Here is a 62123-nt window from a genome sequence, read left to right on the forward strand (position 1 = left end):
CTTTGTTCAATTAATCGCAACGAATTTATGCTCAACTCGACTGGTAGCACCGCATCGTGTCCGTAAGTCAATGCGTACGGGGTTGTTGCAGTCGCCGATCGGGACGACGTTCGGTATGCCCATAATGCCTCGTTCAACTTCAAATGCCACATGCCAGGCCTCTCTTTTATTATTTTTTCGAGGATGCCAATCAACACTTTATTACTTGCCTCGGCCTGCCCATTCGCCTGTGGATAATACGGTGTGGACTGTTCCAGCCGAATTTTCAAATTGGCCGTGTATTCCTTAAACCTTTCGGCTGTGAAGATTGTTCCATTGTCGGTTATGATCGTTTCTGGCACACCGAACCGGGTCACAATGTGTTCCTCCACGAAATTGCAAACTTCTTTAGACGTTAATTCGGCATATGATTTTGCTTCGACCCACTTAGTAAAGTAATCAGTTGCGACTATTATCCATGCATGCTTAGCAGCTCCAGAAGTCGGCGTGATTTTGCCGATTACGTCCATGGCCCATCCTCTAAACGGCCACGGCTTAATGACCGAATGTAGCGATTCGGCCGGGACCCTTTGTATAGGCCCATGGATTTGGCACTGCACGCATCCTCGTGCAAACTCGATACAATCTTTCAGTATTCTCGGCCAAAAATAACCGTGTCGTCGGAGTAGCCATCGCATTTTTCGTCCAGACTGGTGAGCTCCGCATACCCCTTCATGAACCTCTGCGATCGCTCGAGCACTCTCTTGAGGGCCGAGGCATAGCAATAACAAACCATCTTCGCCATTTCGGTACAACTCGCTCTGGTACGTGACATAGTTCGTGGCGTGAGCCCGTGTCCTGCGACTGTGTTTTCCGTTAGGATTGTCAAGGTACTGCATAATGGGCTTTCTCCAATCATCTGGTACTGCCTCGGCCGCGCAAATTTCTATAGAGTCCTGGTCCTGCCGATCCAACAACGAAGGCAAGGACATGACCCTGGTGCGTATCACATTGTCTCGACGGAGGATTTGCTGATCAACCAAGGCCGGGTATAATTGTTGTAATATTGGTATCTCCCGGCCTAGCTTGCCCCCCAGGAGTTGTGCACCGGAGGCGATTTGAGCCAACTCATCTGCGTCGGTATTATGAACCCGAGAAATATGCTCGAATGTAATGCCGTCAAAGGACTCGGCCAAATAGCTGGCGATCATGTGGTAAGGCGCCAGAGTACAACTCATGCAGCGAAAAGACCCATTAATTTGGTTAATCACTAGTTCAGAATCCCCGAGGACGAGGACACGAGTGGCATGTAGGTCAAGAAGGAGGCCTAGACCAATGACCAGAGCCTCGTACTCGGCCTGATTATTGGTACAGTCGAAATCCAATTTGAGCGAAAAATACCAACGATCGTTGTGAGGAGACTGAATGACGATGCCTGCACCGGCCGAGGACGAAGTACTGGAACCATCGAAATACATCGTCCAATAGTTGTCGTGGGTCACCACCATGCCAATCTCGACATCAGTACCCCCGAAATCGTAAGGCGAAGGGTGCTGGGCAAGGAAATCGGCCAACGCCTGTCCTTTCACAGCTTTTTGCGGCACGTATTGCAAACTAAACTCGGACAACGCCATCGTCCATTTCCCAATTCGGCCCTTCACAATTGGCCGGGTAAGCATGTACCGGATAACGTCGGTCTGGGCAATGACTTGGGTGACCGACGGGAGCATGTAATGCCGAAGCTTGGATGCAGCGAAGAACACGGCGAGACAGAGCTTCTCAACGGCGGAATAATTGATCTCCGGAGGACTCAGATTACAGCTGAGGTAGAAGATAGCCTGTTCCCGGCCGGCATCATTGTCTTGCGCGAGGAGGCAACCGATGGACTCGTCGGCCACCGAAATGTACAGCTTAAGAGGCTTACCGCGCTGAGGAGGGACCAGGACAAGTGGGTTTGTAAGGGAAACCTTGATCTGTGTGAACGCCGCCTGGTGCTCCTCATTCCACATGAACTTATCGGAGTCCTTGAGCTTCAAAAGTGTGGAAAAGGCTTTCATTTTACCTGCCGAATTAGCAATAAATCGGCGTAAAAAATTGATCTGGCCGAGTAAGGACTGTAATTGTTTCTTCGTTGTTGGGGGTGGGGCAGTGATGATTGCACGTGCCTTGTTCTCATCGACTTCAATCCCACGATGATGTACGAGGAAACCAAGAAAATTCCCGGCCGATACACCGAAGGCACACTTGGCAGGATTCATCATGAGGTTGTGCTGACGCATACGGAGGAAAGCCTGTCGGAGATCGTCCAGATGTGTCTGTCGGCGTTTAGATTTGACGACAACATCGTCGATATAAACTTCGACGATGGTGCCAATTAAATCATGGAAGATGGTGTTCATCGCCCGTTGGTACGTGGCGCCGGCATTCTTGAGGCCGAATGGCATGACAACCCATTCGTAAGTGCCGAGTGCCCCCGGGCACCGGAAAGCAGTTTTGTGCACATCGGCTTCGGCAATAAATATTTGGTTGTATCCGGCATGTCCATCCATAAAAGATAAGATCGCATGATTCGCCGCGGCATCGATTAACAGATCTGAAATCGGCATTGTATACTCATCTTTGGGCGTTGCCAGATTCAGATTGCGAAAATCGGTGCAGATGCGCAGTGCACCACTTTTCTTTAATACAGGAACAATATTCGCCAACCATTCGACATATCGAGCTGTCCGAATGAACCCGGCTTTCAAAAGCCGAACTAATTCGTCCTTAACACTGAGTTGTACTTCGGTCGAGAATCGACGAGGTGGCTGACGGAAAGGCTTGAATCCGGGCTTAATACGTAATTCATGCTCGACCAAAGCACGATCTAAGCCGGGCATTTCATGATAACTCCAAGCAAAACAATCTTTGAATTCTGTAAGCAAGGCCCGCAACTCGTCCTTCATTTGTTGAGGAAGTAACGCACTAATAAACAAAAGTCGTGGGTCATCGGCCGTCCCAACATTAATCTCTTCCAAAGGGTCCTTAACAAGGGGCCGATGATCTTCGAGCTCGGCCGGGGCGGCTCGAATTTTATCAAAAGATAATACAGGCCCATTATCTCCCTCAGCAAGGAACTCGACGAGGTTGACGCCCGAATTTGGTTGTTTAGATATCGTATACCAATGGGCCAGCAGTCGTTCCATAGTAGATGAAACCGCGGCCCTACGTGCTTCCCGATCGGCGTCAAACATCAGTTTCGGGGAGAAAGTTAGCTAATCCGAGTCTCGCCGAATCCTGCTGGACAGTCTCGGCGCCAACCTCGATAGCTTTCTGAACGGAAATCCGAGTCGGCCGTCCTTCTTCATTGAAGCCTTGCAACGTAATATAGCCGACGTGATCGTCATAATACCGTGCTTGAATCATGTTGGCTTCGAAGGGCTGGCTATCGGCCGGATGAACAGTGACCGATTTGCCGTCCCAAAAGACAAGCACTTGGTACAATGAGGAAGGAATACAGCTGGTTTGATGAATCCAATCTCGGCCGAGCAGTGCATTATACTCGGTTTTGGAATCAACCACAAAAAAGGCGGTCATATGGGTGCGACCGGCAATATTCACAGTTAACGGAAGCACACCTTTGGTGTGGGACTTGTCGCCGACAAAACTGCTCATTGTGATCCCTGACGGAATAAGTTCGTCATTTGAACGGCGTAAGGCCTTCATGATGTTCAGGGGCATGATATTGACAGTAGCTCCACAATCGACAAAAACTTTAGAAACCGGATATCCCTCGATGTGCGCCGTTACATACAATGGCTTTAAATGGTGAAGCTTGGCCGATGATAAACGAGGGAACAATTCGGCCAAAGCGGCCTTTAGGCTATCATCTCTTGCTGTTGACTCGCCTTCAGCAATCGATATAAAATCAACATGGCCAGGTTCCTCGACAACCACATCTCCATCGAGGAAATTTGGTTGAGCCGTGCTTGATTGAAAATCGGCAGGTAATACATGAACCATACTAATTTCCATATTATCCAGGACGGACGGGCCCATCTGGTCGAGACCCTCCTCGTTCGGTTGGTTAGCGACTACGGACTCGGTCGTCGTCAGAGTCGGACAACGAGATTCTTCCGTCCCTTCAATAATGTCACTCGGCGGAGCTGCTTCGGCCACTTATTGGCTCCGCGTGACCGCCTCAGGTAAGGTCGAGATTGACAATGAGCTTGGGGTCAAGTCCTTAACCTGCTCCTGGTAATGTAACCGAGCATCCCTAGTGTCGAGATAAGCATCAAGACGGGCAATACGGGCGATTTCATCGGTCGTAAGGCCGAAGAGAGAAACCGCCGAAAATACTTCAAAGTGATACCGTAAATACTGAAGGTCCTCTAGCGAGAAAGGAAGGTCAGCGACATCGATATCGGTGTACGGGTCAACTTCAAATCCAAAGACACGAGCTTCTCGTATGTGCTGGAACCTTGCTTTCAATCCTGGATCTGAGGTCTTCTGGATGATCTGCTCAGCATCCGGACAAGTCAAGACAAGATCAATGGTGTCCTGACATGCCTTCGGCAAACCATACAAATCGTTGGCCGAATGTTCCTTATGAAATTCTCGCATATATTCCAAAGACTCCCCAAGGAACGGGGGGTGCAAATTCCGTCGAATTTTGACCAAAGGCTCTTGTATAGCTAGCGGGAATAATTTGCTTTCGGCCTTTTGCCTGAAATGTTCAACACGTGCCTTCATTTCCCCTGGTCGAATGAGAAGTTTGATCCGCTTATCAGCTTCTTCAAACATGGTCTCGACGTCTTGATCGACCAGCCGTTTCCCCTGAGCCAACTCTGTCATAATTGGTGGAGGTGGTCGCTTTTCATTAGTGGCAACTGTATCCTTCGGTCGCCACTTAGGGGCCGAAGTTTCTTGGGCTGCTTGTCGGCGAGCCATGCAATCTATCCGTTGATGCCGGCGTTTCTGAGATTTGGACAACGCGGTATAGACACCCTTCGAAGAATGGTATGTATACCAACGTTGATCTCTAGGCTCAAGAGGCTTGAAGGTCTTTTGACTCCGTGATGATCCTGAACTGCTAGAATTACGCTTATAGTAATCATCGTCATAAAATGAAGCATCAAAATCGAGGCGCCGCCTGACCGGGGGTGTCTCTTCCATCCGTACTTTAGGACCGAGCCTCCCAAAAACCCCATGATGTTGGTCTTCATTGGCGATCTTTTGCCGAGTTACGGCCACGGGTTGCGAAGAAGGTTTCTCTTCTGGTTCACTGTCGACCTTCACTTTACATTTCCTGCACAGAACCGCTGTCCCACTATCTTCATCGGCGCTACACTCCGTCAAAGATTTGACAATAGCGGGCCCCGTTAAGGCCGCAGATGGTTTATTTGAACGCGAATCGGCCATGAACCGTGGCCAAACATTCTGATTCCGCGGGCGTTGTGTCTCAACCACTTCAGCCTTGCCTTTCCCTTTGTCCTTGGGTAGGTACGCGTCGACCATATTTACTGTTGCCGTGGGGAACGGATCAGTATCAACACTCATCCTCTTCTCGGGGAACTTCAGTTTGCCATTATCAATCCAGCTTTGGACGTTATCACGAAATACGACGCAATTGTTTGTCGTGTGTTTGCTCGAATTGTGGTATTTGCAATACACCTTTCCTTTAAGCTCCTCGGCCTTAGGAATGTTATGACCAGGCCGAAGCTTAATGATTCTTGCTGATAACAGTTGGTCAAAAATTGCGTCAGCCTTGGTAATATCAAAAGTATAAACCTTTGACGGTTTCGATGTTCCTTCAGTGGCCGAGCGACTTTTGGCTTCTCTAGAATCAACCTGAGTCAATGCCTTGCAAATGTATGGTTTATCTATTACTATCTCAGCCGCATCCACACTAACACATTCATCCTCGGTTGATGCATAATTGACAGTAGGGTTCTTGTAAATCGTTCCCCGAGTTGGAGTCTTCGAAGTCTTTTCCTCGCGGAGCAAATAATCGTACTGCTCGACATGCTGGGCCAATTCGTACATATCCCGAAACTTTGCCCCCAAGAATTTCTTTTTGTATTCGACGTCAAGACCATTCAAAGCAAGCCTGACAAATTCGACTTCGGGTAAGGGCACTCGGCACCAATTCCTAGCCGATTTAAACCTAGTAAGATAATCCATTGGTGACTCATCAGATGCTTGAGCCATCCGTGCTAATGAAGAAACTGACATCTCCATCCCCGGCCGATAAAATTGCTCGTGGAACTTCTCGACCAACTCCTCCCAGTTTTGGACGGAATTAGGCGGGAGATTGATGTACCAGGCAAATGCCGAGCCGGTCAATGAAAAATTGAACAGCCGTAACTTGTGGAAATCACTATTCACATCTCCACATTGCGCGGTGAAACGAGCCACGTGCTCCAACGAAGACAGGGACGATTCACCAGCAAAAAGACTAAAATCTGGGATCTTGAAGCCCTTCGGGTATCCAAACGTCTCCACGCAAGCTGGGTACGGATGAATAAACTTGGGAAACTTCGGCCCTTTCTTCATAGCCGAGTCGATCATCCGCTGAACTTCGGTCATATCAACAGATGCTGCTTCGACCCTTTGGTCGGTCCCGTCTGACCTACTGTTCGACCCTCCTCCCTTCTCCAAGTTAATTGTTTTGAGCGGGGCAAGAATAGGCCCGGCCGGTACAATCGGTGCCGGGTTGTTTTCTGGTAAACAAGTTTGGCGAAGATCGAAAGGCCTGCTGCCACCAACTTGGCTAACCAGCATTTCGAGCAGTTTGGTTTGCCGATCATTGGCACTGAGTATCGCGTCCTGCAGCTTGTCAATGCCTCGACTGAACGTCTGCTCGACTGACCGAGACTGCTCGTCCAGTCGCTTTCGGAGAAACGACCTCATTGGTGGGTCTGTTCCTTCACCACCATCCTCGTCACATTCCTCTATTATCCCTTCATTGAGAACGCATGTGTTTCTGTTGGGGATCTCTAAACCACGGAGTTGACCACCGAGATTAAGTTCTCTCTCTCGGCGAGTCGCGCTCGTGGACTCAGGTGTACCAACGCTAAGGGGATTCTGCGCCTGTGGCACACTCTGTCCTATGCTCTGACTCGGTAAATCGGCTGTCGACTTTCCCATAGCTGTTTTCTTTTTTACCGATCGTGTTTCAATTGGCATGAACTTCGTAGTTTAGCACTGAGTCCCACTGGGCGTGCCAAAATGTTGACCCTAGAAATTACAAAGCCTACGTGGCGCGCAGGCCGAATATATTCTAAGCTAACTACGTCCTTCGGTGATTGCGGGGCGTGCCAACTCGTCGGCCGAGGCTCGGCCGAGGAGTAAATTTGATGATGCTGCGTTGGGTCGCGCTACTGACTTCTGCGTCTTGCGATTGCGGCCGAGAAAGGAACACGTCTCGGCCTCTTGGGTTCTCGAGCTTGAAGACAAGGCTGCTATTTCTTACAAAGTTCACGAACCGAATTCGGCTTGCAATGTGCCGAATGTAATAACTGTGACACCTCACCTCGCCGAGAAGGCTAATGAGATGACCTCGACCAACAAGGATTCGAAAACCCTTCTCGACCGAGACTTGGATAGGTAATCGACCGTTCTCGCCGCAGTGCTGTTGATGCCAACGGAAGATACTGCGAGACCGACCGACTCTACGGTGACAGAGCTATCTATGCCGACTTAAGATATCACCGGTTGCTTCCACAGTGCTGTTGATGCCAACGGAAGATGTGTCAGCGAAAAAGGAAAAGAAAAAGATCTCAAGTTGTGAGAGTTTGCGCAGGGCAATTTTGTGTTGATTTGCAGGGGGCTTTTTCCATTGCTGAATGTCTTGTATTTATAGTAGCAGAACACCGAGCCCGAGTTCTAATCCTATTCGAACTAGGTTTCCCTCTCCGGATTAACGTTACCTCAATCAGTCCTATCTCTGCTAGGACTACGAATCTAGTCCTTAACTGAGCCGGATTCGCCTTCTAGTTTTACTGATCTCGTCGAGAGTCCCTATTGTATAAGGACTCGACTTGCACTCTGATTTAACCGATCTAGGCCTAGAAGCCCATGAGCTGAACGCCCCCATGACTCTCTCGCCGTACGTCTTCCCGGGCCGAAAGTGATCCCTCCCTCGGCCCAAACTGTTATTTTGGGCCCAAACATCTACACATGTAAGAGTAAAATTTAAATAACCATTACATAGTTATAAATGGAATAAATCACAAACAATGCAAATTCAGAACAATCCAACATGTACTAGTACGAAATAGCATTTGGTTGGTCAAGTAAGGCCATCTCTAACCGAAGGGTCCAGAGGGCCAGAGGGCCGAAAATAGCCCTAAAATCGTCTCCAACCGAGGACTAGGCCAGAGGGCTCTGGAATCTGGGAGGGCCCCACGGGATCAGAGAGGGCTGGCTATTTTTTTTTTATAGTTTTGTTATTCCTGTCGGTTATAACCGACAGGAATACATACTATTATTTAATAAACTAAATAATGGTGTATTCCTGTCGGTTATAACCGACATGATTGTTTTAAAAAAAATTCAAATGAAACGGCTACTAGCGGTTGCATTTGATTTAATTTTTTTTTTTTACATTATTATTATTATTTTTTATTTACAAAATTTTTCATATAACTTCTATTTTTTCCTATAACTTCTATTTCACAAAATTTGGTTTTTTTTTAAATTCCATTTTTTTCCTACAACTTCTATTTCACAAAATTTGTTTCATATTTTTTTTTAAATTCCATTTTTTTCCTATAACTTCTATTTCACAAAATTTACTTCATATTGTTTTTTAAATTCCATTTTTTTCCGATAACTTCTATTTCACAAAATTTGTTTCATATTTTTTTTAAATTCTATTTTTTTCCTATAACTTCCTAAGCCATTATACAACATTAAATTAAATTAAGTAACATGAAACAACATTAAACAATATGAAACAACATTAAATAAAATTAACCAACATAAAAATTATACAACATGAAACTTAAACAACATTTTAGTTGTAGTTTTTAAATAATAAATTATGTTTGGCCCTATGGCCCTTTGGCCCTCGGTTGGAGACGGTTTTTTGTGATAGGGCTAAAACGAGCTCTCTGGCCCTCGGTTGGAGATGGAGGCAAATATGGTCATGTACTGTTCATTAAAATATTAATATCTTGGAGAATCTTGAAGGGCCAGAGGACTAAAACGAGCCCTCTGGCCAGCCCGACGAGGCTGTCCACAACAGATTCCATGAAGTGGTAGGCGCGGAACCCATTGATTTGAAAATCGTTAAGACTGTTTCGTATCAGGGTCCATCGAGTGATATCTCAAACTTCCATAAAAAACAGACGACGATTCCAACACTACTTCACCCCTCCTCCTGAAAACAAGCGGCCTGTGCACAAGTTCTGATTCCCGAGATATAGTTAATATTTTTGCCCACGATTCAGCAACACCGTACTCTTTCATCACCCACATGTCATAACGAACAAAAATATCTGGTCCCATACTCTCGTGCTTCTCGAAAAAAGCAAGGGACTCCTTGTAACTTGAAACATGGCAAATTTGTTTTAACGTTTGAGGTCCCGGTGTACAGCTCGTCGGCCTCCTCAAAACTGCTTTCGGCATTGCAATCTTGCCAATAGTTCAGTGGACATATCAAATGACACGATCAACTTCTCGTCAAACGAGTCTATGAATCCAATGCGGAGCACCGTTTACAAAAGCATGACTTTCATCATAAGTAAAAATTCCGGGCGAGAAGTCTCTAGGAATAACCGGACCTCTGAGACTCTTCCAGGAGCCCCTAGCTAAGGACCAAATCTCAAATTTGCATGACAATCTGGTATTGTATATAACTCACAGTTCTCAGAACCTTATAGTCATTGTTACACAAATCGAAGCCAAGGGCATATGCTTCACTTCTCCGAACCTTAGAGTCCTTGTTACTTTTTAAGGTAACACCGGGCGGAGGCAAAATCACAAACTTTCTAATCCAAGGGTTCCAAAGTAATATTCTGGTTTTGTCAATAAGGAGGCACACCAGCCCGTTGCAAATTCCGACCAACTCACAACACCGACGTTTTACATCTGAATCCATCGTTTTATTATCACCTTGGGGTTGGGGGAGAGGAGCAGTGCTAGTACTAGGTCTATTAACTTCAACGTAAGCTACAAATAATAGTTTCGTAAGGTTGAAATACACACTAGTTGAATTCGGAGTGCCATCCCTCTTGTCCGAACAATGTATGAGGAGCTGACCACCGTCGTTCTGGCTGTTTGGTTGGATGATTGAACGGTATAGGTGGGCGTGAATGAATTTACGGCTTCGGATCAGACACCTCCATGACTTGCACACCCCAGTGAACTTGGTAAGAGATCTGGCGGGCAACCTCAGCAGGATTTCGTGCTCAATGTCTTCAGGAAAAACTTGCTCATATCTTTGTCTTTTGTGTGGTATGATTTTTTTAGGAACATCGTCCACTGAGATTGCTTCCGTCCATTTTCTTTTTGATCTGGATCCTTCAACGTTGTCCACTGACATTGGTTCTGTAATGAAAATACAATGGCAACCAATAAGGGAATGTTTACTGAGGGACTTCCAAATTCTAAGACATTTAGGCAAAATGAAGAAGAAATTAATCACAAAAAGTTATAAAGAAGGAATTAGAAAATGCATCTCATAAAGTTACATGATTAGCAGTGGCAAATTCAGGATTCTAATATCGGGTGGTCCCAATATAAAAGTTCTGACGAAAATAACATTGAAAAATTAAACGATCAACTACCAACTTTTCATTCACAATCTTTGAACAAACAACATTACAAACTACAACGACTAAATTTGTGATGTTTCATATTCTAAAAACGTGTCGTGATAGTTTCATTGTTAATAAAAGAACGACAAGGTTTCATACTCTAAGAATGCGTCATGATTGTTTCATTGTTAATATAAGAAGAAAAAATATAGATGAATGATGATTTGGAACTATTCAAAATTGGAGTTGAACTATTCAGAATAGGATTGAAACTATTTAAAATTGGAGTTGATCTATTTGGAAGAGTATTGTCTAAACTAATCGATGATGATTTTCACTTGTAATATTGTTCCATACTTCTTGTTCTACACATCAATTAATCAAAACAAAAAAACCATACCAATTGATGAAGCTAAAAAATATATATGAACTACCCAACACATGATCCAAACAATATCAAAAATCATAACAGACAATAACTATAATCTATTATAAACTTAAAATTTTCATCCAATGCACATCAATTTTAAAAAATATATATGGAGCGTGTAGTAGCTTGTAGTGGCCTGGGAATAAGTTGAGTGGGGTTAGAGGAAAACAGAAATTGGAATTGGATATTCCCAATTCGAGGAAGTTAGGTTAAATTGAGATTGGTAGAGATCTAAGAGAATAGACTCTATACCTTTTTTTTAATTAAAAAGGGTATCCCTCACGTGGCTTAATAAGAAAACTTGCTTTTAATTATTTGGTTTTAAACGGCTTGCCAAGACCTGCAGCTGCTGGTTTGCCACTGCACTCTTCTCCTCCTCCCCACATGCTCAATCTTGTGTGGTCCTCGGAGATCATCACAACCACTTATTCGGGCTTCCGCCATGTCCCTTAATGCACCAGTCACTGATGATAGGGATTTATAAATGACTCCTTCAAAGTAGTCACCTTCAACTTTAGAAGCTCTTCACCCAAACATAATCACTACAATTAGAAACCTTTTACTCGACACCTCTATCCAATTTCTAGGTACCAAAATTAGAGTAAATTATAGCAATGGTCCTTCAACTTTAATCAAATTGGAACAATGATCCCTCAATTAAAAATTCATTACCATTGATTCCTCAACTCATCAAAATGTGTAGTTATGGTCATTTTCGTCAACTTCATCATAATTTTGTCAAAATAAGTTATGTTGGAATGACCATTGCTACAATTGGGGTCTCTCAACTCTTCAAAACGTGCAGATATGGTCTTTTTTATCAATTTCGTTAGAATTTTGTCAAAATGAGTTATGTTGGATAGACCATTGCTACAATTGAGTTAAAGTTGAAGAACTATTTCTCTAGTTGAATTAAAGTTGATAGACCAATGATAATGAATTTTTAATTAAGAGACTATTTTTTCAATTGAATTAAAGTTAAAATACCATTTGTACAATTTACTCCCAAAATTAAGACAACCATAGAACTTGATATGCAACAGGAAAAACACAAGGTCAAATTCTAAAACTACAAAATCACCACATGTATCGCAGTTTTCAGCAACAAACCCTTCAATTAATGGACGAACAGAAGAACCAAACGTGTTTAGAAGAAATTTCCCAACTGATTTCAGATCTGAGAAACATGAGAACCCCTAATTTTAATTAAAGCCTAAATTGCACAATCAAATAAAGCAAGAAAGAACATTAATTTGCAAGAAAGATAAGATAGGGAAACATAGGGAACGATAGAGAGGGAAGGAGAGAGGACGGAGAGAGAGAAGGAGAAGGGGAAGGAGGAATACCTGGGGTTGAGATGATGGTTGAATGGCAGCAGCGGGAAGAAGATTGGGGAACGATGCGCAGGACCAGATCCGCATCCACCAGAGAGGGTGGAACAACGGACTCCGATTAAGTTTTACCGATCAAATTTCAGAAAAAAAATAATCTGCCAGAGATCCAGTCACTCAAAACAATGACAAAAAAACTCAGAAATATCGATCAAATTTCGTACACATGTTCAAGCCATGTAAACATAAACAAAAAATAAACCGGACCGAGGCCCAAAAATACCAAATCGAAATATATTACACCCAATGGGGTTCGAACCCATTCCCACTTGAGTTGAGTAACTTCAACTTAAACCATCTTGACAACAAGTTTTTTCTTGCCAATACCATTATGAGTAGCATATTTAAAACAAGTTAGATCGTAATTGTTTAATACCTTGTCAATTCCCATCTTTCAGGCAATTGCCATCTTTTATCTTTCCCAATTCACATTTTTCATCTTTCCTTAACCCTAGCCGAAAAACCCACCTTTCCCAATTCCCATCTCTCTCTCTCTCTCTCTCTCTCTCTCTCTCTCTCTCTCTCTCTCTCTCTCTCTATATATATATATATATATATAACCTCAACTCTCTCACACTCTCAGAGAGTACAGCAACGGCATGTCTTCCACACTCTCTCTCTCTCTCTCTTTATTTAACTTCAACTCTCTCACACTCTAAGAGAGTACTGCAATGGATGAAGAGTTTGTTGCTTACTATCTAGATCGAAAAATCAATGGTCGCACCATTGAGCTAGAAATTATCCCAGAGGTCGACCTCTACAAATGTGAGCCGCGGGATTTTCCTAGTATGTACTTGATTTTGTTTTGTTTGATCTGCAAGATGGAGTTAAAGGTTTAATTCTTGGTTTTATGGGTAAACTGGAAAAAAAAAATTGTGGGTTTTTATTTTATTTTTTATAATAACTGATGTTGCAGGTTTTTTAATTCATGTGTTCATTATAGGAATGCTTCATGGATTTGACTACAAGTTTGTTAATTTTAATAATTGATGTTGCAAGTTGATTTCTCACTGAGAATGCTCAATGCAGGAAGCATGTTCTTCAAGCTTCAGATTAAAAAAAAAAAAAATCAAACCGGGCTGAAATCAAACCGAAAAAAATCAAAACAAAAAAAAAAATCGAATCGAATAAAACCGAATTCACCCATAATTTTGAGACTACGCTTCTAATGCACAATAGGAAAATCCAGTGAATGGCTCGAGTTTGTCGCTATGAACACATTCTACCCATCTCAGTTGCTATGGTTGGTGTTTTGCCTGATATACCCTACAAAAGAAGATCATATCACACATATGGTGTTTTTAGACGAAAAAATAAAGGTGTCGCTTCGATCAAAATAACCAATAATGCATGTTGTGCCAAATTCAAGAACTCAATTTTATGTTCATGAACTAATTGGCTCAAAAACCAATGCTCAATTCTAAATTTTATTATCCTAAACAAAATTTTGGGCCCGAACTAAAAGAGCTAATTGGCTCAAAGTGCAAGGCCTAAAACTCCTCTTTATACCTTGTCCTAACAAATTGATCAGAGAAAAATGAATGCACCTTGACTTGGTACACATGCATCCATACAAGTACTCCTCCACAAAGTACAAACCCTAACTCACCCTATTGTCTTTCCATCTCCTTTTCTCATTGCATTACACATTTTATAAGTGGTGGGTTTTACACATTTGGGGTTTTCGTGAATGGAATTCTTGATTGCCAATTTAATTTTGTTCCTAAGATTTTGTTCAACTATATCTCTTTGTAGTACGGACGAACTAATTGCTTGATTTATAGTTATTATTTATTATAGAAACCTGATTTATCATTATCTATTCAGTTGTTAATTGATTTATTACACTAACTTTGATAATGTGTTCCCCACAGGGATCATCGAGCTCCAGCACCGATTCTACATACATAAACATAATGCTCTATCAACAACTCGATGGTTTGTTTAATAATTTTAATTGCTTATTCCCAAAAAAGAACAATACTAATTTTAATTTCAGTAGTAACAAATTAACATCCCCAAAATATATTTCTTTGCTTTTGTTTATGTATTGTATTGTTGGAGTTCAATATTTTCTTAAAATATATTTTTATTTTATTTTATTTTTCAAAAATATCATTGGAGTCTGATATACCACAAACTAGTTCGCCAGAAGCAAACTCTGTTGAAAAGCTTGTTTCTATTCATAGTGATGGCCCAGAAGCAAACTCCGTTGAGGGGCATGTCGTTGTTCATGGTGATGGCCCAAAAGCAAACCTCGTTGAGGGGCCTGTTGTTCCTACTGATGTTCCGGAAGCAAATGTCGTCGTTGAGGTGTATGTTGTTCCTGCTGATGGTCTAGACGCAAAAGCTATTGAGGAGGGGTTCCTGTTGATGTTCTGGAAGCAAACGCCGTTAAGGGGCCTGTTGGTCCTGCTTATAATCAAAAAACAAACCCTGTTGAGGGGCTATTGTTCCTGCTGATGGTCCAGATGCAAATGTTGTTGATGGGCAGGTTGCTCTTATTCCGTCCTTGGATGGTGATGAGCACACAATGTTTTTTTTTTCCACGACAGGTCAGTCAGCGATAGTATTATTTACATCTTTTAATTAATACTTATTCCTCCAAGAGTTTAGGCCTAATGAGTATGAGATATAACTTTGGGTTTATTTTATGTCCTGTAGGATTCTAAAGGCTTATTATTTACAATTTCAATAAGTACTTAATCCTTCTAGATTTAGGCTTGACTTATTTGAGATAAAACTTTGGGTTTATTTCATGTCCTATATGATTCTAAAGCCTGATGAGGAGCCTAGCCGTTTGATTTCAGTGTATCAAATGATTGAACCATCGAGACATTTGATGAGAAAGTTTGATAGAAGCTTGCTGGAGGATCACCATATGCTAAAGTACGTGTTAATGATTTTGACCATGAAAATGAGAGCTCATCGCATTCAATTTAGCATGTAGCTAGAAAGAGGAAAGAATGGATATGTAATTTTAGCATTTGTCTTCACCCGTAGACCTTTGGTTCAACTAATAGTTAAAGTTGTATACGTCTCCAAAACGTGATAACACCATACCTATGTAGTGGATTTATGTTGTGATATTTATCTATGACTAATTGTTGACAAAAATGTGTTGTTAGTGCAATTAGTGTTGCGTGTGATGGCAGAGATGAGGAATAGCCATTCAAGGGCAGAGATGAGGAAGAGCCATTTGAGGATGAAGATGAGGAAGATACGGATGAGACTAAGGGTTGGTATGAGGATGACAATACCAGAACTGGACCTAACATTATGAGGTTCAATTTTATTTTAATATCAATTAACTTGCAATAATGCTTTTTGGTTGTTTGTTTTTCTTTTTTCTTTAACTACTAATCCATTAAACTTTGTTTTGCAGTTTTGATGATACAAAAGCTATCCCAGTCATCGAATGTGTAATTGGTGTGATGAACCCACGAGCGCAACGTGTGGGTTATGTTTTTGGCAGACATTGTCATGACTACAATACACTTCGACTACATGACAATGTCTGCCAAAAACATAACCCACACGTTGCGCTCGTGGGTTCATCACACCCAATTACACATTCACATAACCCACACGTTGCGCTCGTGGGTTCATCACACCAATTACACATTCGATGACTGAGATAGCTTTTGTATCATCAAAACTGCAAAACAAAGTTTAATGGATTAGTAGTTAAAGAAAAAAAGATAAACAAACAACCAAAAAGCATTATTGCAAGTTAATTGATATTAAAATAAAATTGAACCTCATAATGTCAAGTCCAGTTCTGGTATTGTCATCCTCATACCAACCCTCAATCTCATCCATCTCTTCCTCATCTTCATCCTCAAACGCCTCTTCCTCATCTCTGCCCTCAAACGGCTCTTCTTCATCTCCGTCATCAAACGCAGCACTAATTGCACACATTTTTGTCAACAATGAGTCATAGATAAATATCACAACAACATAAATCCACTACATAGGTATGGTGTTATCACATTTTGGAGACGTATACAACTTTAACTATTAGTTGAACCAAAGGTCTACGGGTGAAGACAAATGCTAAAGCTGCATATCCTTTCTTTCCTCTTTCTGGCCACATGCTAAATTGAATGCGATGAGCTTCATGGAGGCTCATTTTCATGGCCAAAATCATTAACACGTACTTTAGCCTATGGTAATCCTCCAGCAAGCTTCTGTCAAACTTTCCCATCAAATGTCCCGATGGTCCAATCATTTGATACATTGAAATCAAACGGCTAGGCTCCTCATCAGGCTTTAGAATCCTATAGGACATGAAATAAACCCAAAGTTTTATCTCAAATAAGTCAAGCCTAAACTCTAGAAGGATTAAGTATTTATTGAAATTGTAAATAATAAGCCTTTATAATCCTATAGGACGTAAAATAAACCCAAATTATATCCAAGGTATAAAATATCGATGATATCGGTAGTTTAAAAACACGGAAATTTCGATGAAAATATCAGGATATTATTGATATCGATTAAAATTGAATAAAAACCACGAAAATTGTAAGAAAAACTTGGAAATTTTTATTGAAACTTTACAGGATGTTTATTTAGTCAATTATCTATTAGTTTATCACAAAAAATTGGAAGGAAATGCATTGCATGATAGATATAACTGATTTAAGTTGATTATATAACGAGCTGGCAAACATTATGAGTGTAGAAAATATGTAGTAATTAATGAAAGAAGTTTAAACACACCATAATCATTTATATATAATGAATTAGTACAATATTTTATACTTTATACATTGCATGGTAAGATACATGAGTGACTTAGTAAGGTCTAAAATATCGATGATATCAGTAGTTCAAAAACATGGAAATATCGGGATATTTTAGACCATGGTTATATCTTATACGCGTTAGGCCTAAACTCTTGGAGGAATAAGTATTAATTAAAAGATGTAAATAATACTTTCGCTGACCTGTTATGGAAAAAAGATTGTGCGCTCATCACCATCCAAGGGCGGAACAGGAGCAGCCTGCCCATCAACAACATTTGCATCTGGACCATCAGCAGGAACAACAACCCCTCAACGGGGTTTGCTTTTGGATCATCAACAGGAACAACAGCCCCTTAACAGTGTTTGCTTCCGAAACATCAGCGGGAACCCCTCCTCAACAGCGCTTGCTCTGGACCATCAGCAGGAACAACAGGCCCCTCAACAGGGATTTCTTTTAGACTATCAACATGAACAACATACACCTCAACGATAACATTTGCTTTCGGAACAACAGGCCCCTCCTCAACGGTGTTTCCATCTGGATCATCAACAGGAACAACAGGGCCCTTAACGGGGTTTGCTTATGGGCCATTACCATGAACAACATCAAGCCCCTCAACGGGGTTTGCTTCTGGGCCATTACCATGAACAACATCAAGCCCCTCAACGGGGTTTGCTTATGGTGAACTAGTTTGTGGTCTATAAGACCCCAATGATATTTCTGAAAAATAAATATATATTTTAAGAAAATATTGAACTCCAACAATGCAATACATAAAGAAAAGAAATATATTTTGAGGATGTTAATTTGTTACTACTGAAATTAAAATCATTATTATTCTTTTTTGGGAATAAGAAATTAAAATTATTAAACAAACCATCGGGTTGTTGATAGAACATTATGTTTATATATGTAGAATCGATGTTGGAGCTTGGTGATCCTGTGGGGGAACACATTATCAAAGTTAGTGTAATAAATCTATTAAAAACTCAATAGATATTGATAAATCAGGTTTCTATAATAAATAATAACTATAAATCAGACAATTAGTTCGTCCGTACTACAAAGAGATATATAGATGAACAAAATTAAATTGGCGATCAAGAATCCCATGTACGAAAACCCCAAATGTGTAAAACCCACAACTTATAAAATGTGTAATGTAATGAGAAAATGAGATGGAAAGACCCTCAAGATTCAAGTGATTATGAACAAAAATATGAATCACAAAGATAGTAATTACCCTGTATTCTACACTGCTTCAGAAGGAGGGAGATGGGAAGAGATCTCAAGACGATTGGGTGAGTTAGGGTTTGTACTTTGTGTTTGTGGAGGAGTACTTTTATTTATACATGTGTACCAAGTCAGGCTACATTCATTATTCTCTAGTCAATCTGTTAGGACAAGGTATGAAGAGGAGTTTTGGGCCTTGAACTTTGAGACATTTAGCTCTTTTAGTTCGGCCCAAAATTTTGTTTGGTAGGATAAAATTTAGAATTGAGCATTGATTTTTTAGCCAATTAGTTCATGAATGTAAAAATCAAGTCCTTGAATTTGGCACAACATGTATTATTGGTCATTTTGATCGAAGCGACACCTTTAGCAATTTTGTCTAAAAAAACCATCTGTGTGACATGATCTTCTTTGTAGGGTATATCAGGCAAAACACCAACCATAGCAACTGAGATGGGTAGAATGTGTTCATAGCGACAGACTCGAGCCATTCATTGGGTTTTCCTATTGTGCATTGGAAGCATAGTCTCAAAATCCATTGATTCATAGATGATGATAACAAAGAAAAATTTACAAATTATGATGCTTCTACGATGAAGAATTATTTATTTTGACCCTGAATAATTAAATGTAATTTCCTTTTTTTTTTCATTTTTCTTTTTTGTTTTGTAACAAAAGAATCCAAAACCCAATTAAAATAAGAATAATGCTAATTACTCCAAATTTATAACGCAATCTAGCATGTTTCAAGAACACAACAGTCAAAACAAAACGTCATCTGATTTTTCTTTTCCTTTCTCACTTTTGTTTTCTGCCCGATGCCGCGATTGAATATGTTTCAATTTACAGGAAATACCCTTTGAAGAACTTTTTTATTTTTTATTTTTGGTGAAAGCAACAATATTCATTCATTTCAAAATGAGATCAGTACAAAAAGTTGAGCCTCCTCACCAATCCCGGGAAATACAATTAGAAATCAAAACATCCGTGATAATATCAGGTAGTTCTTCAAACCACGAATAAAATCGGAACTTGAGACAGCAAAACAGACAAGACGGTCAATCAATTCGTTTTGTTTTATAAGTGATTGCATCCGCTTCATACCCACTAGTCCAAAGAGAACAATTCCCCCTTTTATCACCTCAATTTAGTTTGTCCATTGTCTTATCTTCCACACACATTTTAATAAAAAATTTAATTAGAAGTTTGCTTCTTTGTAAAATGACAGATAAGAATTTTAAAAATATGTTATAATAATAATATTATTTATTTTAACAAACGACAAGATAATTTACACCAAATTGTGGAGAGAATGATTCAAACATGCGACTCAAGTGCATGGGTGAATGCTCTTAACTAACTGAACTACAAACTATTGTACAATAATATTAATCTTTAAAAATAAAATAAAAAGGTTGGACGGGATAATTTTATTAAATAAAAAAGTATTTATGTAACTTAAGCCCTAACTCATCCTTTCATCTTCTTTCATTCAGAGAAAGCAACACGAAGATGGACTTAGAAGATTACATTTTCATCGAAGAGATAAAAGATGATGTTTCTATTAAAATGGTAGACGATGTCGTTTCCATTGGAGGCAGAAGATGATGTTTTCATTAAAGAGGTAGAAGATAATGTTTTATTAAATTTTGTATCTTTCTTTGATATATAAGGGAAAGTTTGTCAACGAAAATGGAAGTTAAAAACTCAGAGAATTTCTCAGAGGATCAGTAAGAGCTTATCTCCAATGAAGCTAGCATACAAATAGCTCATCAACTCAATTGTACAGACTCGATCCTGGCCTTTCATTGAGGCTACCTAAACTACCCGTTGCAATTAAAACAAAAACTAGCCGTTGGCTTCCTTGGTTGATGATGCTGTTGATTCCGCTTCTTCCCGAGTCCAGAAACCATTTAGGTCTCAACACTCTCCTTTAAATTGTTTCTAGGTTTGACTTCAAGAATACCGCTGAGGTAGATGAACCTTTCCTTTGGCAGTCAGCCTCTTGATCTTCAATTCTGCGATACAACTCAATGCATCTATGAAATGATACTTTCTTTTAGTGTGCTTTTTTATTTTTTTATTTTTTTATTTTTTTTTTTATGAAACTTAGGATTCCCTGTCACACATTAAAGGTGTTGGATCAACTTGCAGTTCACCAACTTCTGTCATGAGTTCATATCCATGATCTAGTGGGCATAATATTCTAATATTTAACCATTATCTCCAAAATCACTGTCATGAAACCAAAAAACACATAAAGCTTCAACAAGATATGAATGAAGCAATGCACAATGTTAGGCTTATAACTGCAATCTGTATAACACTAAGCATTTGGTCATCTATTAATGACTGAATCCACCTTCAAACTGTAATACCTTTAAAAAGTCTTTGTAGTTGCATATCTGCTGCAACAATACTCGGAACTGCAGCAAATGCTGAAAACTGGGAAAATTTCCATAGCAACTTAGCACAACTATGAAAGCCTTAAGACTCTATACAAAGTAATCCATGTTGTGGTAGACACAACAATACCCAGTTAGTTTGAAAATCAATCTCGTTTGGAGATCCTTTTAAAATGCGAAAGCGTTTTTTGTGAAAATGTTTTTGAAACCAATCCTTAGTAAAAATGCAAGAAAATCATGAAAAAACACTAGTTATTTGCTTCCTATGGAAGCACCAGTTAGCAACACATAACTGGCAAGAAGCACTTCAAGTGTTTTTAGAATCAATAAATATTTTCTCTAAAAGCAATTTCAATCATTTTAAAAACAATTCCAAACGAGTCTGCACTTTGGGGTTTTTGGATCCATCATGCGATATCTACATTTTCCATCATTCCATGAGTGTCCTAGTTCACCAATCTTCCTAAAAGCACACGTTAACACTAAACTCGACCCAAAATCTGCATCTTTCTAATAAAGGCAAGGGACTCTCTGTAACTTGAAAAATACCAAATCTTTCCCATCACTCCACCGTTGTTTCTTAGCGTCCTCTTCCTTACCAAAGCTATTTCAGGCATCACAATCTTGCCAAACAACTCGGTCGACATATCAAATGTTCCAATGCAATCATGGGAATGAATTTAATGAAGGGAACCATTGACAAAAGCTTGTCGACCATGAGTACTAGCTCCAGGCGAGAAACCTTTGAAGGAATAACAGCAGCACTCAGACTACTCGAGGAGCCCTGAGCTGAAGACCAAATCTCAACTTTGCATGCAATGGCGGAGCCAAAAATTTACAATAATATAGGCACGACGAACAAGAAATTTCCAAAAACTAAATATACTTTCATTGATAATTGGCAACAACATGTTCTCATAGTTTAGAAACGTCATAGCACAACATCATTATCAATAGAATCAAATACATTTTTCATTATATATAATCAAGCTGTCATTCAGCTATTGACTTTTATTCATGTTTCATTGTATACAACCAAGTTATCATTCAACCATTGATTTCCCATACATTTAGAAGTACTTTGAAAATGACTGAAATGGTTTTTGGGGAAATGTTTTTTAAACCAATCCTTAGTAAAAATCCAAGTGGATCTTAGAAAATCACTTTTAAGTGCTTATTACAAGAAGCACATATCTAATGCTTCTTCCAAAAAGCACTTAAAGTGCTTCTGGAACTCATAATCAATTTCACCAAAAACGTTTTTAGTCATTTTAAAAACACTTCTAAACGAACCATAATGTTCTCTGTGCTCAAGGTCTCTGGTTAAGGTAAAACTAAGCGGAGACAAAACTATAAACTTTCGAATTATAGGGTTCCTATAGGCACACGAGCCCGTTACAAGTTCCGACCAATTTGATGCACGCATCATAATCTTGGGGTGAAATAGACGAATTAGAAGCATCTTCTGAATAAGAATATTACAAGCAAAAATCTTCTATTGTTTCTTTAGGTGTAAAAGTATTACTAGCGGTATCTTCTAAATCAAAATATTCAATTGGTTCTTTTTCTTCTTTGGGTACGTAAAAGAGGAGTAGTAGTAATAGCACGGGTGCGTGACATAATTTTCCTGTAAGCTGCAAATGGATTTGTAAGCTCAGAATACTCACTGAATCAATCGCTGTTATCCAAATGCAACGAGTAAGCGTCTTGTCTTCCGGACTCATCTCCAGAACTACTCGGTAGGAGGAGTTGTTGAACATCGTCATTTTTCATTGTCGGATCGAACAGTGTTGCGTGGAGGTGGGTGTGAAACAAGGCAGAGCTTTGGACATGAGACCTCCATGACTTGCACACTCTGGTGATATGATTAGGACCTCAGCAGGATGTCGTGCATGATTCCTACAGGAACGTTGTCCAATAACGTGATCACTTCCATCGATCTATGTCTTTTTTGTGGTCCGAATCCTTCAGGAACAACGTAGTCCCCTCGGACTGCTTCCATCCATCCGTCCATGATACCTTCAGAAATGTTGGCTCCTGACGTCGACGCCTCTGACATTTTCTTGCCCTAGTCTTCATTGCAAGAAAGAAGAGTTGGGGTTTCTAATTTGAGGTTGGGGAGACTATATGGACGCTCCCACCCTCTTACATGTTCTCATTTCGTTGGGCTTGGGCGGCATCCCCTCTTTGCTATTTTAATGAAGGCCCAAAAAAATACATTAGAAACTAGAAAATAAAAAAGAAAGTAAAAGAAAAACGAACCTTCAATTTCTGGTATTGTCGATATATCTTTTTTTTTTTTTTTTTTCTATCATAAGACAATCCTATTTTAAATCATTATAGTCCATTAGGGGCCGAATTTAATCCTAACTCGAATGTAAGATGGTGAACACATTGCTGTAACTAACTGATCTAACTTATATTTGTTTCTCCAACATTTCTTTGTAAAAACTCCTTGTATACTAACAACAATGTAACAGGCATGTTTTGTGTGTGGTAAAGAGGCATTTTCTTTGTCAGAAATTATAAGAACCATCTAATAATAGGTTTTCAACACATATTTTTTGTTACTTGGAATCCTTCAACATCCTTTAAAAGTCACTGAAAATTAAAGGAGCTGGCAATTTATTTGGACTAGAATTTCAGAAACACTAAAAAGTAGGAAACCTTATGATAGTAAATGTAAATTAAAATTGACAAACAGATCCAATCAGAAGCATTGAACTTTGAACAAGTCAAAGAACTTGAAAAAATCATCAACTGCAAACGACATTTCGATCTTTGATGTACCAATCTCCTGTGCGAGCCAGTGTTTGATAACACAATACGATGTCGTTTTCCGTGCCTGTACCTTCAGCTGGACCAAGCGCTCCGCCTCTGTCGAACCCTGTGGTTGTGGTCAGCTCACAGTTCCTAGCACCGTACCCCGTGGATCTAGTCATTAGCGAGAAGCTCATGACCCTTAAGGAGGGTTCCTTCGCCGTCTCTGATGTTAATGGCGACATCATGTTCAGCGTTAAGGGTTCCGTTTTCAGCCTCCATGATAAACGCGTATTAGTTGACAGCGCCGGTACTCCTATTGTCACATTTCGACAGAAGGTACAAGCTGATACAATTCCCTTATATTCTTTTTTGGTATTGAGGGTAATCCTTGTTTTATATTTTTGGTGTCTTTTAATTTGTGTTTTTGGCTTAACTGATCAAGTTTTGATATTTGATTGCTAAAATGATCCTTTTTAGCATGTCGTCGTTACATGATCGTTGTGTCGTTGATATATGATTGATATGTCGTCGATATTTGATTTCGATCATTTTGACCGTTAAATTTTGTGAAGATACTGACGACTCATAGGAGATGGCAAGTATACAAAGGAGATAGCAAAGATCTACTTTTCAGTGCCAAAAAGTCGGGGGTTGTTCAATTGAAGACTGAATTAGATGTGTTCTTGGCTTCTAACACAAAAGAAGACACCCATGATTTCAAGGTCAAAGGAAGTTTTAAGGAAAGATCATGCACTGTATACACCAGAGAGAACACTATCATTGCACAAGTAAGATTAATCGCATGATGTATTTTTGTAATTAATTTAAGAAAAAGAATGTTTTCTTGTAAGTGAAGAATTTATTGAAGATTTTTTGAATTCCAGATGCATAAGCAACTCGGCCTTAAAAGCAAAGTTTTAGGGCAAGATTCGTTTTCAGTGACGGTGTACCCTCAGGTGGATTTCGGATTTATAGTTGCTGTGGTGGTGGTTCTTCATGAGATTAATCAAGATCGAAAAGGGGAAGACTAGTGAAGCTGGTAATAGATTTTGTGTTTATTTTGTTACTTAAAACTGAATTCATAATAACCTCCTCCAAGTATATAAGTGGGAGAGACTCCACCATTATGTTATTTATATTTTTAGTGTTTTGTTTGTATAAGTTGTTCGATACGTACTGATGTGACAACGTCAATATGTCCGATTCTATACATAGCTCGGGATCGAGGCATGACATAAAAAGATAGCAGTAGAATCTCTTTTTAATTACGTAGTTAATGAGTTGATTAAAAGTAAAATAGCCAATTGTGTGCTTGTGCTGATTAATAAGAGTTCAAGTGATGCTGCATGTGTTACAAATTTGACAGACTTGTTAATGGTGCTTTAAAGTCTTGTGGTTGTGGCATTCTCCAGTACGTAATTGGGGGCTGATTGTATATGCATTAGTTCGGACAAATATGACTTCATTATATTCATAGTAGTGCTGCATGTATCAGAATCCTTAATTTTCTTGATGAATTTTGGAAACATTGATAAATATTTGGGATGGCAAAGTGATAGTGACTTGTAGGCAACTAGAAAAACTTCATTTGGACTCAGTTAATTAGGACAATTTTCGCATTTAAGCAAGAGAAGTGTAAAGTCATATGAGATTAAAATATACAATCTTGTAAAAACAACAAAAATTATACACTGATTCTGTAGCGACGCGTACTAATCATACAATTTCAAGATTAGTTTCTCTTTACAAAACATTTGTGATTGACATGTAATGCCACAGTTGCATCTTGCATACAAATCTACGTACTTTGTAAGAAGTGTGACGTGGACATCCCTATCCTTATTTTGTTGAGTAAATAAATACATGAATTTTTTTTTTAAAAAAAAAACCTTTGACCAGCATGTTGTGTTGGAATTTAATTTAGCTGGGGATTACTGACAGACAAATGTCAATTGCAAGTTTCACGTGTTCATGATTTGAAATCGATCAAAGTCCATGGACTGTTGTTTCCTTCACAATTTGTTTTGGCCTATAAACTGCGATATATTATAATACGGAAAACTCCCTTCTGATTAGCTCTTTGCAGTTTTATATGCTCTTACCAACTACATGTAGATGTTGGTAACGACTTTGCACTAAAAACATGGATTCGTTTAACCTAATACCAAAAGGGTCACGGGGAGTTTTAACTCCATCCGCATGCCATTTCTGCATGAATGAATGGCATTGCCAGCATGCAAATCATGTTTGGGCATACTACATAAAAGATGCTTGGAAGCCACCACCACTATCCACTATCCATTGAGGGTGGTTTTATTTACACACCCATTTTTACTTCTCACACACACTTTAATTTTCGATCGTCGAATCGAATGAACTGAAGAAGATCAATGAACAAAAATTAAGTGTGAAAGATAAAAATAGGTGTGTGAATAGCACTACCGTTCATAAATTTGATTTTTCTAGCCATCAAGGTTAAAGTCAAGACCAAGGTATTAAATATCGGTAATATCGGAAATATCAGTAGTCCAGAAACACGGAAATATAGGGATATTATGGATATCGATAAAAATAATATGGAAACCACAGAAATTGTAAGAAAAACTTGGAAATTTTTATTGAAACTTTGCAGGATGTTTATTTAGTCAATTATCTATTAGTTTATCACAAAAAATTGGAAGGAAATGCATTGCATGATGGATTTAACTGATTTAAGTTGATTATATAGCGAGCTGGCAAACATTGTGAGTGTAGAAAATATGTAGTAATTAATGAAAGAAGTTTAAACACACAGTCACAGACTATCAAAAATTGTACATGTAAAAGTTGTAAAAGTTGAATTATTTAGATGCTTTTTTTTCTTACACGCCACCCACACACACACACAGAGACTCACACGCCAACACACACGCACACACAGATCACACATGCATACACACATCACACACGCAGACAGAGACTGAGGTCTCTCTCTCTCGATCCTTCTCTCTTCTCTCCAACAGAGACTGAGGTCTCTCTCTCTCTCTCGATCCTTCTCTTTTCTCTCCCTTCTCCATTCTCCCACACACACACAGAGATCTCGAGATCTCTCTTCTCCCTTCTCCCACACACACGCATAGAGACATCGCCCCTCGTCATCGTCATCGTCTCCCACACACACACACAAAGACCTCGCCCCTCGCCCCTCGTCATCATCTCCATCGTAGATCTAGGTCTTTGAATGTCAAAGTTTCGAGCGCGCCTCAGATCCAGGCGATCTGATTTTGACGCCGTAGTCGTCGCCGCCGCCACCAACTTCCTAAGCCAAGAATGGAGAACCTGATCTCATTGGTGAACAAAATCCAGAGAGCTTGTACTGCTCTAGGGGACTATGGCGAAGGTAGCGCATTCGTCGTCGCCGTCGTCGCCATTGCCGTCGGTGGTCAAGTCAACTCCCGGTCCCTCACCTTCTTACCTCTTCGATTGATTCATGCATATGAATTGTGGTTGTGTTTTCAATCGCTCTGTAGCTTAGATCTTGATCTTAATCGTGTTTATGCAAGGTTTTGGGACGAAATCGGCACACCCATTTTCGGCGTTCTTCTCCGAGTAGCCCAGTTCCAAAAATATTGCGATAATTTCGGAAATATCGCGATATTATCGATAATATCGCGATATTTTGACGAAAACCCTTTGGATACCTATTAAAATATCGGTCAGGCGAAAAACCGATAATATCGGCGAATTGCCGATATTATCGGCATTTTGTTCCTTGGTCAAGACTACTTAGTAATCTATACTACTGAAGACAACCATCAATACATCAAGTATGACTACTTTAGTATGCAATTATGTTATCATTCATATTGATCTCTCATCCGATTTCACAACCATTCTATACTTTCTTTGGAGTCTTTGTATGTGGGGTAGTCATTAATCCTGGATGGAGTGTTGCAAATATTAACAAGATTACATAATTTCATTTAAGTGGTTTGAAGTGGGGTGTATTACTTAACCATGTCGCACTACATCTAGTTTTTTGCTCCTACAAATAAAAAATGAGTAGGGCCATTGCCCCAGTGAGCTTATAGTAGCTCCGTCCCTGCTGCTAGCCAGGTGGGTTTAAAACTTGTATAATTCGAGAGGTAATACAAAGAGTGGAGATGCTAACTTTTTAAGATCATAACTGATTTTCATTTATTATTTGTCACTCTATATATATTTTTTAATTCGTAGCAGATAAGAAGTTTTCTGTTATGGTCGAAACAATAGATACATTAATTAATGGGTTGATCTTTCAAAAATCACATTGTTGAGGTCAAAAGTCTACAAGCACTCGTGTAGGTTAAAATTTTGTCCATTATCTCTCGATAATATAATCCTGATAAATATTATTTATTATCAGGATTGTATGATTATTATTAGAATTAAATTATTAATTGGTATGAGTATTTTTGTTGCTGTATTCTTATAATTATACGGTAGCAAAGATTAGCTAAAGCAAAATCCACCTACATAATTTTAAAAGGGATGATGATCTCAAGGTTTTTTTGGTTATAAAAAAGAAGAAATTAAATATCATTGTCTTGTGTTCTATGTTACATTGGATTGTACTAGTTAGACTGTGTTAACTACATTGGAGAAATAGCAGAGATGAACAATTATAAAACCAAGAAGTTAAGTTTTATAAAGAGAAGAGAAATGTGAGAAAGAATGAATGAAGGTTTTGTATTGAACTTCAATGAACTAATCTTACTATCTGTTTACAATAGCTATATATAGCTGACTAGAGGACTAGCTAATAAGCTTTGAGTAACAAACTCTAACAAACTCTTTCAACTAACTATTACATCATCCAATCCTTTTACAACTGTTTTGATGAGCTGGCAGTGATATATTCAACATACTGTACCTCAAGTAATTCTTCTGCAAAGGTTTTGAAACTCTTTAGCATTACCTAGTTGCAATTTTGTAATTTTATCCTCTTATTATTTTTAGAAGCCAACAGATTTATTCATAATTCTTTAATAATAATCTAGAAAGCTAAAAGATAGTCAATTTAGAAAATATATATGGATTTTATCAGCTTTAAGATCTTGTCATCTTAAAACTTAAATTTAGAATGCAGCTATTAACGCTTTCTCCTTATACACTCCTACACTCGTGCTGTGAGAAGTGTGTGAATTAAGAATGAATTAAGAAAGATGAATTAAGAAAGATGTTACATGTTAAAAGGTCCACATGTTACATGCAACGCATAAAAATGAATTAAGAAAGACACTTAAATAAACATGGTGTACGTATCACATGAAAGTAAAGTGAAAAAGAACAAATTACACTCACCCTTATTTTACTCGATATGATTCTTTAACGAAATGAAATGAAATATATGAGAATAGTATTCTTTTTCTGGAAGTAAAAGGATACGTTGTTGAGGAAGGAAGAGAATATATGAGTCTAGTGGAAACCTTGCATGGTTCATATCACAGATAAAATAAAAAAGAGACAAGGCCGGCCCCAGACTTTATCCATTATTCCCTTCCTAATTCTTATCCACAAACACAAAAAAGTTCTATTATTCCCTCCTGACTTTTCTACCACCACTCACCCAGTGCCCACTATAACCCTAACCTCACCTTTACTTATCAAATAATATGAAAATAATAGCTTTTTTGTCAAAATGCTTTTTGAAATTGGCATAACTCTTTATTTTGATTTTTGTGATTTGAAATCAATATAAGTTGTTTATCCATTATCAATTATTTTAGTCATTTTATCCTTATTTAATAAAAAAAATTTACGGAATGACCAAAATGATTGATAGTGGACGAACTGAAGGACCACTTTTATCGATTTCAAATTTCAAAGAATAAAATTAGGAATTATGTCAATTTCATGAACCATATTATTTATGTTGCATGTTTTATTTTTATTTTTTAAGAAGTGAAAAGATAATACTTGAATTTATTCAAATTACCGTAAAAAATTAGAATAGAGAGTGAAACAAGCTGTCATGCTAAACTCGAATTTAATAATATGTAAGAAGAAGAAAAAATGAAAAAGGAAGAAAAGGAGGAAAAGTACTTTTCCAAGGTACGACGTGTACAAAAATACAGTATAGTGACCGTAGATGACGAGGTATGTACGCCGAAGCAGCTGTTCGCGCGTTTATTACACGTGGCGCGTGAGGTGGTGGAATTCAACAGTCAACTAGTTCGGAGGAAAAGCATGCTAAATTTGGCAGCAGCTTCCGGATATATTATATACAACAAACAAGTACAGAGAGAGAGAGAATCCAAACTCGGTTTCTTTCTTATTCTTGTTGGGGTTTCGAGATTTTCCACCTATCCAAACAAGAAATAATCATGGCGGGTGAATTTTCCGGGAAAGTGAGTTGTGGGTTATGCTTTTAATTGCGGATTTCGTTACTTTTTGTCGATAAACAGAGCCAAAGTTTTTTTCTTTCCTTCTTTCTTTCTGCTCCCTCCATCCACCGTAGAGAGAAGGAGAAAGGTCTAGAGAGAGAAAGTCTAGGGAGAGAGAGAGATAGAAAGATGATAGCTGCGACGTCGTCGTTATCGTCGTCTTCGGCGAGTGTGGCTGTGGACAAGGCGACGAGCGATCTTCTGATAAGTCCTGATTGGACTATGAACATAGACATCTGCGATTCCGTCAATTCTCATCATTGGTAATTTACATGTATATATGTATATGTAATTCAACTCAAAGCTTTTTGCTTTTAGAATTTTTTTGGGTTTTGTTTGTTTCTTTTTGTTTTCGTTTTTTGAGTTGACTTTGTATTTCTATCAGCCTAGGGTTTCTCTGATTGATTGGAAATTTATCAGCTTGATGTTATCTGTGTTACACCAAAACAAAAAGGGTTGTTAATGAATTTTTTTTTTGTCGCTATAATTTGTAATTTTGTGTATGGGAGAAATGGAGGGAGAGATTGATGTCGAAGTTTTCGAATCATATTATTGTTGAATTGTTTGATATTTTTAGTTTCTGTAAGTGGATTAAAATTGCTGGAGTGTGTCAATTATTTGGATTGCATTAAGTGATTCCAGAAACAGATAAGGGAAATTCGAAGGGGCCGAAAGTGTAAATTTCGACATATATGCAGATATCTGGTGCAAACAATTTTTAACATTTTGCACTATTAATTACTTTCCCTGTTTCTGGATTTATTTTCCTTTTTGGGGTTAGAAACAAATTATAGGGGCTTACGCGCTTTTGTACGAAATTATATTCATGGTTTTAGTTTTAGCATAGGCAGACTTATTTCAATCTTGTTCTGTAGAGCCAAGTTATGTAGATGTTTTGTTGCTTCCAAGCTTCTTGTAGGTTGTCCTTTTCCTTTTCGTATAACAAAATTCTTATTTGTGGTTGTTCATTGATTGATGTGTGTTAAATTTCTCAGGCAGGCAAAAGATGTCGTAAAAGCTGTTAAGAAAAGGTTGCAGCATAAGAGCCCCAAAGTTCAATTTCTAGCCTTGACGGTATTTATTATTGAAAGCCTTTTATCTTCTTCCTATTTAAGCCATCTGTATGCATTTTTTTCTGGTCCAATAAAATGTTTCCTTAAGTATGCCTAATGGTTTGCTAATCTACTTTTGTAGCTTTTGGAGACAATGGTGAAGAACTGTGGTGATTATGTCCATGTTCAAATTGCTGAGAGAAATATACTAGGAGAGATGGTTAAAATTGTGAGAAAGAGGGTAAGTATTGAATGTGTTGTTGGCAGGGTATTTTGAGCTAGAGAGAAATTTTTGGTTATGGTTTTTCGGTTTCTTTTTCATTAAGCTGTCATTGGATCCTTTTGTTTTTGTCAATGATTAATAATCTTGAGTCTAGGGAGAGCATTCGTGTATTCAAACGTGTTGCACCGGAAATCTCGAACTTTTCTAGAATATGTATTAACAAGACGGCCTTTAAAATAGTTTTTTCTTAGGACTTTGCGGGTTTAATTTGCACTTTCTTTCTGGTTTATGGTCGTTGTTGAAAGTTATTGACCTGTTTATTCTTTTAGACCTTAGACACGCTGATATGTATGTTTGAGGGTGTCATTTTGTATAATCCTGTAAGTGGGTTTCTTTTTAACGTGTGTTTGGTATTAGAATGATTAGTGGTCTATGACGGGTTCTTAGTGGTTTTCAAGGCCTCTCTACGTCTTTGAAAAGCTTTGTTCTTGTGGATTTGATACAAATTTTGAGTTTGATGACAGGCAATGTCTCAATGTAGAATATTCACACTTTTATGACATTTCTTCTCATGACTTATTTACTGCATCTTTATAGTGTGTGTGTTTATGTGACACATCGAAGCCTTTTCACTCAGTTTAAGCATTGTTGGTTGTTGAACCTTTTTTACCCATATGGTGGACATTTTTTTTGGCTTTCTGTTTCACCTATTAATCGTTGTTCAATTTGACTCTAATTAGTCCTGCTAGTTTTTCATTGGTTAAGTATATTCAATCTCACTTTGAAACATATATATGGATTTCAGGCAGATATGCAGGTTCGGGATAAAATCTTGATATTGCTGGACTCTTGGCAAGAGGCTTTCGGTGGTCCTGCTGGAAAACATCCTCAGTACTACTGGGCATACGAGGAACTAAGGGTATACTTTAGCTATCTGGCTCAGCTTTTAGTTTTATGATTATGATATTATTTAATAAAAGTACACTGCATGAATGACAGCGTTCCGGAGTACAATTTCCCAGGCGTGCATCAGAAGCAGCTCCAATATTTACACCACCTGTTGCAAATACAGCATTGAGGCACACTCAAGCTGGATACGGAATGCCTAGCAATTCCTCAAGAAGGCTCGATGAAACAATGGCTACAGAAATGGAGAATCTAAGGTGAGTTTAACTCCACTTTTGATTACCTGTTAGCCCTTACTGTTCCCCAGTTCTGCATTTGTTAGTGCTCTTGTTAAGGATTTCTTTAAGATCTATCTTCTGTTCATTCCTCTGCTTGACTTTTCTTTTGAATATTTTTAGTTTGTCAAACCTGGATTCTATGAGGAATGTTATGGAGCTCTTAGATGACATGCTGCAAGCTGTGAACCCTAGTGACCGTTTGGTATGAGGAACTATGATGTTTTCAACTTTTTCCTCACAACTTATGGGTAAGGTATTTACCTTTTGTTTCTTTGTTTGTAGGCCATAAAAGATGAAGTGATAGAGGAGCTTGTCAATGGATGTCGTGCCAACCAGAAAAAACTGATCCATATGCTAACTACAACTGGGTGAGAGAACGCTTTTAACGTCACTTCTTTTTTCTAATTAACAAGCCCATAAAACATACTCAAGCAGTGAATATTTAACGTTTCACATTTTTGGTAATGTCTAGAGATGAAGAACTTCTTGCTCGGGGTCTTGATTTGAACGATAGGATGCAAAGTCTGCTTGCAAAACATGATGCTATAGTTTCTGGTTTGCCTGTGCCAACTCAAGCTACAAGCTTTAGTCCCCAACCGACTGAAAAGTTTGCGTCAAGTTCCAAGCAGACTGAAGTAAAAGATTCCAGCACAAGTGACTCTAGTCCAAGACCTAATGCTAATGTATCTGCACCAGTTGGTTCCATGGCCAGGATCCAGATTGATGAAGACGAAGAAGAGGAAGATGAATTTGCACAGCTAGCTCGAAGGTTTGTGCATGACTGGACATCTTTCTCTGTTTTCAATTTCTTTTTATGGTTCATAGAAATGCTTTTTTCTTATGCCAATGGTTTCCACCATTGCTGGGTTTAGTTTTGCCGTTTTGTGATTTAATGATAACTTGCATAAAGTACTTTTGGTGTACCTCGTATCTCTCTTAATCTCATAGTTTGGTGAAAGTTAACTCACAACTGTTGCACTTATTTTATGGATGCAGGCATTTTAAACCACGGTCGGTGCCTCCTCAAAACACATCTAGTGGAAGTAATGATAATTTGGCGTTGGTGAGCACCAGCAGCACAATAGATCCATCAGCCACAACATCCGCTCCAAGCAATGCATTAGTTCTGGCTGATCCACCAGCACCGGTTAAGACAACAAAAGAGCAGGACATGATCGACCTTCTGAGTATCACTTTATCAACAACAGCTGCCTCCCCAGACAACACCCCTCATGCTCTAGCATCCAACCCTCACACCACACCAGACCCGCACACGGTTCCAGCATCTAATGGTAACACACATCAGGAGCCTGTTGCCCCCACCATACAAGGAAATCCCAATCCTTCCCAGCCTTATCCTGGAAATCCGGGGACGGTATCCTATAACAGCTATGTTGTTCCATGGGCGCAAGCACAACCTCAATCCCACCTCCAACAGCCACAGTTCCAACCGCAATCACAATTTCAGCCTCAGCCCCAATTCCAGTCACAATTTCAACCTCAATATCCTCAATACCCGTCTGCCTACCCTCCTCCACCGTGGGCAGCTTCACCGGGATATTCTAGCCAAAACCATTTTTCCGCCAATAATACATTTTCAACTCCTCGTGCCAACACAACCACATCTTATAGTCCAGCACAATCAGCTAGACCTTTGCACCACTTCAATTCGTTCCCTGCAAGGGGAATGAATGGGATAGATAGCAACGGAGGTTCAACGAGCCCCGGTCCTAGGAGCCCTGCCCCTTCAGCAGGACAAAAGCCCTACATTCCCACGTACCGATTATTTGAAGATCTGAATGTGTTTGGCAATGCAGATGGAAAGTTTAAGATGACAAGCAGCAATACATCATCTAGCTTGTCTGGAGCTGCCGGCCAAGGTATGGTAGGTGGGAGGAAGTGAGATAATGTCGTACAGATTATGAACCGGGACGCAGCTTTGTGAATATATCCTGTATATCAGTATCTGCGTCGTCTCCCGGTTTGTGATGCTTTATAGATTTGCGGTTGTCATTGGTCACCATTTGTGTGTAGCTTTTCAGCAGAATCATTTGACCCTAAAGACTAGCATTTTTCTTCATAAACTAAGGCTTTTAATTATATTGAAATGAAGCCAATAAGCCCTTAATCCTCAGAATGTTTATAGCTGTATATATTTTTGAGCATTCAGAATTTCGGATTCTCTGCTTCAAATTTTACTTTCGTTGCTTTTGAGCGAAGGCGTAGTCGCGTTTTAGATGACTTGGCTGCGTTCGTGATCCAAATGAGAGAAGAACCCATGGCAAGTGTTGTGAGAAGTGAGAGAAAGCAGAGAAGAAGCCTTGAGACTGGTTTCTTGGTTTAAGGCAGCATTTAGAGGCTTATAGCCCGTGCCCGTGGCATAGTTGTATTTTTGCGCTTTGATAATATTGAGTCAGGCGTGCATGGCCCGTGCTAGGCTGGCTCGTGCCATCAAGAATTATGTAATGTCGTGCTTGGCCCGAGGAGCCAAAAGAGGCTAGACGGTACAAGAATAAGATTCTTCCTCTACAATAAGGTCACTAATAATAGAGGGAGGATCATCAATCCAGGTACAGTCACCACCGGAGTGGAGAGCTAATCGAGCCAGACGATGAGCTACGGAATTGGCTTGGCGGCGAATATGGGAAGCAGTTATAAGGATCCAAGTAGAAAACAGTTATCCAAGTGAAGAGAAGATCAAGGGTCAAACTAAGTGACACTTGTCAATAGATAAACAGACGAGCTATTATACGTTGTTACAAGTTGTTAGAATTACAGTTGAGATAAGGAGGAAGATTAGTTGCCAATATTAGCTAAGTAAGAAAGAATATATAACAGCTCATCTATTTATCTATTGACAAGTGTCACTTAGGTATTATGTAACATTCGTAAATGAATGTACTCAGATACACATGGGTTTTCCCCTTAAATAATAAATCAAAAGTTTTTACAACATTTGTGCATTTTTATGCTTATTTGTGTACTCAATTTTCTGCATAACCAAAAATCTTACAAAGTGATGGTGGGGGTGAAGATGTAAGCACAAAGTTTCAACATTTTCTATCACAAAAAGGCATGTTACATCAAAGGTTTTGTCCCCACACCCTAGAACAAAACAGGTTGGCAAAAAGGAAATATAGACATGTTGTAGAAATTGAAATTACATTACTTCTAACAGCACATTTACCTACTAAATCCTAGTTTCATGCTGCAGCAATATATTTGATCAACAGAATGCCATGTGCTGTTTTAAAAATGAAATCCCCTTATCAATTATTATTTCACAAGATTTCAAATATTAGTCATTTGAAAATCTTTGGTTGTGTATGTTTTCCACTGATTACACCATACAATAGCTCCAAACTGCAACCAAAAACAAAAACTCGTGTCTTTTTGAGATATGCAGATCACTATAAAGGGTTCATTTATCTAGACATTATCACTCAAAGAATTTATATATTCAGGCACGTCTTGTTTGATGAAACAACTTTCCATATTTTAATCCAGAACCATTACTCAATTTACCAGTGTCATCACCTACAATTTCACATAAGCATTCTCCAAATCCTACAATAGCATCCATTTCATTACAAAATCAAGTAGTGTCACCTGCATCTCATACTCATTCATCAACATCTATAGCCACAAATCCATTGAACTTGCATTCATCTAGTGCCTCATATTCTTTGACTGCATCCAGAGCCTCAGATTCCTTAGATACACTTGCATCTAGTGGCTCAGAGTTTATTCATTCCCCTTCACAAAGCTTAAATGTAAACCCTGGTTCTCATTCTCCTATATAGTATCCCGATCCTGTGGATCCTGATTTTCAACATGAGCAACTGCAAGTTATGTTACCCATATCTATGAATATTCACCATATGCAAACAAGGTCCAAAAATGGAATATTCAGAAGAAAGGCTCTCTCTACAATCATAAGCTATTCTTAAGCATCCATCACATAACCAAAATCATTCAAAGCAGCTTCAAAAGTATCAGAATGGCAAGATGCCATGAAAGAAGAAATTAGTGCTCTACATACATAGAAGACTTGGTCTCTAGTTCCATTGTCACCTAACAAGAACTTAGTTAGATGTAAATGGGTATACATAATTAAGAGAGATGCAAATAGATCTATTGCAAGGTTTAAGACAAGGCTTGTGGCAAAATGGTATAGCCAGGAAGAAGGAATTGACTATGGAGAGACTTTTAGTCATGTGGTGAACCCTACAACTATAAGGTTGATCCTTGCATTAGTTGCACAATTCAATTGGCCCCTCAAACAAATGAATGTAAAAAATGCCTTTTTGCTTGGAGTTCTTCAAGAGGAGGTGTATATGGAACAACCTCTGGGATTTCAAAGTTCAGCACATCCACCAAGTTATGTTTGTAAATTACCAAAGTCTCTATATGGACTTAAACAGGCCCCCAGAGCCTGGAATGACAGGTTCACAAGTTTTTTATCAGGCTTAGGATTCAAAGCTTCATAAGCGGATCCTTCTTTGTTTGTTCAGCATTCATCCAAAGGCACTGTGGTCATATTATTATATGTTGATGATGTGATACTTACAAGTAGTAGCTCTGAGCTAATTTCAAATGTGATTACAGGCTTCACATAAGAGTTTGATATGAAAGACTTGGGACAACTGAACTATTTCTTGGGGTTACAAATCAATTATACACCATAAATAGCTATTTTTATCACATACAAAGTATATCAATGAATTGGTTAAAAAAGTTGATTTGCAGGATAGGTCCCTTTTCTATTACCAACTCAAGCCCTTCTCGGACAGCCAACACCTCAATTTGGAGCGGAGAGAACATTTTTAATGATGCGAGTGGCAGCAATCTACATTTGCCTTGAGAATCCCTGATGGCGATGCCAATTCCATCGAGGCTGAGATCTTTGAGCCAAGCACCGTCAACATAACTTTCAGCAATCATAATGTCTGAATGCTTTAAAATGTCGTGATCATGCTATATTTAAGCAGTCAAGCCTGTTGTACACCAGGTAAATTAGTGCTCCTACTAGATTTGCGCAATATAATTCAATAAATTGAACCAGAGCAAGTTGCTCAATGGTAAAGGTAAAGACTGCAGCTCCTCAATTAACAAAAAAATGTGAAAGATCCCGGATTCGATGATCCAAGCTGATGAATCTGCTTGATCGTGGCCACGGGCATGATGAAATTCCCCATAGACTCACTGAGCCTGAAAATGGTAGATAACCGTAACTTGCCATTGTCCCCCTTTTAAAAAAAAAAATCATTAAATTAGACGTTTTTAAAACTCCAATGTAATTTACATATGTAATACGCATATGTACTATATATATTTAATGCACGTTATGTTGATATGTCAATCGTTTCAATTTTTTTTTCTTGTTTTTTTTTTTTTTTGCAACAATCAGACTTTGTGAATTCCACACCCCCGCCATTTTCCAAGAAAAAATAAAACTCAGTTTGTTCACCATACAACGCCATAATAATTTTTACCCAGGAACACAATAAGGTACATTTCGTTAGGGCACAAGTATCGGAGGACAAAACATAGAACAAGCACAAGGGAAATGACTCATGAGTTAATTACAAGTTACATGACGATTAATTCCAAGGGCAAAGCGGCTTAAAACCTCAACAGAATACATTACATGATGAGCAAACGCGAGATTATCGAATTCAACACAAACATAATTACCCGCGTCAACATCTACGATTATGATCAATTAATGTGCGCTGTTTTTACAAATCGAACAAAGGGAAAGGGGAAAAAATGAACACACCAAAACGAAAAGGATATTTACATGCATTTACCTGTATAACAGATTATTTTCCAGAGCCTCCAATAAATATGCAGGAATTTATTCCCCACAACTGTGACCCTCTGCCGGAGGCTAACGAATATTATAGCATACACAATCGGTAGAAAGCAACGTACCGATGCTTCAAGATCCACCCATTGACGTTGAAGAAGAATCGGGGCAGTGGAATGTTACATCACACAATGGTCCGAATGCCATCCCCGAGTGATATGCAACGGCAAGATTGGAATTGAAGTCGATCCACTTGCACTGCCTTCATTTTGAAAGAAAGCCTTATCATACCGTGAGGATAGAATTACAATTCTCATCTGGCTTGAGAGTTGTCGTCGGCATAAATGGATGCGCAAGCATCTGCAGCACCAGCTGCAAGCAGCACTTCGTAGGGATGGAAGGCTAGGGAACTAACAGGACCAATCTTTTGGGCCATAAAGGAAGGGTAGTATCTTATTGTGCCTAATTGTTCACCCTCCAAACTGAAGACTTTTATGAGCTGTTTGGCCGAGCCACTGGCAATGATTGGGGCATGCCTATGAACAGCTAAAGCAGTCAGTGAACCCCGGTGAGCTTCAATCGTGAGGTAGGCATCCCTGCCGTTTCTGATATCAAGGAACTGAATGTCACCAGCTTGAGATGCACTTACAATCTGGATGAAGACGAGAATATCATCTAAGTTTCACTTTCTATCGGAATAACTTCAGAAACAATATCAAACAAGGATCTCTCTCACTTACCTTGGAAGGATCAAGCCCGGGTTGAAAGCCGATCCCCACAACTCTTTCCACCTTCTGAGTGTGTGGCTGGGTTGAACAGATAAGCCTAAGATTTACAAACACACAAGTAAAACAGCTCAAAACACTAGCTTAGCAAATAATCAGCACCACATTAAGAAATCCAAGTTCAGTGAGGAGCTGAACTCAAACACAGTAGCATAATACATTTATTGTTTATGTACAGTGACAGAACCAGACATGAAGAGTGTATCCTTTGCCACACATATAATAGGCCTCTTTTGGCCGCTAGGATTGGATACCCCCACTATATCCAAGACATGTTGGAGGAAGAGACGAAAAAAATTGAGTCCAACTTGAAGGCCTAAGATGGATTACTCATCCATTCCAACACCTCCCAACCCCACCCAAAAAAAAAAGAAAGGGATTAGAAGGAATAAGTTTACTTCAACTTCATGTCTGATCCCCAACATAAAAAATTATCTGCCTCTAATACAGTGGGTCATCCAATCCTAAGGACCCAACAAGCCCCCCCTCCCAACCCCACCCAAAAAAAAGAAAGGGATCAGAAGGAATAAGTTTACTTCATCTTCATGTATGATCCCCAACATAAAAAATTATCTGCCTCTACCTTTAAATACCTCGAATACAGTGGGTGATCCAATCCTAAGGACCCAACAAGGCCTTAAAGAAATTGTACATCTAGGTCTGCAAATCTAACTATTTGTCACTTATCATTTGCAGTTAGTTGCAACACTTTCACAAGGAACACAAGTCATATATTTGCCACAGGAGACATGAAGAGCTTACATTTCAGGAGTTCGCACATCATAAAGTCTGACAGAACCATCTACAAAGCCAGCTGCAAAGTGACCCCCGTGAACTTGAGAAGCAGACTAACAGACAATGCAGGAATCAGTCATTATTACACCATTCATTTTCTAGATTGCAAAATCAATAGTCAAATCCATACGTCTGTAAATTGATAAACTACAGCTGTAAATTCAGATGTCGAAAGTAAGTTGAGGTGGTAAAAACTCACCAGGGCTGAGATGCTACAATCTGATGAAGAAGGAATAGAATTAATAAGCTGCTCTTTATCCAGATCCCAAAGCATAATGGATGATAGTTCGCCAGAAGCATACTAGCAAATGAAGCAATGCAGAAGTAATCAAAATATTATTCACAACAAAGACCAAGAATCACAAAATTTGAAACAGAACTTATCCTGTAGCCCTAACGTATTACATCTTACAGAGAGGAAGTACCAGATATCCAGATTGTTGTTGCCAATCCACAACAGCATTCAAACTTCGCACCCCAGGTTTATGACCTTGAATTGAAGAAAATGCAGTGACAAGCTTCTGTTGACCCTTCAAAGTGTAATCTTTCCAAATTCGAATGTTTCCATCACCTAATTATATGACCGCAAAAAGGTGCAACTTATTTAGAAAGGTTCAACAATAGCACCCTTCCTGACGAAGAAGCTAATTTTTCAGTAGTATAGAATATTACTTGAAGCAGCAAGAAGCAAGCTGTCATCAAGCTCATTGACAAGGCAGAGCTTGGAGATTCCTTTGTCAGGAAAATCATGATTATTGAAGCTGTTGAGAAGGGTAGCCTCCTTTTGCTCTTGGTAATTCCACACCCTATGAAGAAATAACCACCAAAACATAAACATACCATCATATTTTTACTAGACTACATAGTAAAACACTTAGGGTAATCAATAAATATTAGCAACATGAACCAAATTCACTCATACAAGAATGCATATGCACCCAATGGTTACCCAAAACCCAAACAAAACCTCATAGTTTGACAAAGAGAGGCCATTTCATTTTTCAAAGGAAGCAACCCTCCATCATTCATCAAATATTGATGCATATATTAAAAGGATACCTATTAATAATCATACAAAACCAAACTAAACAACCGAAGAAAAAGACAATTTCATATGACTTAATGACTATTTCAATCACAGCTGTTCCTGTCTGAAAGTTTATCGTGACGAATAAAGAAAACATAGAATGAATATTACCCACATTACATAAATATTAAAAGGTGAAATTTTAAAAAAGTGATGACCTACGCACCTGATTTGCTCATTCTCGTCTGCACCGACCACAATAGGAGAAAATGGTTTCAGCAAGATTGTTTTTGTACCCGTCTCAAACTTGGTGTCCCAGCTAGCAATTTGATTATTAAGCTTGCTCACAGCTGACCACGAACATGGAAGATACATTAATTCCACAAAAGAGCCTAAATAATGATAAACAAAAATAAAAGATAAAAGAGCAAAAGGAGGAATTAGAGAAGAAAACCAACAAGAGTGCTGGCATTTAGCAATGTGCTCCAAGGCAAATTTTTCTCTCTCCTCTCTTCTACTTAGTACTTCTTTACTGTCATCCGCGACAATGAGAAGTGGCTTGGAAAAGTGCCCACAACCCCAATTGTAGATGGCTGATTGAGGAAGAAAACTGCGTTCCGAGGCTCCAGAAGTTCCCCCAGAACCTAAAAGTGGATCCGCTAATCCAGAATCTGGACTCATTAGATGAGGCCTGAAGTCTAAAGAGCATACTCTCCGTATTCCAGTTAAGTGATTTGGCTGAGGAGGGCTGACAGGAGGAGTTCGGAATGGCATGTGACCTGTCAAAAATCGGTTACTAAACAAAAAGACTGGAAGTGCATAGATAGATTAAACTAACCAGCGATACCATACATCACCAACATCAAATGGAGCTCAATGTCAGGTTAAAGAATAACTTCCAAGATATTTTTTACCCCCCAGCTCCATTTGATGTTTTAATATACTAATGTTAGAACCTGCAATTAATTAAAAGGAGAATGTCTGGAAGAAAAAGTAAGTAATTCTCATATCGTTACCTCCATTCATATCTAACCATGAAGAAGACCGAGCTAATCCACCAAAACTGGGAGTCGGAGTTGCTGTAATGGATTCACCAGGTCGAACACTGTTACCAGTGGACTTTACGGGTTTGGCCACCACTTGTTCAATCCCTATAATGGCCAAAACCCGCCTACCAAGGCTTGCAATGCGTGGAGATGGATCCTTGGCTAAGGTACACATAGCCAATACACACTGCGAATACATTGCATTGTCCAGGGGTTTAGGTGTTGAGTGGTTGACAACACCATTGCTCACACCATCATTTAATATTCCAGAATCAGAATGATGAGATGAATCGTCAGACAATGGTGATCCATGCATAATTCCAGAACTAGCTAGAGGGCTGCTGGTGGAGACTCTCCCATCTCGACCCAATGAGTTATCATTGGTTCCTCTCAACAGTGGACCAATTTGAGATGAAACAACACAACCTTTAATATGAGCCAAAGAGGGGAAGGAATTCAAAAGAGAATTAGATTGTGGTTTCCAATATGCAGCAGCTATTGACTTGAGGTGCTTGTTGTGGCCAAAGGCAAAGCGTCCCAGTGCTGCAAAGAAGATACAAGTTTACTCAAATCAAATTCCTACAAGAAATCTCTTGATGATTAATTAAATCTCAGGGCCCCGTAAAACAATCCCGCTGTTGTTTTGAATGAGGGGAAAGAAGGAAAGGAAAGAACACTACGGTATGTACTGGTGACAGAAAATCTAGTGCATATTTATTACCCAAAAGCAATAAAATTCCAAACAAACGAGTATGATTAACTGATTATCAGATCGCTAATCACATACCAACAGCAACTTCGGCCCTGACCAGAGGGCTGCCATCCGAAGCAACACTTAATAGACTTCTAATAATACTAATTTCAGCTCTAATCTTTTCATCATCATCGTTTTCTTCTTCTCCACCAACGCCATCTCTACATGAGCCTGAACCCACATCAAGAAGGGTACCCAGTGCGAAAACAGCAGAAGCTCTAACCTGAAATAGAACAATCTCAGTGACTAAGTTACAGAACCCAAAAATGTCATTGGTTAATAATAGAGTCTATATAGTCAAAGTTTACCTCTGGTTGGGGCTCAGAAAGTAGAGGAGCACATATTGAATAGGCATCTGCCTGCAAACCAAATATTTGGGCCTCTGTAAAATCCTCCCACAGCTTTCCCAGACAGAGGCAAAGCCACTGAAGAAATAGTGGTTCTGTCTGTGTATCATTTAGAGTTGGACCCTGAAGGTGCTTCAAGCAAACATGTATCAAATCTGCTTCAAGACAAGCCTCCTGCCCACGTCTATGCCCATCGACAATTACAGCTAAAACAAAAGCAGCCATTGCACGTTGTTCTGGATATGCTTCCATACTATCAAGAAACCTAATGAAATATGTATGACCCCCATCCTTCACTAGATCAACCTGACATGACTGATTCCACACAAAAAAAAGGGTGATTACTACTGTGGTACTAACTGAGAAACTGAAGGGGGGCAGGCATATGGCACCAGAAAGGAACTTATAAGCAAAAATGGATCAAAAATAAATCTTCAGTTCACAACCCATCAGGAAAAAAGCAAAGAAGCACATGCTTCGCAAATTGTTGATGACAGGGAGTTTTGATATGGAGACATCGATGCCTAAGATTAGAAGCAGGTATCAAGATAGTATGTAACAGTAGCAAATTCTAAGATTAGAAGCAGGTATCAAGATAGTATGTGACAGTAGCAAATTCTTATGAAGAGCATGTCACAATTATAGCAATTATAAACATCTGGAGAAAGAATGTGCTGCAGTAATCTAGGCATACCTTATCAAGAGCAAGAATTTTTGTCCATATAAATACAAGAATATGTCGTAGTTCAGGTGTCATTGTTTGTAACAGCTTCAGAACATACGGAAATATCCCAACAGACAAGGCCTAAAAACAGAAATGTGAAATTTTTAAAGAACATCAAAATATTGTTCTCAACCAACATAGAGATAACAAGACAGAACATTTTCAAATGACAACACATACCAGATCTACAGCCCAGGGTCCCATATCAAGGAATCTTCCCAGAAGAACCAGAGCTCGAAATCGGTGGCATTGACTAAGTAACACCTTAAATACAGATGTTATTCAGTCAGGGGTTATTAAGGAAAAAAAAAACAGGCAAAGAATGAACTTAATACAATGATACATGATGAATAACAAACCAGCAAGTTGAATCAACATAACGAAGAAAAGTAGAACTGCTCTACAAGCCAAATTACACCACCACAACTTACAGTCCATGGCACTACTCTGTTATCATCTCAATAGAAATGAACTCAACCAATACTCCCTAGGACTACCATGTAATTTTGCCCAGTTATTTCACAGCTGGGTTTACAAATAAGGTACTGTTACCAAATACACCTAATTAAGGAACTTTATATCAATGCCTCAAAACAGGATACAAACAACCTAAAGATGACTATTTTCAGCCCACTTTAAAAACAAAAGCAATTAGACATGATATAAAGAAAGCGTACATAATACCTATATCCCAGAAAGCTTTAGTAAACCAAACTAAAAAGTGATAAATATAATATCACACCTGAAGAACAATAGGCAATTGCTCTGGTGGTTTCTTGTTTTCAGACCCATGGTCAAGCCATACCTCAAAAGCAGTCAACTGCTCAGTGAAAAATGGGCTTGGCTGGAATAAAGCAAAAATATAACGATCAAAGTCAATGTCAGGCATGTCACAAAAATACCAAACAGGAAAGTTATACAAATATCTAATTCCACATAACACTGTGAGGAACCTAACTGCATAAAATAAAAAAAAGCAACAAACTTGCATAAAAAGAACCCAGAAGCACACCTGGAACTCCGCATTAGGATCCTCAACCAATAGTGGAAGCTGAGAAAGGCATATCTCAGCAGCCATGTCCCATGCATCCCTGCAGTTAGCATAAGCAAAAGAGGTGACAATTGATTTAACTAACATATGAAGCATGACTGAAAATTTTCTCCTTTAGTACCACATATGATGCTGATGGGTTGGAGGCAACTGTGGGTGAGAGATCGGAGAGCAATTTGCGGATCGCATAATTCGCTCAGCAAGTAAAAAATTGCGAAAAAGGCTGGCAACTAGCAGGTCTTGTCTGAACAGTCTCTGGAAAAGATCTGCAACACAGAACTGAGTATTAGATCGATGTACCATCACCAAAACAGACATAAATGAACATCCAGTTCAAAAACATTGGATAATGGTACAGCAGACCACTACATTGGAAAGAAAAAAACCTACCGTGAGGGAGAACATTCCATGCAATCGTATCAGTGACTGCAGTAAAAATCCAATTCAACTCGCCCAAAAGTGTTTTCCGGTCATTTTGGCGGCCAGGGATTTTATCTATTAGCAAATAATCAAGAGATTCATGAAGTAATGATCGTGTGCAGAACCTGAGAGAATACATAACAATCCAATAAGTAGAACCATATAGAATGCTAGAACATAACAAGGAGAGAAACAAAAAGTGAAAGCAGGAGAAATTATAATCAATGACAGTAATTGTACAAACAGCCTAGTGGATGAAGTACAACTCCTAACAGTAGACAAAACTTAAGACCGATAATCACTTCTTGTAACAAAACAAGGAGAACAAGCTTCACCATCTTAATGCCATCTTGATGGGAGTTGTGAGGCAAGAAGTAAACACATCAGCAGGAAATTCAGCACTCTGTGGAAGAGTCTCGTGTGCTTCACAAGCCGCTAGCAGGATACAATCCCTTGCAGATCCAGATGAGCTAGAGCTACCCCAATCATGAAGCTAACCAAAAAAAATCCAACTATTACATTGAAGTCTATACTATCGAATTAATAATACCAGTTCGGACATCTTGGAAACCTCAATATCAAATTTACATAAACATTCATAACTGCACTGTAGGATACCTCAATGAAAGAATTGACTATCATCCCAGCAGCAGAACAATCAAACACATATATTGAAGGTGTCTTCAACCAAGAATCGAGGTCACTAATTGGCAAGGGGATATACTGTGTATAACTCTGCACCCAATAAAAAACTAAATGAGAACTACAAAAGCATTATTTAAAGATAGCAAGGAACAAAACAGCAGGCTTCAAATTGGTAAGAACCTTATTAAAGAGCCAAATTTCACCATTAGCAGTTGGCTTGGGTACACCATGTCCATTATAATGGAAAAGAACTCTCTCGGACTTGGCATATTTGCGGCATGTATTACAAAGTTTCTTCACTTCTTCTACCGTAGGATCAAGCTGAACCTTGTAGCGAGCCTGGTCGCATAATATCAAACAAAATTAAAGTTTAATTTAGACAACAAAATTAACAGCATGCACAAAGAAAACAAAAACCATCTCACCCTTGGTTGCCACCTTTCGTACTGTTGACTCAAGGTTTTACCAATTGTTTCAAGAGCTTTTTGTGGAGCCATTGCAAATGGATCTGAAGACAGAAAAAATGTTAACAGAATGGTAAACTTGACAAACAAAAAAATATAATATCCAAAAACATTCTGTTGCCAAAGGGAAAATAAAAATAAAAGTGTTTGGTTGTGTCTAAGTTATAATGCTTGTAGACCCACAACTGTGTATCATTTCCTCTTGGCAACATGTATTTACTATTATATTTAATAATGGGTACAAGAAGATGTTAACAAAAGATAAATTCAAACTCCACTAAGGAATATGTCATATTTAGTGAAACTTAAATCAATCTTTTACGTCATGCACTGTAGAATTATTAGCCATAGCATGCCAAGGGTGCTTTGGTATTGAAAATGAATAAGAGAACCTAGAACTCACGCACACTATACCAAGTCCAACAAGTAAGAAACTCAATAAGACAACCCAAACGGTTAAAGAACAGAATTAATAACCAATACACTACCAACAAACTAAAGCAAGAGTAAAAATCAGCAGTGTAAAAGCACCTATCCAGCACTCCATTCTGGCACAGGGAGATATCTTAATTACATCGGGCGGATCAACGCTAATGTTTAAACATAATACCAGAGCTACACATCCCGTCTTCATCTGCAAAGAAGTTGAAAGTTAAACTAAAATAAGCACAATTAACCAGTACAATATTGTGAGCGTCTTCGGTCAGAACAAAAATAAGAAACTAAGTTCAACAAATCAAATAGCTCCAAGTAAGAATTACTTTAAGCTTTGGCCATCCCCTGAAAGAATATTGTCACTGTGTTTTTTAAAGGAAACGGTTATATTTAATAATTCCTTCAATGCCGTCGTTGAAGAATAGGGTTGAAAGTTCATAACAAAAAAAACTAAATTAGCAATTCTACAAGAAAAATTAGTGCTATATTCTAAAATCCTAAATAAAGATCAGGTTTTCCTCAGATAATAGTTTAACCATCAATGACAGTGCCACCAAAGTCACCTACAGGCTAGACCGCAAGGGGCACCTAGGCTATCTGTGTGACTTCCATTACTACCCCTAACCCACTTATGATCACTGGTAAAACTGCATAAGAAAAGTGTTCAAGATTTCTAATGGTTCGCGCAATGAAAATTTGAAAACAAAGATAAAAGCAGAAGTTGTGTCCTTTATTGGTCTCCATAATTGAGTAAAGAACATGGGATTAATCATAGACATTTCAAAACCATACAAAATCATTTTTCTCGAATCAAAGTTCACCAACCATTGTACTAATTCTTCTTGTCATGTGATACATCATACAAGTAATGGTGGTTTAAATTCTCAGGATAGTCACACATCCTTCTGTAACAAATTGCAAAAAGAAAACGTCACGTATCTGTGGGAGGTTTGAATGGAACGCGCAGCAACAAAAACTAGTGCCAACTGAAAGGAACCTGGCCATTAAGAGGGCAGGAAAAAGAAAAACCCGTCCTTACAAGCAGGAGTTCCCAGAAGGAGAAATCTAGAAGTGTGAAAGTCACTTCCCATTGATCGAGACCTAAATATGAGAAATTGACAAACTTTTCTTTCCCCATTGATCGAGACCTAAATATGAGAAATTGACAAACTTTTCTTTCCTATCAAACTAAAAATGGAATTATTCAAACAACCCAGTGATCGAAACCTAATTCAAAACCAAGTTGTTGGGTTGTACCACCAAAGTATCTGATGATTACGAATTCAGAGGAACAAAATTAGCGAGGGAATGTTAAAACTTCCTAGCCAGAATACAAATACCTGATTTTTACATAAAAAAAATTAACAATTTTTCATAACAACTTTAATTTGAATTGCAGGGATTTGATCTACAGATTTCAGTTTCAGAAATAAGTAAGCCACTAGCATACTAAACTGAAATGAGACATCTTTTCCTGTCAAATTATCTAACAAATACAACTTTAACAACGAATTTATGCCATGAGAAAAATGAATAGCATGTACTGAAAAAAGGGGCTTACTCGGTCTTTAGGCCGCCATTTCGATACTAAACCACTATCCGATGGTCCGGTGGGCACGCAAGCCTCGAAAGCATCGTGCCGAAGTTCACACAATACAGTGGTTTGGGGCAAGTAGGCCAAGCTTGTGGCGGTGGTAGCGGTGGCATTTCCATAGCTACTACTGGCAGTTTCTGATTCCCTTCTCTGCGAGCTCAAATCTCCGTCATCGTGGCTGGACGCGCAGTCGTCCAACTGGCTGGAGACCACCACCACCGAGGATTGCGAAAACCGGGAGGCCATCAAATCCCCCAATGCCATTCAAATCGAAAACCCTCAGAGCATAAACAGAGAAGCAATCAATTGAACAACCATGCCCAGAAATAACCAAATGGAATCACTGAAAACCTAGGATTATTGGTTTCGAGAGAAGCTAAGAGGGGAGCGGCGGCCGCGGAAGAGGAGGAGAAGGAGGAGTAGCGGGTGAGGAGGGGAGCGGGCGGAGGAGAGTGCGGTGGTGGTTGGGAGGACGTCTAATCAACGAAGCCGCTGAACCAGCGGCGCATGGAGATTCGCCTGAGGAAGGAGAGAGAATCCAGCTCGGAAAGCCCCGGAAAATCCCTCTGAAAACCCTAGAAACCCTAGGCGGCGACGAAGAGGATGATGGAGGCGCATAAAACAGTGGCGGCACAGCGAGGAAACTAAAAAACAAACAAACAAAAAAACTCAGAAACACAAAAATACGGATTTGTTTAGAGAGAGAAAGAGGAGAGAGAGAGAGAGAGAGTGCCGAGTGCGTTTGTTCTTCTAATTTTCTTTATTTCCAATTTTGTCCTCTGTCCACCGAACTACTTTCCGGGTCCGGGTACGGGTCGTATCAATTTTTTGCTATTTCTAACCATTAGTCCTCTGCAAACACTATATAAGGAAGAAAAAAAAAATTATGTTGCTCTATCTTCATATACTTCAATTGTATTTTCGATTAGTTAACTTTGAGGCGGATATCGCAGAAACTTATGATTTCAGTGATAGAATATTAATCTCTATGAAATGTGTGTTTAAAGTTCAAATAATCATACTTGTATGTTTGTGAAAACAAATTTATGTTACGTAATTATCATCGCTCTTACCGTTAAGGATTATCATCACTTTTGACCGTTATGGGTCTGTTTAATTGTTTGCTTTGATGATTCTTAAAAACATAAAGAAAAACACGTTTAAAGTATAGTTAATGTTGATTTTGTATTTAAAAAATTAGATGGTAAAAATCATGTAGTTATAAAGACACGAGACAAACCAATTATGAGAGGAATCTCATTGTCCTTTTTAGTTAAAAAAATATATATGTGTAGAGAGATTAATTAAGATGTAAGCAAGATGACTAGAACTAAACGCTTCCTCTGACAAGCACCTAAATGTAAATTTCTTCCTCGTAATTGAGATTAGTTTAAAGGTACATAATTGACGGAAAGATTAAAATGAGTTGTTGTAAAGACACTTTCTTTTTCTTTCTTCTGGTATAAATCCAAATAACCCAAAAGTAAAAATAGTACTGAAGGTGAAGGGATTAGCCAACCAATGTCTTGTTGGGCATAGGCAACTCAAAAAGAAGGTGCCCACGAGTATGTTGAGGTGTTTATTGAAGATGCTTACATTGCACATTTAAAACAAGGAATTATAATTATTCTTGTGGGGGTGTGTGTGTCTCCTCCCCTCTCCTCCTAGTTTAGGAAGGAACCTCGTCTCCCAAGTCCCAATTTCATGATTTGATCGTCGGCCACATGTTTGGTTCTCTACCGTTGAATCTAAGCACTTAATTCTAACTTCATCACACATATCAACTCATTTGGTATTTCAAACATATTCTAGCTTCACTTTTATTTTTAAGTTACAGGTTTTTTATCTAAAGGGATATTTATTTTTGAGTAAACATGAGGATTAGTTATGGGGTCCATTCCATATCGAACTTTAATTATCCAAATTGTCTTTAAAAGGGGTAATGTTATCTGCACACTTATTTTTACTTCTTATATATGCATCTTAATTTTTGGGCAATCAAATCGAATAAGATCAATGACAAAACATTAACAAGGGTGTGTGAGTGATAAAAATGAGTGTGTAAATAACACTATCATTTTCAAGTTGCACTTTTGAGATCATCCTTACAAAATATTAGTCAAATTAAAAATGTTTGAGGTGTCTAATTAAGTTTTAAAAAAATTGATGAGCATTATGTTAAAGGAAATATTGAAATTTTGGATTTGCTTTGGTTGCTTATTATTAACAAAAGAATTAGATCACAGCATTAATATTTTTGAAAATTGAAGAAAATATGCAGGAATAAGATGGCATAAGAGTAGTGAAAATATGGTTTTCCATTCAATTACTATCAATTCATTTAAGTTATTTGATATCATATTTTACTATTCAAAGCCGTCTTCACCGCGTATTTTCTGGCTCCGCACTTGTAGTCGAACGGAATGGTGTAGATAGGGGGTCAGTAATTTCACTAATCTTTATTTCAATTTCTATTGTCGACCTTGATATGTTTTTAAGGTTTCTAACGCAGTCTCGTGGTTTCTTATGGTGGATTGGAAAAATTATCTCTGGTAAATTCGTCAAATGCAATTTATTTGTACACATATTTATAGATAAGAAAATCAGGTTGCAGATACTTTAACTTCTTTGCGGTAGATAGTTATGCTTATTACTAATGGTCCACGATTTTAGATTTTGTAGCCTCTACTCATGCTCGTGACATTTCATTTTGTCCTTATTATCGTTTTCGTTTGATCTTTTTTTCTTTGCGGGTCTTGGCATAATCACCCCGTATGTATCTTTTTTGTTTACTTTCTTTCATTTATTATCAATAAAATTCTTGGAGAAGGGACCGTCCAGGGGCTTCTGGGTGTAATGGTCCTCACCTCTTTGGGAAAGGATAAGTGTCCTGCACGCGACAATTGCCGAAAACTAATCTAGCCTAATTTTTCTCCATTTAAAAAAAAATTATTATTAACTCTAAGACTTTTTGATAAAATGAATTACAAGGCATATAAACGCTAAATGTGATTTTGGAGAGGTGTGAGGCGCATAACTTCTTCAATATCATGCATATGTTAAGATGCGATGAAATTCTAACTTCGCCATTAACCTAATCTCACAAGCTTAACAAGCATGAAATACGAGTTGGGAATCATTTTTGTTTCGCAAGCAACCTCTTAAGAAGACAAGTAAAAAAAGAAGAGAGATAAACACATATTTCCGCATCAAAAATGAATTTAAAAGGGTAGTGCACCATAAAGCTTGATCTCAATATCTCTGATGCGGATATGCTTCAACAGATTAACATAAAAGCATATGCCCTGACGCATGTCAACTGACCTCATTCTGTCCCAATCAACCTTGTGGAAACAAAACTAAGCTAGCTAGATGATTAAGCACTTGATTTAAAATAAAAAAGCTTTAAGTTAAGATTTATATACTTATACGCATGCTTAAGCAACAAGCAGGCCGTCCACATGTCGGTTTCTGTATCGTCCGATGTCCACATATGGAGTAAACAAATAAGCAATGGAGTTAAAAGACATGCCAAATTCTCCCGATTTGATTTCAAAAGATACATAACATGACAATAATATATAATTAATTAAGTGGTCATGTTTTGTTCTGATTAAGACTTGTTAATCACATTCAGTATCTTAATTTTGCAAATGTCCGAGTGCCAAGTAATGCACTTGGAAATGTGCATTGAAAATGAAAGGGTAGTGACATATTTTGATTCAAAAGAATATTAGAGGTTTGCAGTTTTATAGATCCACACACTTCTTTTCACCTTTCATACACACTTTGTTAATTTTTGTTTTTTTTAATCTTAATATCTCGCTCCAACGGCTAAAAATTGAAAAAAAATGTGTGGATAGCCACCCTACAGGTACTATGTTTAGGATATTTTTCCTTAAATAACTAATTCAACACAAACAAATCCAACAAATCTTATAAGTATAAGCCTTGAATAGACAATTAGACGGTTGTAATATTGTTCTTAACATTGTCATATATGTGAAGAGTTTGCGGTGGTGGTTAGAGTTATTCACAAATAAGTCTTCAAAATATTATATTAAAATGCAGTTTGAAAAAAAAAACATGGACTTAACTTCCTTCCAATTTTTTTATTTTATATAAATATAACAATGAATGATTACTCAAGTCGATTGTATTTCAAAATGCGTGGTTTGAAAACTAACAAGGAGAGTCATTTTAAACTCTCACTTTTTTCTCATGTTGTCTAATATTCTAGTATACATGGTTAGATTTTACCCATGCGCTTAGTTCAAAAATCCTCTCCCCTAAATGATATATAAAAAAATTTGAAGAGAAACTCTCATTTTCTTCTCATCACTCGACTGATCGTCTTTGCTTTTTGCTATTATAATTTAATAAAGTAAAAGAAAATAAAAAAAATAAATTGTTACCTAACTAATATTTCAAAGTGATTCTCACTCTTTTGTTAATTTTGGCATTTTTTTTTGTAAATTTAGATCATTTCTCGATTCATGGGTGTCATTTTTTGTGTAGAAAGGATGCTAATCTTCTATGCATCATTCCCATTTTTTTTCGATGTCCCTAAAGGAAACATTTTAATATTTTTCTTAAACATACATGTCTGAATAAAAGTACATGTAGAAGTCATTTGCCTTAATAATTCACCAACCGAATACATTAATTTGTCTTGCATGAATAAGAATATAGGATTTGACTCAACACTCAAACGTTTGAAGCTTAATTTAGAGACAGCAGGCATATATGCAAACCACGTGGAGTATTGACAGTAACATTTCCCATCGTCTTCACCTATTAATGATTGAATAAGACAGAAATATGAATGTGTGATTAGTTTTAGGGACATTGACACTAAACAAACCAGTATTTAGACAAACAAGAGTTAACCTGCGCAGGCCAATCAACGTCAGTGACCTAAAAATGGACAATCCTCTTCGTTTTCTAGGGTTTGCAATATCTGGAAAAGCATCAAATATCTGAAGATAAAAAGAGCTTGGAGTTACGTCGTTTTGAAGGCATGCATGCAGAATAATTAGGGTTGCGTTCGTGGCCACCAATACTCCACGTGAACTGGTTGGGCTGAACTGAGTTGACCGTACGATTGTGTGATCTTAGGGTTTGGTAAAAAATTGGGGGGGTTTGGTAAAAAATTGGGGGTTTTGATTCGATGACCTAAAAAAAGACAATCCTTTTCGTTTTCTATGGTTTGCAATATCTGGAAAAGTCCATCAAATATCCGAGAGATAAAAAGAAAGCTTGGAGTTATGTCGTGTTGAAGGCATGCTTGCAGGTTAACTAGGGTTGCGTACGTGGCCATGATACTCCACGTGAATTGGATGGGTTGAACTGAGTTGACCGTGCGATTGGTGTGGTCTTAGGGTTTGGTAAAAAATCGGGGGTTTTAAGACAGATTGATGTTGAAACAACGAGGATGGCTGGCCCCAATACAGTAACAGCATGACGTAATTGCTTGACTACTGATCAATGAGTCGATCAGTCACCAAAACATTTTCTGAAATTTGTGTACATTGAGTGATATGACGGTTTCTTGTTTGCAATGATGTGGCGATATTTTTTAATGAGTTGGCCTCAGTCGTATTGAGTGGAGTGCAAACGTGGAGAAGACTGTACATGAGACGAGAACTTGAAATGTCAATGTCTTAATTTAATCATGTGACTTTGTATATGTGAAAACGTTAAATGTGTTGTATTGTATGTTGTGCTAACTACATCGAGAGACCGAATTCTCAAATCTTAATTATTAAGATCATCTATTCATACATCATGCACCGATGTCATAAAATACTTTTCTTTCAAAACATGCAAAGTTCGAATTGTTTACCTCAAATTCTAAGAATTTAAGGCTTAATTATGATATTGACACATGATTTGCGAATGACTTAACTAATTTTTAATTTAAAAATACTTTTCTTTCAAAACATGCGAATCAAATTTCCAATTAGATAACATTAAATTTAGGAATGTCCAACTCTCATAATTTTGTACATAATCTGCTGTGAAGTTAATTATTGGTAATAATTGTGGTGGAATGGTACGTACGGTTATAACTTTAATTCATGGATTGCTGCAATGCATCGAGGTCAAATTGCTTCATAAACTGAGCCATCCACAATACACAACTAACATGCAGTGCACCACAATACACAGCCAACATGCAGTGCACCACAATACACAGCCAACATGCAGTGCAGCATTCGAATAAGTATAAAGGGCATTTCAAGGGGTCCTACAAGAATCAAAGTGAGGTAGACAAAGGCTTATAGGAGAATCAACTCATCAACTCAGTGCCATCCTTCTTCTTCTTCACTCACACACTCTCTCTCTCTCTCAATGACAACCAAACCAACCAGCATAAAAGCTCCTCAAAAGCCAAAAGGATAAAGGTTGACCTACAAGTCTGCAGTTTTTTACACAATGTATAAAAGATGTTAAAATGATCCAAATATAATACTTTACCATCACCTTTTTCCATGTCCAACTTTTTCCTCATTGCTTTGTGCATCACACGATTCACACCACTGCAGGAAATGAAAAGGCTTTTTATCTGGTGACACTTTTGTATTTTAGAGTATTTATTCTAGACTTTTTAACTGACAGATATGTGTTTAAAAACACAACAAACTAAAATTTAACTGTTGAAACACTCTTAAGAATTTTGTTATCTTATATAGGCCTCTTAATTACAATACTTACATTCACAGAGGCTTACAACAAAATAAATATGATTTCTATATATCCTATTTTCGATTTTACTTAATGGTACATTTATTCTTAATTATAGATTTTGATTTTCCTTTAATTTATTTAACAGCGGCCCCAAAAAAAGGTGCAAGAGGTGAAAAAAGGAGCAGAAATAATTTATCTAATAAAAAACTTAAAATCAATATGAACCTAACTATTAGTTAATTGCATAAAAGCCCTTCATTTGAATACCATAAAGCCTTTTCCATTTCTCCTGTATATTTGGTTCTATGAAATTTCAGAAACAAGAGCTTATGGAGCAATCGGCGTGAAATCTTCGGACACGAAGGCGCTCTTCGGAGATGTCATTCGGCCTATGAGTTGAGGAAGCCAGAGAGGTCGGAAGTGTAAATGAAGTGCATGCCATTGTTGTGCAGAAGTGCAACTGAACAAACTTATGGCAATGCTCAGGAAATTGTACATAAACTAAAATTTTAACATATGCATTATATATATTCAAATGGAGAGAGACGCCCCTCAAATATTCATAAGGTCATAAGACAGAAACCAAGCAAGAGCCAGGATACGTGGTGAGCGAGGGACGACGAGTTGTTGACTCTTCGTGTTACAGGATCATAGCCAATTATTGAAGCATAAACCTAAACTTATTGATATGTTTCCAAAAGATAACAGTTCATCGTGTTAGGGCTAAATTTGTCCCTCGCACAACTCCCTTTTGGTAAGGTTTGCCGCTTGGTGTATTGCAATATAAGTTTGTTATTAGTTTGAATCAGTGGCGAAGCCAGGATTTCTCGGGGGAGGGGCGAATTTAAAACAGTGCAAGGTTAAAAAAAAAAAGCAACAACTAAATCTTTGTATATAATAATGTCTTCCATAATTAATCAATAAAAACAAATTACAATTGTTGTCGACGAGGTTTCATGTCATGAAAACGTCGCATAGTAGGCTCATTATCAATAAAAGCAAATACATCTCTCTCAATGTAAACAACCATGCTATCACTCAACCATTGATCTCCCATTTTATTACGCAATGGTGTTTTCACAATCTTCATAGCAGAAAAAGCTCTCTCCACCGAAGCGGTTGCAACCGGTAACACCAAAGCCAATGTAAGAAGCTTATACACTAACATATAGCTTTCACACCTCCCAGTCTTCACTAACTCTTTTGCAAGATCACTGATTCCTCTCAATGATGAAAACTCACTATGCATCTTCATATCTTGAATGTAATTGTCAAGTTGAATTGGAAGATTCATGAGGTCCATACGATCAAAATCTTGAGGATAAAGTTGGGCTAAACGAACAATTTTTTCTTTGTCAAAAGATGCAAAATTATTCACTGGACTCAAACATGCCATACAAAGAAGCAACTCGGTGTTTACCTCATTGAAGCGATCATTCAATTCCTTTAGTTGCATATCAAGGACTTGAAAATAGAGGTCTACACGATAGTAATGGAAGTTTGTGATTTTTGGAGCTTTACGCCTTGATTTTCCAGGTACGAAATGCAAATCCTCCATGTTAGGAATGACAATATCATGCTCCTCACAAAACTTTTCTACATCATGCAACAAGTCCCCAAAGTCATCATCTCTCAAGGATTGTAGTCTTTGCTTGCATACTTCCACTAACGCCATCGCATTCACAATATCTTGATCTTTCTTTTGCAATGCTTGTGATAACTTATTTGTAATTCCCAATATAAGTCTCATCAAGAAAAGGTGAAACACAAAATCAAAAGTTTGTATGTCTTTGAATAACCCAGTAGCTTCACCGAGATTATCTTGGTTGCGATCACTTTTAATCCATTCAACCACCTCCACCACGGCTTCAAACATAACAATAATACTAACTATAGTACCATAATGTGAGTTCCACCGTGTATCACATGGACGCATGAGGCTACTTTCTTGATTTAACCCTTTACCCGTTTCAAGATTACCAAGATGAAGAGCTTTTTGAATTTGTTCTTGTTGTTTCTCTCTCAATGCATCACGACGCTTGCACGAAGATCCAATAAGATTCATCAATCTATTAGCATTGATGAAGAAATTGGCAACATCCTCATTTTCCTTTGCCACAAATACAAGAGCTAGTTGAAGTTGGTGTGCAAAACAATGAATATAAAATGCTTGAGGGTATTTGTTCAAAATCTTTGTTTTAAGACCATTTAACTCACCTCTCATATTACTAGCTCCATCATAGCCTTGTCCTCGTAACTTGGACATACTCAAATTTGTTGTAGCAAACAATCTCTCAATAGCTTCTTCAAGTGAGCTACTAGTTGTAGAGGAGACATGTTGAACACCCAAAAACTTTTCAATTGCTTCTCCTTTTTTGTTCATATAACGCAATACCACCGCCATTTGCTCTTTATTGGAAGCATCACGTGATCCATCAACCAAAAGAGAAAAAAATGTACCTTCCATATCTTTAGTGATTGCATTAATAGTTTCAATAGCACAAGCACGAACAAGATCCTTTTGAATATCGGAAGAAGTATACTTGAGATTCTTGGGAGCATTCTCAAACACAACATTTCTAACTTTCTCATTATGATCGGCAAGAAATTGCATAAGCTCTATATAATTACCCCTATTGCTCGATTTCAAAGATTCATCGTGCCCACGAAAAACCAAACCTTGTCGCAACAACCATCTTGTGCAATCAAGTGCTCCACTCAGTAAAGTGTGATAATTAACGCGAGCTTCATCAGTTTGCTTGATCACAAATGTTTCAATGTGTTGTTTTTGTGTCATCAAGTCTTTAGCTTGCTGCATAGCTTTATTATGAAGACTTCCAACACCTCCCTCGTGGACTCGAAAATTTTCGGGTCCTTTCCTCCAATTTGTAAACCCTTTTGTAGTGAAGACATCACTTCCACTACCACCCGCTTTATCAAAATCACATTTAAAAAGATAGCAATAACGGCAAAATGCAGCATCTTTTACTATACTATACTCCAACCACTTAAAATTATCAAACCAACCTATAATAAAACATCGATTGTCGCTAGCTTTCCTTGGCATGATGTGAGACTTAGGTTGACAAGGTTCCTTTTGAAGGTAGTATCTACGAATTGCTTCACGACAATTGAGTGGATAATCAAGCATTCGACGTCTCAGTCCAGGGTATGCCGGAAGATTAGCTAATATTTCATCCAACTCAGTAATCTCACTTTGTTGTGCACTACTCGGAATACTAGAAGGAGGAGGAGGACTACCCGGAATATTTGAAGGAAGATGAGGACTATCCGGAATATTTGGAGAAGGATTTAAGCACTGTTTCTTATAATATCGTTCCATTACGTAACTGTATAACGAAAGAAAAACAAATATATCTTAGACTCTTAGTCCTAGAGTAGACTACGAATTTAATTAATCAGTACCAACAATCATATCATATGAATAATCAATTTTTATTCTACAGTAGAGTATGTAGACTACGAATGTAATTAATAAGTACCAACAATGCATTTGAATGAGGGTTTTAGTTAGTTGAATTGGGGTTCATTATGTTAATGTATATATAATGTATCAGTCCTCTTTTATGTACTTCAAAAAAAAATCAATAATCATAGTATTCATATGAATAATCTATAATCAATAACCATATAATGTATAACCCTATAATCCTACATCAATTATACAAAAATTTATATTCAATAATCAATTAGGGTTTGAAATAAATTAAATTTTTTACCTTAATTGGAATTTGGAGTGGCTGTGCAGATGTGCTTGCAGTTGCAGACTGATGTGTCTGCCAATGGAAAGTGAAATCTGCTACAGGCAGAAGGTTTTGTCGTGTGGGGTGGGGAAAAGGGGGGAAAAGGTGGGGTGGAGGACTGATGGGATGGGATATAGGGAATAGGGTTAAGGGTTTTTAATTTGAAATAGAATTGAGATGGGGATGGATGGGGACCAGTGGTCCCCGTTTATATATATTTTTTTTTTCATTCAACCAAAACGACGTCGTTTACCAAAAAAATTTAATTTTTTTTACCAGGCTCAAAATGACGTCGTTTTGGCCTGGATTTTAAAATTAAAAAAAAATCCCTCCCGGTCGTCTTCCCTGAGAGCTATCTGTTTCTGGTTTCAGAACCCGATGCTCCCCAGTTTCCGGCCGAACTAACGTCGCTCCTGCCTTTGTTTTCCGGCGAGCGGAGGGGCGAACGCCCCCCTTCGCTCCTACGTAGCTTCGCCTCTGGTTTGAATGGTGCCTTTATGGGCCATTTGTTAGGCGTTGAGGCTCGCAATCAAAACTAATATGAATCTGAGCGTACCACTATTATCTCTGTAAAACAAATTGTTCTTTTTAGTTATTAAATGGATTGATTACTTGCGCCACAAGTTACTTCGACTTCTTAGTTCGATTGGATTGTTCACAGATGGATTAAGTTTGTATAAAGTTCTTTTCCTTGCCTTGTAAATAAGGACTATACTCATAATATCATATGTCCAATTAAGTGGAGTCCAAGACCCTTCAAGTTATTTCTTGGGTTACAGTTTTAGACTAACAATAAATAAGCTAGATTAATTAGTTTAGCAAGATTAATCATAGATAATACCTTGAAAGAAGGCAGTTGAAAATGATGTAGGATCCAATGAAAGATGCAAAAATGACATATCTATTTTATGTAAGTACAAACACAAGAGACTCGGGCAAGATTACAACCTTGTCAGGCAAGGTTTGTCTTTTTGCAGCCACTTCTCTTTGTGTTTTATAAGGGTTGAAGTCTTGGAAAATGGAATATAAACCGGGTTTACCTAAAGTGATTCGATACTACAGCACAGGGAAAGGTAGCAGAGCCTCTAAAACTTGACAAAAGATAGCTTTCTATGGTGGACCTGCGATTAAAAAGGGTAAAGCTTGAACAAACTAAAACTTTTTGGTTTCTTGCTGTTGGAGTGTAGAGTTGAATGTCTTTTGATATATTGGTTGAGAGCCCTTTTATATGCATCCCTTACTATTTTTATAGACCTTCTAGCCCGATTGTCCAAGCTTGCCCTTTTGGTGATGACTTCCAGAGTATGGTGAGTCACCATCTGTTTTTGTTATTTACTTATCCATGCCATGGAAAAGTACTTTTTGCTGGGTGTGAGCTGCCTTCCGTCACTTGTCACTTCACATAGGCTTGTTACCTATTTCTTGGAAAAAAATGATTTTCAATTCTTCTTGGGCTGCCAACTATCTAAGCCCAATTCTCCCATACTTTTCGCATTTTGGGCCTTCTCCGCACTAAGCCCAACATTAAATATCCGCCTAACATTAAATATCCACCCAAATAGCACCCTCTTTAATCATTGTTAAGTTTGTTAACCAAGACATTGATAATGATTGGGTATTAGCGCCTCTTAATTAGCCATTTTAAATAAACCTTTGCACTAACCCATGATTTCCAACGTTAACTACCTACCCGTTAAATAACTTTCACTTTATTCTTTTTGGCCAACTCTTTCAACAAGCTTAATCTTTAGAGCCAACAATTTCTCGCAAATTTTCAATTTCCCTCTTACTTAGTTCCAGTCACTTTCTTCCCCTTCACATTCAACAATGGCTCCCAAATCTCATTCTGCATGCGAGTCTGGAGAGGGCATCGTAACTCTTCGCCGTGGCCTTAACTGCCTTCACCACCCTCAAGTTGGTCTCTATCTCCCCATTTTCTTTCTTGAAAATGGGACCCATTCACTAGGACCTGCCTGGACTTTTAAAGTTCCAATTGTTGTAGAAAGCAACATGCCCACCAAGGAGTAGCTTACCTATAACCCCTATGAAGTTGAGGAGGGCATTTTTGCTACCAAATGGCCGAACTTCAAAACGGGCTTTCCTTCTATGACCAACACAGCTTAGTTAAAGTGGGTAGAGGAGATGGAGCCCATTTGGAAGAAGAAGTGGATGGCAAATGGCATATACGATCATGATGTCCAAGATTACCATTCCCATAAAGCACGAGCTTCTGTCAACGACTTTTCTCTTCTGGAACATTGAGGCCAACACCTTTGATTTTGGGATGTGGCCCATGACTCCAACTGTTCTGGACATGGCTCAGGTGTTTGGGCTAAGGCCATCAGGCAGGTATGTGGACATCACTCATGATTGGTCCAATTCAAGAAAGTTCAAATCAATATTTCATTGCTTGAAGCCATCAAAGAAATTCCATCATGTGAAAAATTCTTGAAGGAACTGTGTACTCACAAGCGAAAGTATGGAAAACATGAAGAGATGATGTTATCAGAAACAGTAAGTGCAATGCTTCAACGAAAATTGCCACCAAAACTGAAGGATCCAGGAAGCTTTACAGTTCCATGCATTATTGGAGAAAGAAAATTTGAATGAGCTTTACTCAACTTGGGAGCAAGTTTCAATCTTATGCCCTATTCTGCGTACAAACATCTAAGTTTAGGGGAGTTAAAGCCTTGTTCCATGTCTTTGCAACTTGCAGATCGTTATGTGAAATATCCAAGGGGCATTATTGAAGATGTACTTGTCAAGGTTGATCAGTTCATTCTCCCTGCTGAGGAGGTTTTGTACTTCAATGATCATAAATAAAGACTGTTATGTTAGGCTAAAGACTTAAAACTTAGCGCTTCTTGGGAGGCAACCCAAGTTTTTAAAGAAGGAAGATGGAGCTTGTTGTGTGCTTGAGAGTGGACTTTATCATGACCAGGGGAGTTCTAAACTTTACTCTTTATTTTTTAGATTATTTTTATTCAGTTCTACTTTTCCTTATTTGTTTAACTCATTGCATGCCTTGTATTTCACTTCACATTGAGGACAATGTGTTATTCAATTTTGGGGGAGGGATCTCAGTTTGATAGTTTTTTCAGTTAGTTGTTTTGAGTCAGTAAACGTAGGCATTGTTTGTGTTGGTTAGTTCTTTCCAAATCCAATGATAATAACTTGGTTGCTACTTAAATATGGTTATAAGAAATTGATAA

General features: G+C 38.4%; 5 protein-coding genes, 1 long non-coding RNA gene and 1 other non-coding gene across 8 annotated transcripts; 3 read left to right on the forward strand and 4 right to left on the reverse strand.

The window, feature by feature from the left end:
* Positions 1-9792: 9792 nt before the first annotated feature.
* On the reverse strand, positions 9793-12788 carry LOC103415774 (uncharacterized). The gene is made up of 2 exons (XR_011574055.1): positions 12498-12788; positions 9793-10512 (listed from the first exon to the last, which is right to left on the reverse strand). It is a non-coding gene; the product is annotated as an uncharacterized lncRNA (long non-coding RNA).
* Positions 12789-12881: 93 nt separating this feature from the next.
* Positions 12882-20261, forward strand: LOC139190067 (uncharacterized). 2 transcript variants are annotated; one of them, XM_070809783.1, is made up of 3 exons: positions 13093-13328; positions 14417-14480; positions 14732-19175. In XM_070809783.1, the coding sequence occupies exons 1-3, from the start codon at positions 13214-13216 to the stop codon at positions 15003-15005; spliced, it is 453 nt and encodes a 150-aa protein (XP_070665884.1). In that variant the 5' UTR covers positions 13093-13213; the 3' UTR covers positions 15006-19175. The 2 variants fall into 2 exon arrangements, 1 of the variants encoding a protein (XP_070665884.1); XR_011574054.1 differs by lacking the exons at positions 14417-14480; positions 14732-19175 and adding an exon at positions 20024-20261 and having other exon boundaries at positions 12882-13328.
* Positions 20262-23623: 3362 nt separating this feature from the next.
* LOC114820126 (protein LURP-one-related 15-like) lies at positions 23624-25062 on the forward strand. Its single transcript, XM_029090479.2, has 3 exons — positions 23624-24031; positions 24268-24483; positions 24580-25062. The coding sequence occupies exons 1-3, from the start codon at positions 23762-23764 to the stop codon at positions 24724-24726; spliced, it is 633 nt and encodes a 210-aa protein (XP_028946312.1). The 5' UTR covers positions 23624-23761; the 3' UTR covers positions 24727-25062.
* A 4840-nt stretch (positions 25063-29902) lies between these two features.
* LOC103450721 (TOM1-like protein 6) lies at positions 29903-34730 on the forward strand. The gene is made up of 9 exons (XM_029089712.2): positions 29903-30362; positions 31095-31173; positions 31294-31392; positions 32180-32293; positions 32374-32537; positions 32679-32760; positions 32841-32926; positions 33031-33327; positions 33555-34730. Exons 1-9 carry the CDS (start codon positions 30229-30231, stop codon positions 34459-34461), a joined length of 1962 nt encoding a protein of 653 aa, XP_028945545.1. The 5' UTR covers positions 29903-30228; the 3' UTR covers positions 34462-34730.
* A 3521-nt stretch (positions 34731-38251) lies between these two features.
* Positions 38252-49292, reverse strand: LOC103450720 (regulatory-associated protein of TOR 1-like). Its single transcript, XM_008390094.4, has 23 exons — positions 48425-49292; positions 46960-47062; positions 46390-46472; positions 46145-46303; positions 45938-46054; positions 45655-45812; positions 45290-45444; positions 45021-45165; positions 44861-44939; positions 44591-44692; positions 44029-44112; positions 43819-43929; positions 43086-43439; positions 42811-43000; positions 41994-42566; positions 41436-41756; positions 41204-41327; positions 40623-40756; positions 40376-40521; positions 40150-40251; positions 39918-40003; positions 39111-39195; positions 38252-39022 (listed from the first exon to the last, which is right to left on the reverse strand). The coding sequence occupies exons 1-23, from the start codon at positions 48719-48721 to the stop codon at positions 38684-38686; spliced, it is 4047 nt and encodes a 1348-aa protein (XP_008388316.1). The 5' UTR covers positions 48722-49292; the 3' UTR covers positions 38252-38683.
* On the reverse strand, positions 48834-58490 carry LOC139189902 (uncharacterized). Its single transcript, XM_070809169.1, has 3 exons — positions 56669-58490; positions 56329-56524; positions 48834-49101 (listed from the first exon to the last, which is right to left on the reverse strand). Exons 1-3 carry the CDS (start codon positions 58488-58490, stop codon positions 48834-48836), a joined length of 2286 nt encoding a protein of 761 aa, XP_070665270.1.
* LOC114820283 (U6 spliceosomal RNA) lies at positions 52929-53033 on the reverse strand. Its single transcript, XR_003767774.1, has one exon. It is a non-coding gene; the product is annotated as a U6 spliceosomal RNA (small nuclear RNA).
* Positions 58491-62123: the final 3633 nt, after the last annotated feature.

This window comes from Malus domestica, chromosome 12 (assembly GCF_042453785.1).
Source record: "Malus domestica chromosome 12, GDT2T_hap1".
Lineage (NCBI taxonomy): Eukaryota > Viridiplantae > Streptophyta > Magnoliopsida > Rosales > Rosaceae > Malus > Malus domestica.

Bases quoted from the DNA above. Each gene is read 5' to 3' on its own strand.
- LOC114820126 (XM_029090479.2), top strand. From the start codon at position 23,762: ATGTCGTTTTCCGTGCCTGTACCTTCAGCTGGACCAAGCGCTCCGCCT. The intron at 24,032-24,267 runs GTACAAGCTGAT...AATTTTGTGAAG, and splicing joins TTGTCACATTTCGACAGAAG to ATACTGACGACTCATAGGAG. The intron at 24,484-24,579 runs GTAAGATTAATC...TTTGAATTCCAG, and splicing joins AGAACACTATCATTGCACAA to ATGCATAAGCAACTCGGCCT.
- LOC139189902 (XM_070809169.1), bottom strand. From the start codon at position 58,490: ATGGAACGATATTATAAGAAACAGTGCTTAAATCCTTCTCCAAATATT. The intron at 56,525-56,668 runs GTAAAGCTCCAA...GTTTGAGTCCAG, and splicing joins CGTACCTGGAAAATCAAGGC to TGAATAATTTTGCATCTTTT. The intron at 49,102-56,328 runs GTGTGAAAGCTA...TTTGTTTTTTAG, and splicing joins GAGTTAGTGAAGACTGGGAG to TTTCCTCGCTGTGCCGCCAC.
- LOC139190067 (XM_070809783.1), top strand. From the start codon at position 13,214: ATGGATGAAGAGTTTGTTGCTTACTATCTAGATCGAAAAATCAATGGT. The intron at 13,329-14,416 runs GTATGTACTTGA...TGTTCCCCACAG, and splicing joins TGAGCCGCGGGATTTTCCTA to GGATCATCGAGCTCCAGCAC. The intron at 14,481-14,731 runs GTTTGTTTAATA...TTCTATTCATAG, and splicing joins GCTCTATCAACAACTCGATG to TGATGGCCCAGAAGCAAACT.
- LOC103450720 (XM_008390094.4), bottom strand. From the start codon at position 48,721: ATGGCATTGGGGGATTTGATGGCCTCCCGGTTTTCGCAATCCTCGGTG. The intron at 43,930-44,028 runs GTATGTGTTGTC...TTCTGTTTTTAG, and splicing joins GACCCTGGGCTGTAGATCTG to GCCTTGTCTGTTGGGATATT. The intron at 41,328-41,435 runs GTTGGTTTTCTT...GTTCGTGGTCAG, and splicing joins TGCTAAATGCCAGCACTCTT to CTGTGAGCAAGCTTAATAAT.
- LOC103450721 (XM_029089712.2), top strand. From the start codon at position 30,229: ATGATAGCTGCGACGTCGTCGTTATCGTCGTCTTCGGCGAGTGTGGCT. The intron at 31,393-32,179 runs GTAAGTATTGAA...TATGGATTTCAG, and splicing joins TTAAAATTGTGAGAAAGAGG to GCAGATATGCAGGTTCGGGA. The intron at 32,294-32,373 runs GTATACTTTAGC...CATGAATGACAG, and splicing joins GGGCATACGAGGAACTAAGG to CGTTCCGGAGTACAATTTCC.